The sequence below is a fragment of the Protopterus annectens genome, chromosome 6.part0 (assembly GCF_019279795.1).
Source record: "Protopterus annectens isolate FY-2018-M chromosome 6.part0, PAN1.0, whole genome shotgun sequence".
Taxonomy (NCBI): domain Eukaryota; kingdom Metazoa; phylum Chordata; order Ceratodontiformes; family Protopteridae; genus Protopterus; species Protopterus annectens.
In genome coordinates this window covers 131548245-131620333 of record NC_056737.1, presented here as the reverse complement: position 1 = coordinate 131620333, position 72089 = coordinate 131548245, and positions in this window count along the sequence as shown.

Genomic DNA, 72089 nt, shown 5'->3' with positions numbered 1-72089 from the left:
GCATGGAGGTGTGCGCCGCACCAACCAGCGCACCATAGGGTAATGTGGAGCAACGTAGAGCAAAGTTGCCTAAACACAGCCACACCCCCTAGCCTGTCTGGACAGTAGTAAAATAAAAAGCAATGACAAGGTTCGAACCCGGGACACTGTGCACCATAATAAAAGCACTGAACCACTAAGCCATGACAGCTTAGGATAAACAGCCACTGTTAACATACATATACTTATAAATGTTAGATTAACCATTGCTAAGCAGGTCTGCAGTCAGCCGAAAATTTTCAAAAACGGCCAATCACAAAAAAGTGCGGGAAATGCGGCATATTTAAGCCCCATAGGCGGGAATACTCGCCATAACTGATTGTAGCTCCCATCTGCAGTTAGAAGGACTGGTGCTGGAGAGGGTACACGCTTTTGAGCACAACGCTGGGGCATCGAGGAGTCAAAATACATGGTTTGGCTCCTTGTCCACCATCATGAGTCAAGACTCCTGCAGGGCCAGTTCCAAGGGACAGAGTACAAAGCAGAGGCTTGGAACTGGTTAGCTCATGACCTCACCAGTGTCACAGGCGTTCCTTGGACTGGTGAGCAGGTCCGTCACCACCATGCAGACCTGAAGAGACGGAAGCAGGATCTACTGAACCAATGGATAAAGGAGGCCAGTGGGATGCAAGATGCCCTACAACTCAGTAGGTAGCCATGGAATGCAGTATGTACGACATGCTAATTTATGCTATATAATGGATAGGTATGTCTCAATATCCCTTCATTTACTTCACAGCTGCAGGTGTATGTGCTGTGAATCAGCAAGCCTATGTAGGTAGGCTGCTAAGGCTGCACCACCAGGCAGGTTAGTAATTATTCTGCATGTATTGTTATATAAAATAGGTGAGAGAGCCTGAAAGAAAGTGTTGTAGCCCAATAATACAGCCATAAAATGCCCTGAATAATTCCTTTGCATGTACTGTTATATAAAATAAGTCAGAGAGCCAGAAAAAGAGTGTAGTAACCCATTAAGAAAGGTAAAATATGTCCGGAATAATATCTCTGCATGTACTGTCATATAAAATAAGTGAGCGAGCCTGAAAAAGAGTGTGCTAACCTATTAATAAAGGTATAATATGTCTTGAATATGTCTGCCATATGCACTGTAATATCAAATAAAGGAGAGAGCCTGTGGAAAAGTGTGTAATGTAATTAATAAAGGTATAAAACCTGGAGTGTGTCTGTGTCACTTACTTTGAAATGTTGTACCCTTGCATTATACAAATAGTACTGTTTTAATAAGTGCTGGCAACCCACAGTTGGGCAGTCCCATATAAAGTGGTTGATGGAAGTGCCAGTAGCTGTGAAGCATATATACAGTCCTCAACAGTCAGTTAATGGCTGGCATGCATAAGTAAATCTGGCACATGAGTAGCTTGTTAATTTGTTCCCCAGAAATATGAGTGTGCTACACGAAATGTAGGGTTCTGTACAAATTTAACTGAAAATGTCATGTGAACACATCCAGATATGTAGATAAAGAAATATAAATAAAATCAATAACTGTAGCAGTAACATCTGCATCTTGGACAGTTCGTATGTCAGATATAGGTCAGGTATATAATTAACTAGCCAAACCCATTACACAACCTAATGCATGTTGGCAAGTGTAATAATACATGTAGGGGATATACACCTGCAGTCAATAGGAATGTAGTGTAGACTAAAAGTACTTATAAGATGTTAATTGAGGCTTCTTTCTACACCCTACTGTATGTGCATAAACAATGCAATTCCACACCTCAATGGGTATGTGTAATCTCAAAACATTTGTTGGGACATATGTCCTATTGTTCTATAGATATCTGCATTCACTTTGATGCATGTGCCCTGTTCAAACACCACAATCATGGTGGCCTGTTGTCACCAATCATTCCTGCATGCTGTTGGAATGTCCACTGTCGTTCAATATATGCATGTGTTATGCTTGCTGTTCAACTGTTGTTACCTTGGTGTGTTGGGTTAATGGGATTATTACTGCATGCTGTTACAACTAATTTGGAATGTTGTTGTTTATGTTGTAATGAAACACACCTAATCACAGAACGTATGGGAAGGCCGGTCCCAGCGGACCCACCTGTCCCTCCTCAGCTGGCGAGTGCACCTGGCACCAGCAGGTCCGGTGCTCAGCCCGGGCTCCCCTCCTCCGTTGGTCCTGTGCCACCTTCGGGTGGAAGTGCTGCAGGGGATGGGGCTCATCCCCCGTGCAAGCGTGGGTGGAGAATGGCCACCTGTCACCCCTCGAAGGGTCCGGGTTGTGGTGCGTAGGTAGATCCAGCGTTCAGTCGCTGATCCCCTACGCCAGCTCAAGGTGAGAGTGGCGCATCTCATGGGTGAGCCTGCCCATCCTACGCAGCCCCCAGCACAGCCACCCTCGGGGCTGTGAAGGTGCAGTGGTGACTGCCCATGGGTGGGGATCTCAGTTCCACTGTTACCATCTGTGGGCTCATGGGCTTGCGATTTCCAAACATCCGTCCCCATCAGTTGTGTTCACCCACCCCATGTGTCATACACTGCCCCTGTATGCATCTTGTTTGTCTTGTCTGTTTACCTCCCCGACCTACCTCCCCAAATATACCTACTTCCTCTACCTCACTTTCCACTCTCACCTGAAAAAAAAAAAAAAGGGCAATCTGTACCCACAAAAAAATTACGCCCCATACATAGCTGCCCATTTCGCACACATGTCCACTGGAAATGTAAACTGATAATTATAATTGGCAGTACAACATACTTTGTTGACCTCACCCCTCTCCCAGGGGTGGAAGGTTTCAAATTTCACTCCAAATGTATTGCATATGCACAGTTGTTGCTGGTAAAGAAATGGGCAGCTATGGACCTTCCCTACACCCGCCCTGCACATCCCGAGCTTGTTTTCCTACTGTCTTTCCCTCTTTGTGCCCCCTTTTTTACCACTTTCCTATCTCTCCATTTTCATTTCTTTCAAAGAAATTAGCATGGGGGTTAGCGGGAATAAGCACTTTTAAGCAGTAGTAAGTTGGTTTAACCGAGTGTGTGCATGTGTGCACTTAGCTAAGCATCGCTAAGCGTCATGCAAACCTGCTTACAACTGCTTAAAAGTGCTTAGTCACTCTGTATGTCAGGGCCCTTGTTCTGCTCAGCAGCAAAATATAACACCTCTGTCAATCTCGAACCCCAGAAATTGGGCACACTAGACTGCATGATGTACCAGTAAGCCACAGCAGATATACAATAACTTGGTGCTGAAATAAATATATCATGCATTACAATGAGTGAATGTAAAGGAAAAATAGGAAGGCCATAACACAAAGCTTGTTCTGTGGATCTTTACCAGCAATTGTTGTGGAATTCCATTACATGAGTGTGATATGAGAAGCAGCCATTCTAGCAGCAAATAATGTTACAGAGGCACTTTACAACTCCCACACAGTATCACAGCAGGACAAACACTGGCATATCTGATTAGGGCAGAGGCCATACTTCCTAACTGTGACTACTTTTCAGGGATGTCCCTGATTGTGAAACATATGTTAGCTGTGTCCCTCTGAATCCCTCTGAAAAGTACTGACATCAGTCAGAAAGGTGGGGTATTACACAATGAATACTGACAATAATAACAGTAGACACCACTTGTACTTCAAAAAAGGTGTACTAATCCATATGCACTGCTTCACTCAAGTCTACACTTACTGTCTCTATTATGTGTAAGGTGTACCATACTTTTAACTACCTATCCCTGACTCCATGCAAAGATGTATCTGAGTGTTTCATAGGCCTGACAGAGGCACAAACACACAGGCATATCAGCTATTCTGCTGTTACACACTCTGCAAATAGCTTTGGTAGGACTTCCACAAGCATACCCTTATGTAGGAGTACAACACAGAAATACCAAAGGATGTAGCCATGTACTGGTAGCAACTGACTGTAACAATGCCATTGTACCAGTACTGAAAACACCTGTGGGTTGCACCGACAAAGAATAACAGTGTAACATCTGGCTACCATCTGGATAGGTTCACAGTTGGGAACTTTGCAGACAGACCACCTGCCTTGATAAATTAACAGGTACACACCAATCCTTTAAGTCCAGTAAGATAACATTCACACATTAATACATAATGCTCTCTGTATGTCAGCACCCCCCCACAATTAAAATATACTTGTGTGTTTAGGGTCTACCAAGGATGTAGTTAGGCATACTCAGTACTGGAATTGTCCAGTTTTCCTGAGAATCCTGTGCTAATGTCAACAATAAAAAACACAAACCCTGCAGAAGTGAGTACATTAATATTCACAGTATAACAGTTCGCAAACAGTTCATGTGCCAAAAGAATACTTCTCAATAACTACTTTTGTATGGCAGCTAATTATATGAGTAGAAAAGAAACTACATAGTCACATATATATTGTGTAAGCATTTGTAGGGGTGAGTTAAACTCTACACTGATAGCTCTGTACTGGAAGTGGCAACAGTCAGGTCTGAGTACAACATGTACATCACTGTCTATACCTCTAGCTTCAGATATAAGACGTATACCAACCTTCTGACTTACACAACAGTGTCTACAGCAAACAAGCATGGGCCCCACTCTGGAAATCTGGAAGGGCTACGCCTACATACCTTAGCAATTTATAGCATTGGGTTGCTATGACAGTGAGTACTGCAATTACCACACAGCCGGCTGTATGCATTTACCAAATGCTGGGCACCAGTTGGTGCAGAGGGCATCACATGCACATGCGCAGATACCTATAAAAGCAGACTATATAACTCCTGGAGAGTAGTGAGGAAAAAATTATTACTTAATAAAAAATATTTAATTAAGTAAACAAAATATATACTTAATTACGAACAAAAAATATTAATTAAGAAAAAAAATACTTAATTAATTGTTATGTCATCTGTCCTTTGGTATTCACATTTCCAAAGGTATTCTGATGTCCCTCGGTGTATCACATAAGCAATAAGGGGTCTGTATGCATATCCACGAAGTTGTACACCTATAATGAATGCCCATTATTGACAGACTGTGTTGTGTTTGAACATGTCTGAAATATACCCCAGGCATGAACCCTCACTCACACTATTCTATAGAAACTGTCATGGGTGTGTGTGACACAGATGACCTAGGTCACAGATCACTACAGTGGCTGGCCTTGTCACATGCATACATATGTGACCTAAGGTCTGAGAAGCAGCAGCACAAACTGTCAATGGTAACAGATGTATTCATGTAGAAAGCAGGCTTCACACCTATGAACTAATTGAGGTCACATGTATATATATGTATTTGCCACAAAGATACCAGTTGAGGTCACGTACATATATGTATTTGCCACACAGATACCTGAAGTGTGCAATGCACATACTGTTGTTTTACTGATATGTCATACAGTAGTAAAAGCAAAACCCATGACACATTAACCCACAGTGTCACACACACTCAGCAATTGCAGGATTCAATCCCCTGCCTAACTATGTTACGATACTAGAGAGATCCGCATTAACACGACGCGCTATATGCTTTACTGGGTGTTTTTATTTCCACTGCTGTATTTGTGGGATACTGACATCATCAGACTTGCCAAAGAGGAATTTACCTCTTTTAATGTGTTTTCCTAGTCTCCAAAATGGGCACTGCTCTCAAAGGAGATCACACACCCCACACACTCAAACACAAACTCAGCAATTGCAGGATTCAAACCCCTACTTAACTATGTCATGATTCTAGAAAAGTACGCATTCACATGATGCGCTATATGCTTTACTGGGAATTTTCTTTCCACTGCTGTATTTGTGGGATACTGATATCATCAGACTTGCCAAAGAGGAATTTATCTCTTTTCATGTGTTTTCCTAGTCTCCAAAAAGGGCACTCCTCTCAAAGGAAATCACACCCACCAATTGCAGGATTCAAACCCCTACTTAACTATGTTACGAGTCTGAAGATATACGCATTAACATGACACGCTATATGCTTTACTGAGGAATTTTGTTTCCACTGCTGTATTTGTGGGATACTGACATCATCAAACTTGCCAAAGAGGAATTTACCTCTTTTAATGTGCTTTCCTAGTCTCCAAAAAGGGCACTCCTCTCAAAGGAAATAACACACACAGCCCCCCCACACACACAGCAATTGCAGGATTTAAACCCCTACCTATCTTATAATACTAGAGAGATACGCATTAACACAACACGCTATATGCTTTACTGGGTGGTTTCATTTCTCCTGCTATATTTGTAGGATGCTGACATCATCAGACTGGACATGGTAATGTGTGTGCACTTTGTTTTATGCAATCCCAGGAATGAACCATGTGGGACAGCAGGTGTTAACAGCTTGAACAGGACTCCACAATTCTTAGCTTGTGTGATCTATCTGTGGACCAGTTGCCATTCCATCATATGACAATGCATATTTATGCACAGATTGTTGATTTTGTGGATATGACGTGTCTGGGATGTTGATAAAGGGCTATTCAAAGTCTATGTGGGATGTGTGTAGCTTCTTTCAGTGATTTATGTCCTGGGTGGCTGCCTTGCAAACAGTCTAGCAGGTTTGGGAACCATGATCTGCCCATGAACAAACCAAAGTTGGTAGGGTTGTGTGCTTGTCAGCTTCCAATAGCTCTGTTTATGACTTCAATCATGATGGACTCCATGGCCTTGCAGATCAGACTTCATAGGCTTAGAGGACTATAGTTCCCATGGTCTGTTGTGCACCAACACTTGTGGGGTGTGCCATATGTTGCTGTAACCCATTCAACAGTTTCAGATCCTGTAGAGAGGGTGAGGCTCAACAGACTGTTTAGGTGCAGTGTCTGTTTGTTCTGCAGTTCACTTATGACACATATAGGGAAACAATGTAATCCAATTGATGCCATGTTTTCGGCTTTGGAAGGAGCTGTTTACCCATTCTACATGTGATATCTCCTGGTATGATGATAGGGCCTTTTGTCAGTGGGAGGTGGGTATGCATGTATGGGCTTGTCTGACAGGATGTTGGCAATGTCAGTCAGGTACAGTTGGCCCTGACTCAGGACATATATGAGTGTACATTGCTATTTATGACATAGCTGAAGGAAGTGTCATGGTTCTGTCTGGACTCCTTCACAGATAATCTTTCCAAAACACTGACAAACCTGAGCACGAAACAACTGTTATACTCTTTTACACACTTAACACCCTACTGATCCTTTTTGATCAGTCAACAGAGTATTTCATCATAATATCCTGGCTTGTCCAAAGGTTGGTTTCATGTGTACTCTCCAGTCCAGCTGGTGAATATGGGAATTTTGAGGCAATGTTACAACTGCCTTATGTACACAGACAACCTTCTCCTCCTCCCAACAAACTCCGATATATGTGAGAGATGCAACTATATAGATAAACAGGGGGCTGAGCTCTCTCGACCCATGACTGGCACAGTCTATCAGGTAGTGAAGGTAACCACACACACCACAAATCCAGTCTCACATAGACCTACAGCAACAGCAAACTAAACACATTACCACACAAAAACATACTCGGAGGCTCTAAATAAAATCTGCCTAAGCAGCAGAGACCTCCAAAGCAGACACCCAAACAACTGCTACCCCACAACAATACCCACATTTCACATAGTTCACAAAGTCAGTGTGCCACACAGTCACTGCCCTTAGGGCTAAACAACACACCTAATACACTTGTAATAGGTGACTCTATTGTCAGACACACTGATGTCCCACTCACCAGGCTGATCAAGGAGAAGGTCAATTTGAGCTGTCTGTCGGGTGCCAGGATCCACCACATAACACATGCACTCAGGCCACTCCAAAGCAAGTACAAATATGGCTCCATCATTGTCCATGCTGGTGTGAATGACCTCAGATGTTCCTCCCTGGACTACATGACAAGAGACATAGAGGAGCTCTCTGATCATGTAGCCCAGGCCAGTATGACCCTGACCTTGTGTAGCATCTTACCCTCACCAAGAATGATGGCACAGTATACAGACAAAATTATCAATTTTAACAGTTGGCTAACATATTGGTGTCATTCAAAGGGGATCCAGTGTCTGTCAGCCTAGGATGACATTCTCGACATGCTATGTTGCTTCGCTAGGGACGAGTTGCACCTGTCACCTCTGGACTTTCGAATACTGGCTAAGGCTCTTGCCACCCCCATAGTGCCTTTTTTAGGCAAGGCTCAAAAGACAAACCCACCTCCATAGACAATACAAGGTAAAAGAAACTAAGGGTAATGCTGCTCAACACCAGATGTCTAAACCTCAAAATGCACGCACTCAAGGCTCCCCTCAGTATGGAGAATGTCGATATCTGTGCAGTAACAGACACCTGGTTCAGGCTCCTGAAAGCACCCCAGCACTACCAGGTCATACTTCATACCATGCTTTTTGGCCACAAAACTCGGACCGACCAACATAAATAGGGGGAGTATCCATATACATCACAGATACACACACTTCCAGGTTAGTAGCACTGCACAAAGCATCGGAGACCATGCATGTGCAACTAACAGTGGGCAAAACTGTCTTTCAGTTTGTAGCCTGCTGCAGACCACCCTCCCAAACTCAGGAACCCCACTCGGCTTTCCTGAGAACACTGGAGAATATGAAGGTCTCTCCAAACACCATTATATTGGGCGACTTCAACTACCCAAACATTGATTGGGAATACTACTCAAGCCCCAACACCCTCACCCAATGATTGCTAGAATTTATAAACTCAAATGCTATGGCACAACTGGTCACCACACCCACAAGAGGGGAAAACATATTGGACCTGATCATCACCAACATGGGGACTCTATGTTCCACACCAGAGGTATACACCTCATTGGTAAGGTCAGACCATACATTTATCTCATTGGACATCCATATCCCGTCCCCACCCCCATCCTAGGTAATCTCAGTGAAGAACTTCTCAAAAGCAAATGTCACACTTCTCAAAACCGAGATGGTATCCTTCAAAGACCCTGGAACAGTGGTAAATACGGCTCAGACCGCAGAATCCTTTACAAATGCATTCTATGGACACCTACTGGAATGCATGGATTGTGCTATCCCAAATAAAAACAAGACTCACTCCTCCAAGGGCAGGGGACCTGTCTGGTGGACCCCGGTGATAAATAAGCTATACAACGAAAAGAGGAGGCTACTACATGATAGAGCACAATCCCAAAAAGGGAAGGCATCTCTGATCAGTACTAGCAAGAAGCTACGATCACTCATGAATTAATCTAAGGCCCGCTTCAAAAGGAAAATTGCACCAGATGCTAAGGACAATCACAAGACCTTCTTTAGTTATGTCAGGAACCTGGGAGGCAACTCCCAGATATGCTGTGAGTTAGTGCAAAATGACAAAAAATACACTGAACCCACAGACATTGCCAACATCCTGGCAAACAGGTTCAGTGCAAATGTCTTCCCCCATCCCCCCTAAAGAGCAAATGTCCATCCCAACAGAGTGTAGCCTCCCTGACATCACAGATGAACAGGTGAGAGCTGCCCTCTCTAAAGCAGGCAACACAGCATCAATGGGACCAGACGATGTCCCGGCCTCCGTCTTACACGAGCTTCATGAAGAACTTAACCCTCATATTAAGTCACTGTTCAATATCAGACTTACTACAGGATATGTGCCCAAGGAATGCATACAGCAACAGTGGTCCCGCTCCACAAAGGTGGTGCCACAATGGACCCCGGACACTATCGCCCTATAAGCCTAACTAGCCTGGTCTGCAAAGCTATGGAGCGTATCATCATGGAACTCATACACAAAGACATCGGGAACCTACAGACACTGGATACTACCCAATTCGGCTTTGTTGAGGGCAGATCTTGCCTCTTGAACCTGGTTGACTTCTTTAAACAGTTACCAGGTCCATAGATGTAGGGAAGGTAGTCCACACAGCCTACCTGGACCTCGCAAAAGCATTCGACACAATACCCCACTCGGGCATCATAAATAAGCTCACCAGCTTAGATATCAACACATATGTCACAAGATGGATTACAAACTGGATCAGGGATAGCACCCACATGGTCAGTATTGCAGGTGCCATGTCTGACTCTACACCAGTTACAAGTGGTGTCCCACAAGGCTCAGTCCTGGGACCTCTCTTGTTCATTATATATTTCTCTGATGTACAGGCTAACACAGGAGGACTATGGCTGACCAAGTTTGCAGATGACTGCAAACTGGGTGCCATAATCGACTCACCAGCTGGCACAAGCATCCTCCAAAAGGGTCTCACAGATATGTATAACTGGTGCCAGAGGCATGGCCTACAGCTAAATGCCATTAAATGCATAGTCATCCCCATTGGGAATAACAAAGTGCCCACACATTACCACATAGGTGGTAATCCATTAAGTACAGAAGACATTGTTAGGGATTTGGGAACTTGAGTAGATAGTAATCATGCCTTTGACAATCACATTGCCAAAGTGGTTAAACAGACCTTCTATATAGCCCACCTTATCCCAAAAGGTTTCACATCTAGATCAAGTGAGGTCATTGTGCCCCTATACTCATCAGGCCCATGACTGGATACAATGCCCCATTTGGGATGCACCTTACCCAATACCTGCAGCAACTGCAATGGCCACAAAAGTACATCACCAAGTGGATCTAGGGACTCACACAGATGCCCTGCGCAGTTCGGCTAAAGTAACTCCAGCTCTACTCAGTTGCTTACCGCCTACTTGGATGTGATCTGTGCCTGATGTTTAAAGCCATGTCCAACCCAGAATTAATGGACATGCTCCACCTCAGGATATCCGAATCCCTTAGAGCTACATGCTCCAGGGACTTAAACCTCAGCAAAGATATTAATAGGACATGCTGGAGGGACAGATTCATATCCCAGAGGCTCCCCTCTCTCTGGAATGAGATCCCAGTCCCGCATAGGCAGAGCCCCTCACTGACCCTCTACAGGAGAAATCTTGACGAGTGGATGGGTGATTGTATGTTTACCCCTGGGATCTCTTCTGGGTCCCTGCTAGACAGAGGCACAATAAACTAACCGTAAAAGGGCTATCTTGTATGACCTACTATTCACAGGCACAGTCTACTAATTTAACAACGTTGTTAAAGCCAAACACACTCTGGCTAGGCTTATAAATGCCCTAGGGCAGATAGCCTAGTATCAACCTATGAACCTATGATAATGTTTGGAGTGCACATTGTTTATTGATGATACTGATTGCAGGTGTTTTATCTTCTTTGCTTTCCCACTTTCTATGAACAACCTAAGTATCTGTAGTACATATTTGATTATGACAGGGTTCCAATATGTTATATATGTGTCTGTTGTCATATAACTGTGTGCACAAGGTGGATTGGTGAATAGTGAGAGGTTCCTGGGTTAACACATGCAACTGCCGGATATGTGTGGCCCACTGGTGTACTCAGACATGGCCTAAGTGTGTGAGCATGCCCAGTGTGACCTTTCAGTATGTTGCTGTCTGAAGTCCACTACATTTGTTAATGTGTATGAACATGACCAATATTAACATTTATACTATATGTGTGTTGAAAATCAGGTTCTATTTTTACTGCAGGGCTCACCTTTGTGTCATAACTTGACAGGGATTATGCTGTGCCTGCAGGGTTTCCATGAGATACTTTGCATAGACTTATCAGCATTTCTTCATACAAGCTGACCAGTGAAATGCTGTCGTGGTTTATTGGTTCAGTACTATAACTATAATGCACAGTATCCTGGATTTGAGGCCTGTCACTGCTTTATATTTTCATACTGAGCAGACCAGACTACTTAAGGGCCAGTAGAGCAAATATGAGCATGTTTACCTACTTTTGCTCAACTATGCCCAACTTTGACCAAACTTGTCCAACATTACTTAACGTTAACCAACATCGCTGAACATTGCCCAATATTGCTCAACATTGACCAAAGTTGTACTAGGTAGTGTGTGCAATTTTGTTTTCATATACTAAATAGTGGTAAAAGCTGTTTAGCACTGCTTTATATTGCCTAACACATGGCAATAATGCCTCAGGCGGTGCTGCAGGGCTGCCTATGTCGAATGCACATACTACACTCCCTATACATGTTTGAAAACAGGTAGTGTCAAGTTAGGCATCCCTTTTACTATATGTGCAAGTCAGAGAGAGGTATCATTTCCAGGGTTCCTACTGAGCAGTGTATGTGCTATGCATTGCCTCTTTGCCAAGACCAAAGCGTACTGGGCATGCCTCCTTCTGCCTACTGGGGCAGGCTCAGGTTGTTCCTCCTCCGAGTCATGCTCTGCCTGTGATGGCCTTGTGTCTGTTTGGCCCGGGCCTATGCTGCTCCTGCTGCAGCTGTTTTTGCAGGATCATATTATGTAGCATAGCACATACCATGACAATTTGGGTACATGTAGTTGGTGAGTACTGCAAGGCTTCACCAGATGTGTCCAGGCACCAGAACCGTGACTTGAGCAGCCCAAACACACGCTCAATTACATTTTGTGTTTGTGCGTGTGCCTCATTATGGCGTTCCTGTTAGGGTGTGTGTGCATTTCTGATGGGTGTCATCAGCCAGAGCTCCAGTGCATAGCCAGCATCCCCCACTAGGTGACCATGAGGGATGTCCCCACTGGCAAATGTCTGGTACAGCTGTGTCAGATGCCAGATATGGGAATCATGGTAGCTTCCAGGGCAGCCAGCACACATATTCAGTATTATGCCCTGGGCATCACACATGACCTGGCAGTTGATGGAGGGGAAGCCCTTGCGGTTAATGTAGACCCTACCCCGCTCACCGGCTGGTGCTTTGATGCGTATGTGCATGCAGTCTATTGCACCCACTACCTCAGGGTATTCCGCTATTTGCTGGAAGAGATGCATATTGCTGGCCAATACCTCATGGGAATTGGGGAAATATACATGATCACCGACATGTGCTGACATGGCATCCAGGAACTGATGCAGTACCCTGGATGCTGATGCCTGTGATATCCCCATCATATCACCAGTTGGTCTCTGGAAGTTACCTGTTGCTAATATTCTTAGGCCAGCACATACCTTGGTTTCCACTGGGATGGGCTCCCCTCTGTTGGTTCTGTGTGTGAGGTGCGGCCTGCACAGCTCAACAATTTGCTGCATGAGGTCTCTGTCCACTCTGTAGCGCTCCACTATCTCCAGCTCATGTAGTCCCTGATAGGTTACCCTGGGCCTGTACACTCTTCTCCGTCTCCTCACTGTGGGTTGTCCAGCAGCATTCGCATTGTCACCACCCTCAGCATGTTGCATATGTTGCCTTATAACAGCAATGGCAGCCCCTAACATTTTTTGTCTCAGTAAAGCTTTTTAAGTTTTCATTTCTCTTAGTTTACTGCAGTGTTGCAGTGTCTCTGAGAAAAACATGGTGGAAAGTTGTTTGCAGAGTTTTAAGTGCTTGGCTGGGCTGGGCTAGTGTACTGCCTGTGTAATTGCCTGATTCTGATTGTTTTCACCTGCTAGCTCTGCTAGTACTCCCTGGTTAACTTCCTACTATTTATTGTGCTTCCTTTTCCCTTTCTGTTTCCTCAGGGGGGCAGCGCCATGCACACAAGTGCAAACACACTCACACCAGCTCACAAGCACGCACACATGCTTACATGGACTAAAACTTGCTTATTCTTGCTAAAACGCGCGCACACAGGTGCATACGTGCTTACACACATTTCAACAACCTTAGACATGCTTACTCTGGCTTAAACGCGCTCACACAGGTGCACACACGTTCACACAGTCTTACTCGGATATACAGGGGCACACCCGCGCGCAAGCACGTTGCAAGCACTTCAACAAGAAACTTTAGTGTTAACCACGGCATACACCTTCAATTTCTTGCCTTTAGCTAGGGTACCTGTTGACACACATCTTCCAGTGATGAGTAACTGACAGCAAACACATGCCACTCTGCTCCAATGAGCTTCACTTCTTTCATACATACCCCCCTCGTGATGTCACCTATCTTCTTCTCTGATACTCCCCGTATCCTACTCCTACACTCCACTGACTGTGCTCATTTGCTATGTAAACTTGGGATTCACTATCCTTACCCTCATTTGCATAGGATTTCCTACTAATGCTTGGTTACATCTCTTAGACTGAGCTTCCCCCCTTAGCAACCTCTACTCGGTAGCCATGTTGTCTTCAGCCTGCCATTCCCTTGCATTGTAAATTAAGAATTACAATAAAATCCATATTTGTGGATTTTAATTATTGGTTTTCTGGTTTTTAGAGTGCAGCACGTTTGCGTGGTGCTACGCTACGCTTAAACTTCAGAGATCAGGATAAAAAAAAGTTATTTTATTTTTATTTTGCATCGGTGAACATTGCCAATGGCCGTATTTTTGGCCATTGGCATGCTTCTTCAACTGGATGCATCCTTTTTTGGAGCTGTCACGGCTCCGTTTTGCTATTTGCAGAATGGTACTCAGTTGTCAACGGAGTACATTTCTGCAAATAACACTACTCTTACTCGGACAGGTTTGGGTTTCCTGGATCGCAAATTTACCTCATTTGCATAGCTTTCACCAGCAATAGAGGTAATTTGCATATCCTAGCCCTGTCCGTGTAAGAGTCATTTTTGGAGCTCTCTTTCACACCCCTACCGGCTGTTCCTGGATCGCTTGACGGACATGTTGGCTGCATGGAGTCTTACTCTACTCATAGACTCCATGCAAGCCTTCGTGAATCCGGCCTTAAGTATTTGGTTTAATTTAATTTACCTTTCTGTTTCAGTCTGATTAAATCTTGTTTATCTTTAGCTGAAAACACTTATAGCCATTAACTAAGTTCCTTGAGTATTAATAAAAAGTTTCTTCTAACTTTACTGGTGTTATATAGACATTTTTTTTTTGCTATTTTTAAATTTCAGAATTATTCAGAGCTGAAATTATCAGAAAAGTGCAATAGTTGCTAATGGCAGAGGGCTTCTGAAGTTTGGTTTGAGGATCTTTTAAAAGTACATAATAATGTATAAAGAATGACTTGGTGAATTACGAATTTGCACCTCACCTGTATTCCTAGCTTATGTCATATTGAAGAACATAATTCCTTTTGGCACAAACTATGATTTCATGGTTTAAAATGTCTGAGCAATTGAACTTCACATTTTGGGGTGGTCCTTATTAGTTCATGAAAAATGGTTACACTTATGTACATTAACTGGAAATCTTTATTTAAATTTTATTAAAATTGCTTAGAAAAATGTTTATTTTAATGATTTGCACAAAACATGTCTCCATGTCTTTTTAACTGTACATTAAACTGGGAAGTTCTTAAGGGCTTTAATTAGACAGTGTTGTATGTAAATTCTGTTAAAACATGTTTGTTGTATGTAACAAAATTAAGCCTGTATATCCTACAATTCCAGTAAACTGCTTCACGTGTATGAATATCTGTGTCTGTTGGTACTATGGATCCCAACCCCAACCCAAAACGTACATACACCTTTTTGCCATGAAGTCTGCATCTTTTTTTTTTTTTTTTTATTATTATTATTCTGCAGTATAATTTGCCTTCAGTTTTAAGCCATAGCTACTAGGACTAAATCATACATCCTACAAATTATACTGAGATAATATTTTGAATCACACACCCACTTTCTTTCAGTTTTGTACTTATCACTGGCATCTCCTAAACTATTTTTCTCTTGATGCTGATAAGCAACACAGCTAAAATTAAACTTGCACGTGATTTGACAAAAAAGAGAAAGAAACCCTCCTCAGGATTCAATAAACTCTGTTTAGGCTATGCACAAAGCCTACACAGTGCTTACATCTGTGCGTGGTGTTGTGGGTCAAGCAGCAGTGTGCTCCACCGCACAATGCATATTCATGCCACGTGTCATGTCTAAATGAGGTTTCATGGCTGTCAGCAGTGTTGCCGGCCAGGAAACTGTCATGAATAGCAATCCTGCTTAATGCAGAAAACTTGCAGTCCGTGGTTTTGCACAGAATGCCACAATCATCACCAGGGCTTCACAGATAGCTCTGTCTCTTAGTTCAACACATCTGCACAAAGGCCAATATAATGCAGTGACAATGACCCAGAAATAGGGACATATTTGACATAGATGCTTTACAGAAATGTGGCAGAAGTACATATTCTAAAGGATTTGAAGTATGAAACTCAAACATACCCCTCAACCTCTTAAAGCATGAAATCTAGACAAAGCAATAAATAATCTGGACAAAGGCCCCAAAATAGGGACAGATTTTTAATATTGCTCTTACAAACTGAGAAAGTTGATAGAATAAAAGGTTTTACATTAGCATGGATTTTCTGAAGAGCATGAAGTTTGAAACTCAAATGTCTATCATTATTTTCTGACCAATCTACAATGACATGTCAATGATTTGCCAGAAAACCAAACTTTTATGAGGAAAAGATCATATATATGAGACAAAAAGCTGGACATTCTGTAAAAAATCCAGACAGCTGAGAGGTATGAACTCAAATGTATGTAATATTGAGTCACATCAGTCCTGAGATCATCCCAGTGATATGGCAGAAATCCACAAATTTGATAACGAACACATCTGGACAGCCTGTGAATATATGGACAGTTGAGAGGTATGAATGCAAAGTATATGGTCCAAACACAGTACAGGACAGTGTATCCACAGTGCAGAGTATTGTGATATTCCATTCATGGCATGCTATACTGAAGCTGTATAAATAATCTGTAATGGTATATGGACTGCCATCTACAATAAACACTCGGGGAAGTGTGTGTATTGAATCAGGACACACAGATGAATTGTAGGAATAAACACAGGGAAAGAGGACAAGTGAAACAACCTAATGTACAGCAGATGAGGCCATGTCAATGGCAGATGATTGTAGCAGAAACAAAAATCACATATCTATATGGTACAGCTGGGACTGCACAGTGAAAATGTGTTTTATATGACTGTCACATAAGTGGCATAACAATGGGAAGATGTCAGTGTGAGATAATTATCCTTATATGAATAATGCAAAGGACATATATTAGGGATCTGACATACAATTGGGGTAAGGTGCATTTTGTGAACCTGTGTGAACTGATTTGCCTGAATATGAGTGTGATTTCAGCAAAGGTCACCAACAAGTGGGTACAGGTAAAGGCTTATGGAAAACATTAAAAGAACCAACCACAATCATGGAAAATATCAGTATAATACAACTGGTGATCCATTTTCTCTGACATAACATATGTGATTTAGAGTGGTAAGAGATGATTCTGCACAAACACACTTGAACAACGATTATGATACAGCCACACTCTATGAGGGTAACCACACACACTATCCTGGCACTGTAACATTTGCTGGAGGTATTAGGAAGGACACTGCTAGACCTGTATGTGACATTATGAGCAATACAGGCTAGCTGACTGGTGTGCATGGCATATATCTATGGCAAACTCCACATTGTCATGAATGATATCCATGCCATTAATGTTGTCAAAAACCTATGTATGTAGTGTGTGCATCAGCAGAACAGGTAGCACACATGCATCTGCTGTCAGACAGTCATGTTTAGGCAACAAAAAGAATACCTAAGTATTGCCAATAAGCTGCGTGATAGTTCATTGTGACAAAGTTGGTAAACTTCAGATACACATCACTTGAAGATGTGTATGGAGGTACATGAAGAAGGGTGCATTGTACTCAGTTATTGGTCTCATGAAGCTGGGAAACTATGAAGATATTATGGCCTCTGATATGGATGTCCTTCACATACTCAGTACTTGTATTACATACAAGGGAGTAATCAGCACTGTGACCACATAATGGTGGACGTTCCACTTACCATCTATACCAGGACATAAGTCACATACCTATTGGACTGATTATAGGGCATGATGCCCACATTATCTTGGGTTGTGTATTTGTTTTCCAGACTTAACAAATCCCCCAATGTTTTCTTGTCATTGCAGGTGTTGTTATGGCTGTGGAAGCAATATTTGGTATGTGTTGATACTGTCTGTATTTTACTAATTTCAAAGTTGAAGTCAATGATTGCCCACAATCTGTAACCCATCAAGCAGCTATTTGGACACAGAATATGTATGTCATCTGTAATGTCCATCACTTAAATAATGGACAGGAAAGGCCCCCACAGACAGCAGTGATGTATGGACCTGATCACTGGACCTAAGGTATAGGTCACTTCACACATTTTAACTTAGTGAGATGCCAATGTATGTGATACACTGGTCTACCCGCTTAATGCTATAGCTGTTTATGGCCCCATCTGACAGTGTAGATTGAATATCTCAGTGTGGATTTGTATCAAATGCCTTGACCTGGACAGGTTCTACAAGATTATACTGTTGTCATCATGCATGCCCTCGATGTCCTCTTTGAGGACATCTATCAGATGTAACAAACATGATGTAGCATTAACAGCTGACACAGGTCTGTTGCACATAGCTGGAATATTACTAGTGTCCATTTAGAAGAGGTACATGATAGCATGTTGATCTACCTCACAGATGAGGAGAGTCAGGTTGTCTCTATACATGCATGCATCAGGTGCTGTCCCCCCGACTCAGATTGATGCATGTTGATGTACACCCTTCTATGGGAATATAGCCCATGTGGATGGTGTTTTGAAGTGTGTATTCAACCATATCTGGAAGGTGTATGTGCTGAATCACACCATAAGTGATCTCTGATGTCCCTGCCCATTGATTTTGTGTGATAGGCCTGGATGAAGGTAAGACAGTGCCTACCACCTATCGTGATCTGGCCTAGGGTTTGGACACAATCGCCCATGCAGGTATCATTGAGAAACTCTACCAGCTGAGGGGTAACCAGTTGGCTCACCGATAGAACACATACTGTGAAAGCCGGTGAATCAACCTGTACCAGTAGAGCTGTCACCACTGGCAAACCCCAGGGATCTGCGCTTGGCGCTTTAATGTTTGGACTCTTATTTCTTGACAGTTCAGGATAACATATATGGCCTTTGGCTTACAATGTTTGCTGATTTTTCCATATTGGGTGCAGTCATTGAGTCCACCAATGATGATGACATACTACAGGAGGAGCTAACAAAGACAAATGATTGGTGAGCAAGTGTCCACACTGGCATTGAAAGCCTATGTTGTGCACATCATACATCACACCATCATATTCAGATCTTAGTACTGCATGGCAGCACTGCACTCAAACCTCATCAGAATGCTAATAGAGTATAATGCTCTCTTTTGCATGTACTTTGCCAGATATATGCAGCAGTTGGACAGACCACATGACTTTGTCATCAAGAAAACACAGGGCCTACAAACCATGTCATGATGTATGTATGTATGTGGCTAGATTGAAAGCAATGTCACTGTAATCATATCATATAGTAGGAGGTGACTTCTGCCTGGCCTCCTTTCCAGTTTCTGACACTGCCTGGTGGGAATAGTGCATAACCACAAAACTAATATAGCTGATGACATCAGCAGTGTCTGTTGAGCAGACTATGGTAATAATAGTGTCCCACATGCTGGTGTAAAAGGTATGTAATGTCAAGAAAGAGCATAAACACACACACACACACACACACACACACACACACACACACACACACACACACACACACACACACACACACACACACAGACACACACACAAAATAGACTATAGTGAGAACAGAACCCCTACCAAACTAAGTACATAGACTACAGAGCTCAGTAATTTATGCAAGCACCATGACACAAGTCTGCCTTTTACAAGACTACAGGTCAACTTATAGTGGATGACATCAGCAGGCTGTGTGGAAGAGCAGATGATAGGAGGCCTGCATAGGTTCATAGGAGGTTGCCAGCCTAATGGCCCTAGGATTTTTACAAGCCTAGCTGTGTGATAACACAAGTAATCTTACTGAGCATAGTTAGATGGTCATTGTTAGCAGATTGATTTTGCAAGCAGCACCAAATGGCCCTGTCCATGAGAGACATAGATGCCATCCCAGAGGTGACTTTACAATCACCCATCCAGTTGTCAAGGTTGCAGTTGAACAGGGTCATTCATGAGCACTGTATCACATGCAGTGGGAGGCTATTGCAGTGTAGTGTTAATTGCTGGGGGATATATCTCCCCAGCATGGTCAGTTTATGGCACAGGCTAGGTTGATAACCCTGGAGCAAGTTATTCTTGTTCCATTTGATTTTCAGATGTTCAACATTAACAGTAGGACAGGGTCTGAGACTGCTCTGTAGGCCAGGTCACTTCTCAGCAGCCTACATGATACTGAGTACAGTAACAGGTCTATCAGTCTTGCCATGTATGTCATGTTTTGAAGCCCCAGTCCTGGATTCTCCCAGTCACAAACGTCTGTGTTTTCTCCAATTGCTGAAGGTGTGTGGTGAGGTACAGACAAAAGGGGATCATTGTACTCCATTAGTAGTCTGATAAGGGTAGAGCTATGATCTCCCTGGTCCTTGATGTGATGTCCATACGTATAAGGTGCGCAATGCAGAATGCGTGTCTCACCACTATGGATACATAGTGATTAAAGTGCAGATTGGTACTTCATTGCCAAAGGAAACAATGGGGCATTGTTTGCTTTAATGTTTAGTCCATGTGTTTGGCATCAATCATTTGTCTGTGTCAGCCTCTTCTGGAATATGTTATCATCATTAGAGGACTCTACGTGAGTGCATTCATTTAACAGTCATCTGCAAACTTGGAAAAGCACAGGCCATCTGCCATTGCCTGTGCTTCAGAGAACAAACAGTTGAGGGCCCAGCACAGATCCTTTTGGTATTCCACTGGTAAGTGGGCTAGTGGTGGAGGTACAGTCCCTGACTTTGTCAGTGTGTGTTCTGTTGGTGAGCCAGTTGGCTATCCATCTAATAATGTATGGCTTAGTTTCCAGATGGGAGATTTTCACTATCAGGCCTTTGACACTATCCCCCATTCATGTCTATTAGTGAAAATCTCCCAGATGGGAGATTTTCACTATTAGACATGAATGGGGGATAGCGTCAAAAACCTTGGATAACTGAACATAGGCAGTATGTCCTGTTATCCTTCACCCAGGTCTTTGGGGTCAATATCAAATAAGTCCACTAAGTTTAATAAGCAAGATCTACCCTTGACAAAAAAATTGGTCTGGATCAAGTGTGTTGAAGGTCACCTATGTCCCTGTAGATAAGGTCCATGTGAATTCTTCCCTAGCCTTGAAGATAAGACTTTTTGGGCTTATGAGTCAATAATTGTAGTTCTGCATGTTACCAGACTAATGTGCATTGCATATCACACAACATTTGCTATTACTTTCTGTAGTGTAGGTTATATATGTGTTTAAAAAAAGTACTATGACACCAGGGTTGCAGTGCCTGGGTGGAGGCAAGACATGTCAAGTATTGTAAATATGGGACATATTGTTAGATAAGGTCTTCAGTTTATGTTTCCACGTGTAATTTCATATCATAGACAGGAAATGGCAACAAACAGCAGTAATACATAATAATATTTACTTTTCCATAATGTGGTTAGCAGCAGGTTTGCACAACAGTTGGCAAAGTTTATGCGCATGTGAGATGCACATTTCCAATACAATTCATGTTTGCACATAGCTAAGCAGTGCGGAAACCCGAGCCACACTGCTAAAGTCTGAGAGTTAGTACTGACTATATGAAATGCACCTGCTGCTTAACTGACTCTGAGGCAGCACGTGTTAATCCATTGATACATGTTTTTTTGAACCCTGATAATACTAGGTGCGAATCCAAGGGTATCTAATACTTCTAAATAATTTTCTATAAACATTGATAATGCAATGACATGAATTCCTTATAGAACATATGTAGTTGTGTGCTGGCATAGGGCAGTGGGATTAAGAGGCAGTGCATGGAGGTAACCGCATAAGTTTGCTACTGCTCAGAACAGAAGAGCATTATGCATACTATTCTTGCCTATATTAAGCTTTCTAAGTATGACAAGTACTCTCTTTAGTTGATATTTACACAGCTGTGAGAGGTCCACAGTCTTAAATTCCTCCAACCAACAGTGGAGAGTATCCCTCTTCCTCCTCTGTAGGTCATTAAAATGATGGCTACATGGCTCTCCAGTGCATGGGATACCAGTGACACTGGATACAGCCTGAGCTAAATTATTCTAAGTCTCAAACTTGTACTGAGAGCCAAATTAGTCCCCCTGAAGAAGCCTGTGGTTGTAGTGCTAATATCTTAGACTCCTGGACAGCCCACCTCTGTGCCCTAAACTTGGCACCTTACCTACTACCGCCAGCCATGTCTACCAACAGAGCTAGAGCAATGGAGACTGATGCTTTCCCACCAATTCCACTTATCACATTTACTGGAGTGCACACACCTAAGCAACATGTTGGTATGATGGTAAGTGGAGAGCAGCAGTGCCAAGCTGTGAGGAATTAAATAATTGCAATTTGTAGGTTAATCTGATACTTAACCTTAGTTTGAGTGGTGTCTACTGATGTATCCTGGAAATATATATTGGAAATTGGAAGGTAACTGTTAGGTGAGTTAGATTTGCAGACATGCACTGTTGGGCATAAATGTAATGATCTGACACATTTGTTTTCACCTTTATAGACTGATAACATTAATTTTTACACTGTCAGATTCAGACCTAGGCATAAAGGACAAAACATTTTCTTCTATAGCATTGCTTTTCCATCTTTGACCCAGAAGAAATGCTGCTCACACATAGTCAGGAATCCTAAATAAATACTGGTAACAGTATGCACCGTTACACATGTATGTGTGCGATCTGACAAGGTTATTGGATATAGAGGCAGATGTGTATGTGTCTTAGGGAAATGTGAAGGCTATGGAAGTCCAGATAGCAGAATTATACTTACAGAAATATAGTACACATTATACTCTCAATCATACATCTGATAGCACAATAATAGTGTTTCATCCCTCATACATATAATTAATATCAGATCCACTATCTAAAGTGTTATAAGTGAGAGTGAATATAATGGGATGTAGAACAGCAGTAAATGTGCATGGAATATCCAGTATTAGAACCCAGGACCATGTGTCACAACAGTAAAAAAAAGTTGCACACCCTGTATCATCTGTACTGCAGCCCTACACTTACACATGCTGCCACAGGACTAGTTACATGACATTTGCTAATCATTGTTATAAGGTCTCTCTTTAATTGCTATACAACATCACTTAGCAGGTTTGTGCGGTGCCCAATAGAATTAATCAAATGTATCCAGTTGCATGCTGCCTCACTTCATGCAATGAGATAAGCACAGGCAAATCTATCATTCATTTCTTTCATTGACATGATTCCACTAAGCACTGCATTGTGCAAACACTATCCCCCCCCCAAAAAAAAAAAAAGAAAAAAGGGGAAAGTAGCTGAAATGAGGAAAAGCAATGTATGGCATACCCACTACAAAATATTAGGACACGTTCGATATTTCTACAGAGGTCTGGATTTAATCCCTTACTTTGCTGAACCTTCAAAAGACAGTAAGGGTGCCTTATACCACTTGGCCACATAAACAATTTTGCAGCGAGGAACTGAAATCATTCTGCATACAACCAACTGCAACATCATTTATAATAAAATGAAACCATGCAACTGTTATTTGTATATTTATTATTTTTGGATGTAGTGCACTAAGTGATCACACAATCAGTTATGATTATTGCTTGAAAATATACAGCTCTGTTTGTTGGTCATGCTTCTCTTATCTGACCAGTAATCTGAGATATGCAGTTTGTAAGCCATTCTATATCATTGGCCTTAAAATGTGTTAGCATATTAAATGGAAATAATATCATATTCAGTTGCCAACAAACAAAGGGGAGGTTGGATGTTAATGAACACAACCTGTGAATTGTGTGCTGCATTACTTACATTTCCAAGTTTGACAGAATTACATCTAACACTTTGTAAGTCTAATCTCATACACTCACTGGCTGTAGGGCAGTCTGCATTGTTGTTGCATTTACCTTCTCTATTGCATTTACCTTCTCCCTACCAGTAATCATTCACAGTTGCAATCCATTAAAAACAAAACACTGATGGAGTGACTGCACTATGTTTACATCTACCAAGTGTTTGAGATTCAGCAATTCTAATGAGTTCACACCTCATTTGCATCTTCATCGTGCTGACAACCCTGAATCAACACCATAAAAAGGCAACCATGTAGCTAGGAAAACTGAAGGTGAGCAGACTTGTTTATGTGGAGAACGCAGAAGAGAGGCTAATACTTTGGAATATAGCTGCACAGAGGACTAGTAATTTTGAGAAGGTATGCTTGCATTTTGTCAGGTACAGACTACATATGTTGATGTAATTAAGAATAATCTATTTAATAGTTTATATATATATATATATATATATATATATATATATATATATGTTCTGATTAGCAAAGGCTTTTACGCTTTTATCTGTATGCATTAGTTAGACGTGTATGCCAGTGTGTGCCATGGGCAAGTTTGATAGGGCATTTCACAGGCATACATGATTAGCAATACCTTAACATGGAATATTCTGAGTTAAATATGTAGACATGTTTCAGGGATAGTTCATTTAATAACACTTCTAGCATTTCAAAGATGGTTTGTTAGCAAAATGTGTCATTTGCCTGTTCTTTTGGGGGTGGGCGAGCAATGTTGCATTTCAGTTATGGCACAGACAAGGATATGTTGCTATTGTTACTGTCCCTTTTTTGCATTCAGGCTGCACACATAAGTCTCATAACTCTCTGTTGTCACATGTTAAAGTCATTTGTGTACAAATCACCCACTTTTTACCTCCTTACACTATCAAGTAACAACATATAAGGATATGCCACTCATTCATATTATTACACAATATACTCCAAGTTCAGTACTTACCTTGTAAATGCAGAAGTTCCACAGTTTTCATTCAAGGTTGACTCTGTCTGATACAGGCAGTACACAAACAATGGAGAGATAAAAGTTGTGAGAGTTGCCTGGCATCAATGTTAGTATATGTATGTGTGTAGGAGGAAGGTTTTGGCCCTTAGGTGGTGAATGAGCACCCTATGCATTGTTTCTTAGCCAATGTGAGGGTGTATTAAGTATGCCTCTGTCTGCCTGCATCCATAGCAGATGGTGATTCCCCCTCTAACTCCTCATCTGCATGTGGCTGTGGTGACCATGGCATTGGTGGTGGGATGTGTGCTCCCTCCCCTTGCTGATCCTGCTGAAGGTGTTTTCTCAGGATGATGTTGTGCAGCATGGCACATAATGTGAATATTTCTGTACATGCCCATGGAGTGTACTGCAGGGTTCCCCCAAATGTATTTAGGCACTGGAACCATGAATTCAACAGCCCAAACACATGTTCTATGATATTTCTGGTTTGAGCATGTGCCTCATCATGACATTCTTCTGTGGGTGTGTGTGCATTTCTGATGGGTATCTTCAGTCACTGTTCCAGTGCATAACCTGCATCCCCCAGTAAATAACCATGTGGGATAGCCCCCCTAGTGAACATCTGATACAGTTGTGAGGTGTGTCAGATATGTGAGTCATGGTAATGGCCAGGATTGCTAGCACACACATTCTGGATGATTCCCTTACCATTGCACACAACTTGGCAGTTAGAGTACAAGCCCTTTCTGTTTATGTAGAGCCTTCCCTGTTCCCTGGGTGGTGCTTTAATTTCTACATGTGTACAATCTATGGCACCCAGTACTTAAGGATAGTGTGCTATAGGGTAGAACTCCTGCATATTTCTGGCCTTCGCCTCAGGAGTATGGGGAAAATATATGTGGCCATTAGCATGTTGGAGCATAGCATTCAGGAATTGATGGAGGATCCTGGATGCTGATGTCTGTGACACCCCACAACATGTCTCCTATTGGCCTCTGAAAGGTACCTGTAGCTAAGATGCACATACCTCTGTCATCACTGGGATGGGTTACCCTCGGTTTGCCTTGGGTCTGAGTTGAGGATGACAGATGTTGCAGAGTTCCTGTAGTGTGTCTCTATCCACCTCTACAATTTCCACATCACGAAGGTTGTGAAAAGTACATGGTGCCTGAAAACTCTTCTTCTACTTAGCCTAGGTCTTTTGGAAGCAGCAGCAACATAGACTTCAGCTTGTTGCACATAGAAATTAATTAAAGCAGCAGCAGCCCCTGACATTCTTTCTGTGTGGACTCCTTTCTGTGGCTGTATTCCAAAGGATTTTTGAATTTGCAGGGAAAACCAGCACTGAGTTTACACAGTTGTTTTACAACTTTTTGAATAGCTTCATAATGTTGCATTGGTTGATTATCATACAATTCAGCTGCTTATGTTGTAATTAGCATGCCACAGTGTTTACTTTGTTTGTGCAGTGGTGTGTGCCTCTAAATGGCACTTACTGAATCTAAAACTCTGTGCCGCCACAACATGCACACTGAAGAAATGGACTGTGTAGGCTTTATTAAATTTAGCTGCTTGTTTTGTCTGTAAACACAGAACTAAAAATAACTGTTACTTTACACAAGCACACACACACACACACACACACACACACACACACACACACACACACACACACACACACACACACACACACACACACACACTTCTTCATGGTCCCCCATCCTCTCTCCCATTTTCTATTCTTGATCTGATACTTAAATTTTATATTTTTTTTAAGAGAAAACATCAGTATGAGGTACTAACTGCAACCCTTCTGCTAAATTTTAGAAAATGTCCCTATTTGCTGTAATACTGACAGATTAGATTTTTGACTAAAGGAAACTTAAATCTAAATGATCTAAAAAGTTGATATTTCACTATGTTTGTATTTGCTGAATGTCAAAAACTGGCACTGGAAAACTGGTCTTTAAGTAGTTTTTTAAAACAGTACTAAAAGTGGTGGTATAATCTTGTCTAGAAAAAAATGCATGCACGCATCTCTGCTGTTGTTGTATCTTTCGGCTTTTCCCGGTTAGGGGTTGCCACAGTGGAACTCCAGTCTGCTAATGATTGGCAGTAGATTTTAATGTACCGAGTTGCCAGCCCTGACGTACAACCTTCAACGAAGGTACGCCCATTCACACATGTCTCCACACAGAAGACACTTTAGCTGAGAATCGAACAGGACAACATCTTACTGTGAGGCGACAATGCTACGCATCTCTGCAGTATGCAAAATAATATATAGATTAGAGCCAATAATTTGGGTTATGTGCATTCATATTTATTTGCATGTCTCATGATAGCAATTTTCTGTAGCCTACTAGTTTATCAAAATGTAAGCACAGAATACATTTACTACATGGCACAGCTAAAATTTAGTGAAAATGTTATTTAACTTTTAATTCATAGAATGTAACTGACTTAAAAGCACCCCCTGTTCTTACAACAATCATTAAAATGAACTGAAAAAATGGAGACTGAAATTCACGACTTGGCAGAAAAAAAAATAAGCTAGAATTTTAGAAGCTGATATTTTATCATTCAGAATGTATCAGCTGTTCTGCAGACAAGGTTGTAAAGTAAGGGACAGAAAAGGATAATGGTTGAAAGCTTTCCTTTTAGACCCACTCAAGAAATGCATATAATAAGTGCATGGCATCTGTCTCACTTTAATACAATAGAACTGTCTCTGGGCTAGTTCGGAGTAGTATTTTAAAACAGTATTTGCATATCTCTTTCAATATCTTTTCTGAATGTTCTAGCTAGAACTAAGCTTATTTGCTTCAAATATGCATAATTTGGTCATTAAAATACCTTGTTCATTGCATATTAATATGTTCATATTTAACATATTTTTACATCTAATTACATTAAATCATATTTGAAATTGCATCTGGCAATAAAAGGAAAATTTTTTTTTGTTTTCACCTGATTTTTTTTTTTATTTTCTTATGTTTATACTGATTTCTGCAAATAAAAATAACAACAAAGGCAAGGGTATACTCCAAATCACTTTATACAAAATAAAGGTAAGTGCTTTCGGACACTGCCAATGAGTGAACTTCTTCAGACAAACTAAAGTTGCAAATGCTACAATATATTGAAAACTCTCTCAGTGACATCATCAGCTCATTAAACATTTAAAGGTACATTCAACATTTTAAAATAACATAACATTTAAAACATTTTTATAACAACCATATAAACCATGTAACATATAAATAGACCAATTCATCCCTATTTAAAATATATATTAAATAGATATATATGCATATATATATATATATATATTAATATATATATATATATATATAGAATACGTATAAAACCAGATAAATAAATATATATATATATATATATATATATATATATATATATATATATATGTATAATAATTCATAAAAAAAAAAATATATATATATATATATATATATATATATATATATATATATAATGCATTAAATTAATAAATACGATTAAATACAATTCAGTATCACCTCTCCAGGGATTTCATTCTCAGAACACATTTAATACAACAGGAATCATCGAGTCCTGGATAAACAAAGGCATTAAGTCTAAGTTGCCAAAAAAGTTCCTTTGTGTTCTGAGAATAAAATCCCTTGAGAGGTGATACTGAATTGTATTTAATCGTATTCATTAATTTAATGTATTACATATATATATATATATATATATATATATATATATATATTTATGAATTATTATACACACACACATATATATACATATATATATATATATATATATATATATATATATATATATATATATATATATATATATCTGGTTTTATACATATTCTATATATATGCATAAATATCTATTTAGTATATATTTTAAATAGGGGTGAATTGGTCTATTTATATGTTACATGGTTTATAAGGCTGTTATAGAAATGTTTTAAATGTTATGTTATCTTAAAATGTTGAATGTACCTTTAAATGTTTAATGAGCTGATGATGTCACTGAGAGAGTTTTCTATATATTGTAGCATTTGCAGCTTTAGTTTGTCTTAAGAAGTTCACTCATTGGCAGTGTCTGAAAGTGCTTACCTTTATTTTGTATAAAGTGATTTGGAGTATACCCTTGCCTTTGTTGTTTTTCTAGTTTGTCGTGTTTTTGGTTTGGTTGATTTCTGCAAATAAGTTTACATTTTATTGTAATGTTTTTTTTTTTCTTTTGTAGACCCATTAAAAGGACTTAAAGCAAAAAAAAAGAGAGAGACAGAAAGAGAAAGATCTATAATTGTAACATAACTTTAAAAATGCTGAAACCAGAATATCTAATTCCTTTGATAAGTTGTTAGACTTTGTTGTGTAATACTTGTATTGTATACTAATACATACTTAGTGGAGTGCCATGATTATGTGCCAATTAAGGAAAAACACCCTTCTGACATAATAAAGGTGCTTAACAAAGTTTTGTTAAAGTAGAAGAAATATTAAAAGCTATGAAACACATTTTCAGGAAGAAGTTCTGATCTGGTCAGATTTCACTTGGAAGGGAATAACAAGCAGGGTAGAGGAAGTGGGGACTGTGTTAGTAATGACAAGATGTTGAAGACTGACTCAATCAGTGGGCAGAGAGACAATGTCTATGCATGAAGTCACCCATAAGAATGGTATTTGGTTTGATGGCTAATTTTTCTAGCCAGTTAAGGTGTTCTGTATGCCTTGAAAGGGCCAATGTAATGAATGCTATAAAATCTGGTGAGGTACAATGGAGTTACGAATAAATATGAATATGGATCTGCATTTGATGAAGCATCAGAATGCATTATATGAGTTGCACCATGCATAGAGTGAATACTGCCATTACTCTGTATCAAGTTTCTGCAATTATACCATTGCTGATGTCTTCAAGGTAAGGAAAACCTCAATTTCAGAGGTTTTGCTGTAGCTTTCAAGCATTCAGCAGTGTTACCACGATATTATCTGGATACAAATTTATTGTGATCTAATGTGTTTCAGTTGAAATCTGCATATAATAGGTACTATGGGGTATGAAAACTTTAGTGAATATGTAAAACCAGGCATGGTGGATGAAGGGGGTTTGGTCTGCTGACTATTTTGAGACCAACGACTGGTGTCAGAACTATGTTATGTGCATATGCTTAGTTGGGTATGTTTTCCATTTTTCCAAGGTTTATATCCTGGATATATTTAGCCTATACGATAGAATATGTGTTGGTTATTTAATATAGTGACACTAGTTTGTTTAATTATTACTATGGCGTTCGTTGCATATATATATGACGATGAGTGATGCTGTTTTGGTGTTGAGGTAAGAATTCTTTTACCTCTGTTTTGGAATGACTTGTTAACTGCAGTTAGTTTGGAACTGAATGCAATTAATTGAGATGTAGGACAATTACTATATTCAATTGATGTAGTTACAGGTTCATTGAATAATGATCCCGCCAAAAATATGTGTATTTAAGTGTGGTGTCATCTTTGTAATTTCATCTGAAGAAGCGTAGCTAGCACTACGCGAAAGCGCTCATTCCTTTATGTAATAAAGTATTTTGGACTTTTATCGTGCCTATTTTTTGGAACCTGATTATACTGAAGACTACATTTCGTGGTGATTACCTCTTACTATTGTGTTCATATAGCTTTTGGTTTTGGTGAGAGGTATCTTCAGCCGAGAGTTGCTTCTTTTTCTCCTATTTGCCACTGGTGTCAGAACTATGGCCTTAAGCTCAATGCCAAAAAATGTGTCATCATCTCCTTTAAGAAAAATCCAATTCCCATGAATTACACATCAATGGTAGTCCACTGAACAGAGAAGGCGTTATAAGAGATCTGGGAACACGGGTTGACAGCAACCTCTCTTTTGACCACCACATTGCTACTGTGGTCAGAAAGTCCTTCTATGTGGCACATCTCATTACTAAGGGTTTTGCATCCAGGAAGAAAGAGGTCATTGTCTCCCTCTACTCTTACCTCATTAGGCCAATCATCGAGTACAATATCCCATTTGGCATGTACCTCACTAGACATCTGCAACAACTGGAGAGGCCACAAAAATACCTCACAAAGAGGATCCTAGGCCTTAAGTGCTTGTCCTATATGGGCAGACTATTCTCTGTCTCATATTGCATATTTAGAGGTGATCGCTGCTTGACTTACAGAGCCATGTCTGACCCAGCTATGTTAGAAATGCTACATCTAAAGAAATCCCAATCCCTCTGCACCACATGCTCCACAGACCTCAACCTTATTACCACAATCAACAGAACGTGCTGGAGGGACAGGTTCATAACCCAGATACTGCCCATGTTATGGAATAGACTTCCCATACATGTCAAACAGAGCACCTCACTGGCCCTCTTCAAGAGAAATCTTGATGAGTGAATGGGAAATAGAAAATTCACCCCAGGGATCACTCCAGTGGCTCTACTCGATAGAGGCACTGGGAACTAAGATTGGGTGGCACGATGCCAGGGTAATTCTATGGGCTAGGCTTGTAAAGGCTCCAGGGCCATTAGCCTAGTACATACCTATGAGCCTATGAACCTATGCAGTCATAAAAAAGGTCCCAAATGAATGGCACCAATTTAATAGCCAATTATTGAAGCCCATTATTTTACCCTTGAATGTGGGCAACATTCATGATGAAGGTAGAATGTTGCTCAATGCTAGGACCTTACCTTCATTTAAGACCTGGTCATACAACTCAAAAATGTATCTCTGCAGATTTTCCAAGATGGAATTCCTTAGATCATTCCCCTCCTCATGGCCAACTACAAGGACATAATCATATCTGGCGGTGGGACATAGGGGCCCTAGTGACATCCCTAATCCTAACAACAGAGAAATAGTAGTCAACATATGATTTATTAAATGGGTGAGTGCTGTGTTTTGTATGTCATACAAAGGAATCATCAAAGATTAATTCATTTCTGGGATGTGCTGCAGGCTTAAGGCCCTATAAGGGTACAGGCATGCAGTACAGATGCCTCAGTAGCAGTAGGTGTGAGTGCCTGTGTGTGTTAGGTATTAGCGTATGGAGAACATGTCTGAGTAATGTGGTGCTTTGATAATGTAATAGTGGTGTAGTGCTGTTTACTCATCCTAAATGAGACAGAGAAAGACTATGCCATTTAAATAAATAAGTGTTTCTCTCGCAGAACAATCCAGTACATGTTAGAAGAAGTGGGCTGCCAATAAACATGAGGTATTTTCAAAAATGTCTTAGAAAACAGTTTTAATAGGCTGGATGAGGCTAAGTTGGATTCAGTGGTGATGGAAGCATTTCTGAGGTGAGCTAATACTACGGCTAACACTACAGGTAAAATAATTTAAGCACAATATACATCTAAATCAGTGCAAAAGAGTTATGTCTGAGGTCATAAAATGTTAACCACAACCAGCTAGAAGCTAATAATGCATGCATTTAAATGATAGCCAGTGTTATCAGTAAAATAAGGAGAAAAACTGTGCTTATTTAAACAGCCCCAAACATTATGTAGTGGCTCAGTCCATACTTCTGCAGTGCTGTGTGGATTTAAATAAGTACATGAGGCAGTGACTCTGTCCATACTGCTGTAGTGCTGTGTGGATTTAAGTCGGTACATGATGTGGTGCCTCTGTCCATACTGCTGCAGTGCTGTGTGGATTTAAGTGGGTACATCATGCAGTGTCTGTCCATACTGCTGTAGTGTTGTGTGCATTTAAATGGCTGCATGATGCATTGGCAATGTCCATACTGTTGCAGTGCTGTGTGTGTTTAATTGGATACATGATGCAGTGATGCTCTCAATATAGCTGCAAAGTTGTATAGTTATATTTGGTCCCATGGTGCATTGAATTTGTTCGTTCTGATGCTTTGCTGTGCATATTTTATTGGTCCCACAATGTAGTAACTCTGATAATATAGCTGCAGTACAGTGCATTTCTAAATGGTAACATGGTAAGTGAGTCTGTCCATACTGCTTCAATGTCGTATACATTTAAATGAGGAAGGGACCCTGTACAATCTGCTACATTTAAATGGTCTCATGCTACACTGATGCTGCTCATACTGTTCCAGTGCTGCATATTTTAAATGGGCCTTGTGCCACAATTCACTCTATAATGTTCTAATGTTCTGGATATTTACATGGTCCCATAGGTCAGTGAAGCTGTCCATGCTGTCGCACTACTGTGCCCATTCAAAAAGTCACATAGGGCAATGTTTCTGTAAATTCACCAAAAGTGCTGTGAGCATTCAAATGGTCCTATGATTCAGTGAGTCTATTCATGCTTCTGTAGTGAATGCAAATTCAAATAGTTATGTAACGGAATGATTTTGGCAATGCTGCTGAAATAGTGTATACATCTAAAATGCCTTATGCTGCATTGACTCAGTCACTACTGCTGTAGTACTGTGCATATTTAAGTGTGCCCTAATGTTCTGTCTCTGTCCATATTACTGTAATGCTGTGCATATTTATACAGTCCAATAAGGGAATGACTCTGTATATTCTGCTGCAATATAAATTATTTATTTATTTGCTTATTTAATTAGTTCAGAGTAATGGTGAGTGTGGAAGAGAGGTGAAGAAGAGAGTACAGGCAGGATGGAGTGGGTGAAGAAGAGTGTCAGGAGTGATTTGTGACAGAGGAGTACCAGTAAGAGTGAAAGGGAAGGTCTACAAGAGGGGAGTGAGACCAGCTATGTTAACTGGGTTGAAGACAGTGGCATTGACAAAAAGACAGGAGTTAGAGCTGGATGTGGCAGAGTTAAAGATGTTAAGATTTGCACTGGGTGTGACAAGGGTGGACAGGATTAGGAATAAGTATATTAGAGGGTCAGCCCAGGTTGGAAGGTTTGGAGACAAAGCCGGAGAGGCAAGATTACATTGGTTTGGACATGTGCTGAGGAGGGATGCTGAGTATATTGGGAAAAAATGCTAAGGATGAAGCTACCAGGTAACAGGAAAAGAGGAAGGCCTAAGATAAGGTTTATGGATGTGGTGAGAGAAGACATGCAGGTGGTTGGTGTGACAGAGCAAGATGCAGAGGAGAGGAAGAAATGGAAACAGATGATCCGCTGTGGCGACCCCTAACGGGAACAGCTGAAAGAAGATGATGATTTGCTTATTTAATTAATTAATTTTGTTGACCAGGGTACAGCACTGGTCAAATCTAACCATTTGCAGGCTCAGACCCATCACATGATGCTGTCTTTCTGTCCATACTACTGCGATACTTTGTACATTTAAGTGGTCCCATTGTGTAGTGATTCTGTGAATGTTCCTGCAGTGCTGCGTATATATAAATTGCTTCATGATGCAGTGACTTTCAATACTGTTGGCGTGCCATGTTCATTTAGGTGGATCCAAAATGCAATAACACATATTATAACAATTGCTGAACACAATACAATGACTGTGACAGCAAGCAACCTATCACCTCTAGTACAATGTCTAGGGATAACTTTGAACCCTAATCTCTCACTAAGAAGTCATACTGACAATGTTACTAACAAAACCCTTCTTAAACTAAAGATATGCTATAGACTTTCTCACCTCATTACCCCAAAAGATCACTATGCTATAGCTAAAAATGTAAAAAACAAAAAGAAGTGTAACACATGAATGGCTCAAACAAACTACTATTGAACAAAGCCTGGTTACACATGAGAAGGTGACAGAAAGTACCATGAATTTTCAAAACAGCATGGTAATACCTTATGGTATGGGTAGTCAGGAAGTGAAAAACATATTAATTAATAATTGGACAATCTTTAAGAGTAAGTCTGAAAGTCTTGTAAGTATAGGACAAGCACCTAGCTTTGTTTAAAAAACAGGGAAGAAACTAAAATGGCTTTTTGAACATGAAATATACCATCAGGTACCAGAAAAAGGAACAACAAAGTGTGGAGCATGTCAACAGTGCTCCCATATTATGGAAGATCAGTTCATAAGCCTGGAATGTGTACCATTTAAAACGCTGATAAAAAGGACAATTGTGGTACTAAGGACATTATTTATATTGCTTTATGCATTACTTGTGGTAACGTCTATATAGTGAAAACAAAGCATAATTTTAGGAAGCGTATTTATGAACATTTATATGCTATTAACAAAGCAAACACTAACAATGCCCTTTATAAGCATAGCTTAGTGTTTAAAGGTATAAGTAGGTACAAATTTGGGATTTTGGATATTATAACTACTAATAGAAGAAGAGGATGGTGGGAATTAGACCTAGAAATTAGAGAATTACAATGGCAGTTGAGGCTTAATGCAATGATGCCTCCAGGGTTGAATGATCGTTGTATCATTGTTTCCCTTCTTAAAAAATGTGCCCTTACACTGTAGAATTTTCAAATTTCCAATGTCACCTTCAACAACATTCAAAATAAAAAATGTTTAATTTTGTATGTTTTTTATGGTACAGCGAAGTGATTTTGAGAGGTTTTTATCCATCAAGTTGAAAAATTTTTACTGAACTGAAAACCAATTTATTTTTATGTTTCTGTATTCATTCATTATATGTTGGTCTAGGGGTAGGATTCTTGCTTTTGGTGCAAGAGGTCCCAGTTTCAAATCCTGGACAAGGCCTAAGTTTTCAAAACAACAACCTGTGAGAGATGCACTTATCTAGCCAAAATGGAGGTAAAGCTCTCTCCAACCAAGACTGAACTTGACAGTCAAGAGGAGAAGGTAAATATTTGCACCACACCACACTTATTACATAGTCTCACTAAATCTACACCACCAAAATCCACACATAGTAACACAAAAACATTCATGGAGGCTCTCAATAATAATCTGTCTAAGCAACAGAGACCTCCAAAGCAGAAATGCAAGCAGCCTCCATCACACAACACAACCCAAATGACACATAGCCCACAGACTCAGTGTGCCACTCAACCACAGCCAATAAGGCAAAACAGCGTACCCAACACACTAGTCATAGGTGACTATAGTCAAGCACACTGATGTCCCACTCACCAGGCTAAACAAGGAGAAGGTTACTGTCAGCAGCCTGCCGGGTGCCAGGATCCACCACATAACCCACACACTCAGGTCACTCCACAACAAGTACAAATATGACTCTGTCATTGTCCATGTTGGTGTGAATGACCTGAGATGTATCTCCCTGGACTACATTAAAAGAGACATGGAAGAGCTCTTCGATCTTGTAGCCCAGGCAGGAATGACCCTAGCCCTGAGTAGCATTCTGCCATCGCCCAGAACGATACTGCAGTACAGGGACAAAATGATTGACTTCAACAATTGGCTAAGCTTCTGGTGTCATTCTAAGGGGATCCAGCATCTGTCTGCTTGGGATGACACGGTCAACAGACCACGATGCTTTGCCAGAGATGGCCTGCACCTGTAGCCCCTGGGATTCTGGATACTGGCTAAGGTTCTTGCCAAACCTATAGTGCCTTTTTTAGGCAAGGTTCAAATGACAAATTCACCACCATAACAGAAACAAGCAAGCAAGCAAAAACTGAGGGTAATGCTACTCAATGCTAGAGGTCTAAATCTCAAAATGCACTCACTTGAGGCACTCCTTAAAATGGAGAACATCGATATCTGTGCAGTAACTGGGACCTGATTCAAGGCTCCAGAGAGCACCCCTTCACTACCAGGCTATAACTCATACCACACTTTTCGGCCATGTAACCTGGACCGCAACACCAAAGGCGGAGGTGCATCCATATTCATTAAGGATATCCACACCTCCAGGCTAGTTGCTCAGCATAATGCATCCAAGGTTATCCAAGTTCAACTAACTCTGGGCAAAGCTGCAATCCAAATTGTAGCTTGCTACACATCCTGCACCATGCTCCAGGATTCCCACTCCTCTTTTCTTGATGTACTGGAAAATATTAGGGTTCAACCAAACACCCTAATAATGGGTGATTTCAACTACCCCACCATTAACTGGGAAAACTACTCATGTACCAACTCCTTAGCACAACGCTTTCTGGAATTCATAAACTCCAATGCCCTGGATCAACTTATCCAAACCCCCACCAGGGGCAGCAATATCCTAGACCTAGTCATTACCAACATGAGTGACCGGTGTTCCACACCTGAAGTCAACTCCTCGTTGGTCTGATCTGACCATAAGCTAATCACCCTTGATTTCCACATCCTGCTCCCACCCCCCATTAAGGAAACTACTGTAAAACATTTCTCCAAAGCCAACTTCATGCTTCTTAAGACAGAAGTGGTGAACTTCATGACACCCATGCAGATGGACAATACAGTTACAACTGCTGAATCCTACACAAATGCACTCTATAAGCACTTACACGAGTGCATGGATCGTGCTATCCCAAACAGAACCAAGATGCTATCCTCCAAATAAAGGAAGCCAGTCTGGTGGTCCCCTGCCATAAACAAACTGTACAACAGAAGGAAGAAACTGTTGCAAAAGAGAGTAAAATCCCATGAGTGGAGGAGCTCCCTGGTCAGCCTCAGTAAGAAGCTGAGATCCCTTATAAGATCCTCCAAAGCTAGCTATGAAAACAAAATTACCACTAATTCTAAGGACAACCACAAAGCATTCTATAGCTATGTCAAGAATCTCAATGGCAACACCCAGATCTGCTCTGAATTACAGCATAACGGCATGAAAATTACAGAACCAAATGATATTGCCAACATCCTGGCAGATAGGTTCAGTGCTAACTTTACCCCCCCTTACCCCCTAAAGGGCCCATATCTATACAGGAAGAATGCAGAGTCCCTGTAATCACAACTATGCAGGTAAAAGCTGCACTGTCTAAAGCCAAAAATACAGCATCCATGGGACCAGACAACATCCTAGGCTGCGTTTTACATGAACTTCAGAATGAACTGGCTCCCCACCTAAGCACCATGTTAAATAATAGCCTCACATCAGGCTTTGTGCCCACTGAATGGCACACAGCAACAGTTATCCCACTCCACAAAGGGGGAGCCACCACTGATCCTGGGAACTATCGCTCTATTAGCCTAACAAGCCTGGTCTGCAAGGCCATGGAATGTATCATCATGGAACTCATAAACAAAGACATTGGTGACCTCCAAACTCTGGATCCCACCCAGTTCAGGTTTGTGAAAGGCAGATCATGCCTCCTGAATCTGATCAACTTCTTTGAGGCAGCCACCAAAGTCGTAGATGAGGGTAAGGTGGTTCACACAGCCTATCTTGACCTCGCCAAGGCTTTCGACACCATCCCCCATTCTGGAATTATAGCTAAACTCACTAAACTAGGTATAAATCCCTACTTCACAAGATGGGTTGCCAACTGGCTCACTGACAGAACCTACACTGTAAAAGTTGCAGACTCCAAATCTGACCTCAAACCAGTGACAAGTGGAGTACCACAGGGTTCAGTCCTGGGACCTATCCTGTTTGGTATCTACTTCTCTGAAGTACAGGCTAACACAGAAGGCCTCTGGCTAATGAAGTTCACAGATGACTGCAAACTAGGAGCCATAGTCAAGTCCCCAAATGATGTGGACATCCTACAGAAGGGCCTCGCTGAGACAGATGCCTGGTGTCAGAGCCATGGTCTCAAGCTCAATGCCAAAAAGTGCAGTGTCATCCCCTTTAATAAAAACTCTGTACCCATGAACTACCACATAGGCAGCAATCTACTTAACACTGAATGTGTGATAAGAGACCTTGGGACCCAGGTGAACAGTAGTCTCTCCTTTGATAGTCACATCACCATAGTAGTCAAGAAGTCCTTCTATGTGGCACACCTCATCATAAAATAGTTCTCATCCAGGAAAAAAGAAGTCATTGTTCCCCTCTACTCAACACTCATTAGACCCATTATAGAGTACAATGCCCCTTTTGGAATGTACCTCACAAGACATCTGCAGCAGCTGGAAATGCCACAAAAGTACCTCACAAAGTGGATTACTGGCCTCAAACAAATGCCCTACACTGACCATCTCAAAAATCTCCAGCTTTACTCCATAGCATATACAGACTACCTATCTATGTCAAGCAAAGTTTTTCATTAGCACTCTTCAAGAAAAATCTTGATGAGTGGATGGGAAATAGGAAATACACCCTGGGGATCACTTCTGTGTCTCTGCTTGACAGTGGCACAGGAAAATAACTTTCTTGGGTGGCGTAAGCCAGGGAACCTTAGGCCAATAACCTAGTACCTACCTATGAACTTATGTACCTTTAAGTACTTTGCACATTCAATTACCATAATTTGTAATAGATGGCAATATAAAAGGATACTACTACTCATGATAATTGTTCTGATGAAGTCTCCTTGTGCAGAGATGACAGTGCTTAATCCTGTGATTTGTGACATTAAAATCGTTTTATACTACATTTGCTTTACTTGGATTTTGGACTTTTTGCTCACTGAATATTACTTGTGTTTTTATTGGAACTAGTACAGTCATGTGGTGTCAGCTACTTTCCCAGCATAGCTTTGTTCAATAATAGCTAAAAATGTACTTATCCCAAAAATTGAATGAGTTCCCTGTAATGACTTTCCACTCAATCTCAAATACACAAAAAATAGAAACTACTATAGTCAAGTCCTGCAGATTTGTACTACTGGTAGAACTTCAGTCTCATCACTGCCATTGCCTAGAATGCTATAATTGGCTATCTGTTAATCAAAGAGCAACCTTGCTGCTTATGTTATAGTAATACAAGTTATTAAAATGAGACACTGTAGCCTTATGTGAGCAAAAGTGAAAATCAAATTAAATGACCAGACTATGCTCTTAGAGACAGTCAAGAAGAGACCTTAATTCTCATTAGATCATGTGTCAATCAAAAATAAAAGGACGTTTCAAGACTTGAAATGCTCTTGCTTTCTTTCATGCTTAAGTCAGACCTCTTACAGGCTATGCAACTCCATACATCTAAGATGTATTTACAATCACAAATATTGCTTTTTATACAGAAATGCAGTCCCGGGCAGCCACGGTGGTGCAGCAGTTAGCATTGCCACCTCACATCAAGAGGTCCTCTTGTTCGATCCTCGGCTGGGGTGCCTTCTGTGTGGAGTCTGCATGTCCTCCCTGTGGTTGCATGAGTTTCCTCCAGGTGCTCTGGTTTCCTCCCACATCCCAAAGACATGCTGTAAGTGGATTGGATACTCTAAACTGGCCCTAGGCATGAGTGCATGTGTGTGCGTGCCTTCCGTGGAAGGTTGGGTGCTGAGCTGGCAACTCAATACCATAAAACTCCACTGTCAATCATGAGTGGACAGGGGATACGTTGTGGTGACCCCTAATCAGGAAAAAGCTGAAAGAAGAAGAAGACACAGAAATGCAGTCCCATGACTACTTAAAGTCATACACTTACAGGCATTTCTTAAGTATATCTTGAGTCATTCTTAAATTAATATATTTCTAATTACCATGTTAGAAGTAAGTTGTCCTGGGGCACTGATAAGTTAATAAGCTATGTTAAACATATTATCCTTCTTTTTCTCATGGGTTTGAATCCCAAATGGTACTACTCAATTTTACTAGTGTTTAGGTCCCAGCAACCCAATATTTCAAAAGTCATGCCATTTTTCCTCCAAATAGCAATGATTATAATAAACACTGTGAAGCATTTCAATGTTTAACATTGGATCATGTATTAATAGTTTGTGCATCACAGATTGGTCAAATCTCTCCGCCATATTTCAAACTGTCCATGCTTTGTGGTGTAATTAGTGCCAATATGCCTGCCAAGCCATTACTGTACTTCCAGTTGCACAATTGCAACTGTCAAGGCTGTATATCTTTATGAAAAAGCTGTTACACATGTGATCTGTATTGAGAACCAATTCAGACACATATTTGTAGCTTGACTTCTGTAGACATGGCTGACGAAGGTAGGGATGGTGTTCCTTGTCAAGTGCTACAGTCAGAGGTTGCTGCAAGGGGATTATACCTGGTCTTAGAATAAGGCTGATTCTTGGAAAAACTTGGGCAAGGCTGTGTCCAGTATAACTGGTATTCCACGCACTGATGAACAATGTTGTCACCACTACAGTGACATGAAGAGGTACAAGCAAGATGTTCTGAGTCAATGGGAGGATGAATTTAGGACAGCAAACACTCCTGAGTTGTATAATTAGAGTGATTCATTAACTGTGTATGATATAGCATTAATTAGCCAGCTACGATACTTAGTCATTATGCTTTCATATCTATTTTCTTTTCTCTACTGTACAGCTGTAGAAGAGATAGCAAAAAGCTATGAGGTAGATCAGGAGAGACTAACTCACCTCAGAAAGGCATGAGCTAAGTATGTATCTCTTCTGAATGCAAGGCAGAAAAGTATTTTCAGTTCATCACTGTATATCATCTTGAGCAGGCATGCCTTAACTTTTATATCAAGCATAAATGTCTGCTCCAATAGTTCTTGGTGATTAAATTAGGTAATGAGTAAATCAGCTTAATTGTGTGTGGGTTCAATATCTAGAAACAGATATTAGATTTTTTTTACTGGATAGTATTTATAAAATATTAATTACACTACTGCATGACATTAACAATTCAGTTTTTACAAATACAGTTACAAACTTTAAAAGCCTATATCTTTTAAGGAATACTCAAATAAATATTTGTCATATACCATTGTGATTGATTTTATGGCACATTGATAACTTCCCATCATATCTGGATGTGGCAAAAGGGTAAATATGCTTTGTTATTATTTGTTAATGAATTGAAATAATAAAATAGTGTGACCTGCCATTGATCTAATTATCTATTTTTGTTTAACCTCACCCTATCTCTTTTTTCATATGTGTGTGTGTGTGTGTGTGTGTGTGTGTGTGTGTGTGTGTGTGTGTGTGTGTGTGTGTGTATGTGTATACACACACACACACGTGTATATATATATATATATATATATATATATATATATATATATATATATATATATATATATACACACTTTTTTTAAATAATTGATTGAGACTGCATTATACTAGAATTAACTGGAAACAACTGAAATGAGACTGGAATGAAACTTTTTGTATGTTAATTACCCAAACTCATGCTGAGCAGGTACCAATCTCTCCATTGTGGGCCAAGTCTTGTGTACTTTTCAGAATGAATTCTCCAAACAATGTAGTTCATTTAACAAGGCTTTATTAGATGTTTACAATACCTAAATACTGTCTTCAGTAACAGTGCTGATAAACAATAACAGTTTGTAGAAATGCTGAAATGCTGGTTAGTGATAACAGTACTGATAAATATACCCAAAGTTTCTGCATGTATATTCTAATTGACCTGAATAATATAAACTGAAACAGTCTTTATTTGGCCTATCTTCTGTACACATACTTGAGTGTCTGTATTGCAGCTCCTTTTCTAAAATGCTGGATATTTAATATTTTCTGTATGTCAGGCTGAACTAACTAACTGACTTCCCTAACTGTATCTGACATACACTTTAATAATACCAAAACCCTATAATGCTTTACATGCCTCCTTAGCCTTGGTTACTTTGGTTTCCAAGCCTGGTATTGCATGTGCTTCTTTATCTTGCATTCCATTGCTATGTACATTTTTCCCTTGAGAAAGGAACATTCTGTAGCTAAAGGAATCAAAAAAGAACAGTCTGCAGCCTTCCCTTAAGAATGGTTATTTCTCATGCTTGACCAGCAAGGTTATTCTTCCCTTCTGCTTCACTGTCTTTTTTTAAAAATGTACTTTATGCATAAATGAAACCCAATTCTGACACTACATTTCTAGACCTACTTTACCTTTTAGTATGCCTATCTGCTTTAAAGTGGAAGTCCTTAACCTAACAGTTGCCCCTGAGGTCCCTGACAGAAATCTACAGGGACCTACTTTTGTAGTTAACTTAAATCTGTATTGCTGACTACTGTATACAGCTTTATGCTACCTGACTCATAATCTGATTTTTTTTTTTATTTGGTAAATAAACTTGCAATTTTAATTTTGACTACTAGGTATCACTTGAGCATTTATGGCTTGTTTGAATTGAAATCTCTTAACTTTATGATTTAATTATAACTAGGCAATTGTTTTTCTTTATCCGTTGTATAAATTTGCAATTTTAATTTTGACCACTAGGCTTAAAGTCTGTTAATTTTATGACTTAATTTTTATATTACCTAAATTCATATTTCTTTAGAGTCGTTAAGTCTAGGTTTTGATGTATGAGTGATATATCCAAAACCTGCACATTATTCTGAAAATGAGTGAATTTTAATTCTGTGGCTTTTAAAGCTGATTAGAAAAAAAATACACATCCTTAACCTGTCTTTGTGAATATTTATTTAAATTAGATGGAGTACAAACTGTTAACCTTGCCTATTTTTCTTTCCTATCTCTGTATGCTGTGATGGCAAAATTACACTGTCTATTTTCTGTGTTTTTTACCTTATGAACTGGTGCCTTAGTGTACCATGATGCCTCTCTCTTATAACAAATAAAATGTTTCCCTGTTGTTTATAGATTTAAATCTTTAAATGCTGTACTGTTTAATCCATTTTATTTTTTATTGTATAGCCTATCAAGCATGTTGGCTATTTTCTGATGACTAATTGAAATCAGCACTAAAGGGCCAACTTTATAATTGGTCTTGAAGCATAATTACCCTATATTGTACTAACTTGTGTCTATAAATTTTCATCTAGATTTGTTAATAATGCTACTTACCTTTTTTAACTTTTATATTCTGTAATAGATGTCTGCCTCCTAAATTTGTGTCTGAAATGTTTTATGAATATTTATGTGCTATAAAAGTTTACTAAAACCTATGCTTTCTGTATTTCAGGTCTATACCTTTGCATTTCCTGTTAGTGTCCTTTTAATTTTTTGACTAATGTGCAATAATTATGTAAAGCCCACTGTAATCTGTAAATTAATTAACAAATTAAGCCAGGCCTGTTTTGCCTTGAGTATACTGAATAAGTAATACTACCAATTATTTCGATAACTTATCTTAATAAGCCTGTAATAAATAATTATGTCACTTGAGTAATGTGAAGGATGATGTAGTAGAAATGTGTGAAGTAATATGCCTGTTACAAATAATTGTGTCACTTTACCCTTAACTAATGACTGAATAATGTAATTCTGTTACTTTACCCTTAAAACTAATGACAGAATAATGTGAAGGATGATGTAGTAGAAATGTATGATGTAATAAGCCTGTTAGACATAATTCTGTCACTTTGCCCTTAAAATTAACTGAATAATGTGAAGTATCTGAATATTATTTATATATTCTGAATAATGTGAAGTATCTGAATATTATTCTTATATTCTGAAATTTGACTGAAATGTGCAATACTGAACACATAACTGAGTATGAATGTCATATTCTGAATCTTGACTGAAATTTGATACATATTTATACTGAACATTTAAAATAGTTGTGTATATTCTAGAAACTAACTAAACTAATACTAATGGAATATATTTTGCCAGTCTTACCTAAACACAGATAAAAGCATAACTGAAACTGGTAAATGTTATATTCTGAAACCTAAACTATTAGTACCTTTTTCTGTCGGTGTTGTCTGAACATAGATAAACTGGAAACTAGTACTCTTGTACAATTGTCTGAAAACATTAGAACATTTTGACAGTGTTACCTGAACACAGATAAAAAATAAACTGAAATCAGTTATTCTTCTCTTCTGGAGACTAAACTATTAATATATTTTTGTCAGTATTATCTGATCATAGATAAAAACATAAATTGAAACTAGTACTGTTATATAACTGAAAACATACATACTTCCTTTAACTCACACATTTTAACTTTAAACAAACATTGAAGAAATAACTGAAACACGTAGACAGTCAACTTCTGCACCATAGTTCTTGTCAATTTTTACTCTGCATTGTCCCAGTCACTGATGAGGTAAAATAAGGTCCACTTTAATGCTGAAGTGTCCTTTTTATAGTTAGGTATTTTATACCTCTTCTTTTCATCTCTTGTGCAAGAATGGGTGGCTAAAGTTCTTGATTGTATTTAGTATCAAGTCCTTAAAACAACATTTGCATCTTTAACAATTATAAACTGATAGCATTGCTTGTTGCCCTGAATTTATTTACATTATTCTGCATGAAACAATCATCTTGCAAGTGTGAAATGTACAACATTGATATGGAAAGGCTGTAACTGCATTATTAAATCAAACTGAAATTCCATTGACATTATTTGTCTTGTCATCACCTCAAATGAAACTAAAGTAGTACTATAACACTGTGTATTTCTGCACCTGTATAAAATTATTCTTAACCGTTGAACTTTTTACATTTACTCTCATGACCCTCAGATTTTTACATACTGTTCTATGAGTGAAACTCCACCCACTGTCTCACCTCAATAATTTCTTTAGCTGACGTCATTTAACTTTTCAGTACTATTGAATGCTGCAAAAATTATTTATCATTACTGTGTACAATTTTCTTGGATAAATACTATAAATGCATTAAATTGATCTTTACCATACTGCCTTATGAAATACATTATTGTCCTTAATTTAGTTTGCTAAGGTGGCTGTAAACTGATCTGGTGTGCTTGGTAAACTGTCATTTCTGTATGAAATATATACAATCTTAAACTGATTACATAAATACATTTATTATTAGATTTAAACTGATCTGATTCTGGAAGTTTACTTGTTTATTCTTCATAACATAATAGTTGAACCTGTGGCTTTATTGACACATAAAATTAATGGTGTACTGTTTTTATTCATAAGATTTGAACTCTTGACTGTGCTGTCTCTTTTACAATGTAGCATTGACTTTTACATTATGTAAACTCACAAAACATTATTTAATATCTGTGAATGCTTTGTTGTCTCTGTACTAAAATATTGGGCCAGATTCACAATGGCTTGCACGGAGTCTAAGAGTAGTGTAAGACTCCATGCAGCCATCATGTCTGACGAGCGATCCATGAACAGCCTGCAGGGGCGTGTAAGAGAGCTCCTAAAACGGCTCTTACATGGACAGGGCTTGGATATGCAAATTATCTCACTTGCAGCCGGAAGGCATGCAAATGAGGTAATGTTGCAATCCAGGAAGCACAAACCTGTCTGTGTAAGAGCCGTGTTATCTGCAGAAATGTACTCAGTTGACAACTGAGTACCATTCTGCAAATAGCACAATGGAGCCTTGTCAGCTCCAAATAAAGGTTGCATATATTCCAGGAAGCATGCCAATGGCCAAATATGTGGCCACTGGCAACGTACCTCCATGCAAGATTAAAATAAAAATGTGTTTTTTTTTGGCGATCGCTGAAGTTTAAACATAGCACAGCGCCGTGCAAACGGGCTGCGCTAAAAAAAAAAAAAACAGAAAAATATTTAAAACCCATAAACGTGGGTTTTATGCAAACCATCAATTTACAATGTAAGGGAAAAGCAGGCTGAAAACATCATGGCCACCGAGTAGGGGTTGTTAAGGGGGGAAGCTCAGTGTAAGACATGTAACTAAGCATTAGTAGGCAATCCTATGTAAATGAGTGTTAGGATAGTGAATCGCACTTTTACATAGAAAATGAGCACATTCCCTGGAGTGTAGGAGTAGGATAAGGGGGAGTAACAGAGTAGAAGATAGGTGACATCACAGGGGGGTATGTATGAAAGAAATGAAGCTCATTGGAGCAGAGTGGCATGTGAAAGCTGTCAGTTAGACATCATGGAAAGAGGTGTGTCAACAGGTAGACATGGGAAAGCCAAGAAATGGAAGGTGTACACTGTGGATAACACCGAAGTTTCTTGCTGAGTGTGCATGCATGCGTGTGTGTGCTGGGAAGCCCGAGTAAGATGGAGTGCACGCGTGTAAGCATAAGTGTGCGCGTTTACGCCGGAGTAAGCATGTAGAAGCCTGTTTAAAGACTTGTAAGTGCGTTTGCACTAGTGTGCGCGCATTTTAACCCGAATAAGCAAGTTGTAGTCCATCTAAGCATGTGTGCGTGCATGTTAGCTGCTGTGCACGTGTTTGCCCCTGTATGCGCGTCGCTCCCCCATGAGGAAACAGACAGGAAAAAGGAAGCACAACAAATTGTAGGAAGCTACCAGGGAATACTAGCAGAGCTAGCAGGTGAAAACAATCAGAATCAGGCAATTACACAGGCAGAACAGTAGCCCAGCCCAGCACCGAAAACTCTGCAAACAACAGTGCAGTATGTGTCTCTCAAGGGACACTGCAACACTGGAGTAAGCTACTAGAAGTGAAAACTGAAAAAGCTTCACTCAGACAAAAAATGCTAGGGACTGCCATAGCTGTTATAAGGCGACATACGCAACATGCTGAGGGTGGTGACAATGCAAATGCTGCCGGACAACCCACAGTGAGGAGACGGAGAAGAGTGTACAGGCCCAGGGTCACCTACCAGGGGTTACATGAGCTGGAGATAGTGGAGTGCTATAGAGTGGACAGAGACCTCCTGCAGCAAATTGTTGAGCCGTGCAGGCCACGCCTCACACACAGAACCAACAGAGGGGAACCCATCCCAGTGGAAACCAAGGTATATGTTGGCCTAAGAATACTAGCAACAGGTACCTTCCAGAGACCAACTGGTGATATAATGGGGATATCACAGGCATCAGCATCCAGGGTACTGCACCAGTTCCTGGATGCCATGTCAGCACATGTCGGTGATCATGTATATTTCCCCAATTCCTGTGAGGTATTGGCCAGCAATATGAATTTCTTCCAGCAAATAGTGGAATACCCTGAGGTAGTGGGTGCAATAGACTGCACGCATATACACATCAAAGCACCAGCCGGTGAGCGGGGTAGGGCCTACATTAACCGCAAGGGCTTCCCCTCCATCAACTGCCAGGTTGTGTGTGATGACCAGGGCATAATAATGAATGTGTGTGCTGGCTGCCCTGGAAGCTACCGTGATTCCTATATCTGGCATCTGACACAGCTGTACCAGACATTTGCCAATGGGGACATCCCACATGGTCACCTATTGGGGGATGCTGGCTATGCACTGGAGCCGTGGCTGATGACACCCATCAGAAATGCACACACACCTGAACAGGAACGCCATAATGAGGCACACGTAATGTAACAGAGCGTGTGTTTGGGCTGCTCAAGTCACGGTTCCGGTGCCTGGACACATCTGGTGGAGCCTTGCAGAACTCACCAACTACATGTACCCAAACTGACATGGTATGTGCTATGCTACATAATATGATTCTGTGAAAACAGCTGCAGCAGGACCAGCATAGGCCCAGCCCAAACAGCCCCCCACCATTGCCAAGGCCATCACAGGCAGAGCGTGACTCGGAGTAGGAACAACCTGAACCTGCCCCAGTAGGCAGAAGGAGGCGTGCCCAGTATGCCTTGGCCTTGGCAAAGAGGCAACGCATAGCACATACACTGGCTCAGTAGGAACCCTGGAAATGATACCTCTCCCTGACTCACGCATATAGTAAAAGGGATGCCTAAGTTGACACAACCTGCTTTCAAACATGTACAGGGAGTGTAGTATGTGCATCCAACATAAGCAGCCCTGCAGCACCACCTGAGGCATGATTTCCATGTGTTAAGCAGTGTAACACCATGTGGTATATGCAAACTTGATGACCCATGAGTAACATCCTACCCTCACCAAGCATGATGCCACAATATGAAGACAAGATGATCAATTACAACAATTGGCGTAAGTATTGTTGTTAGTCAAAGAGGATCCAATGCCTGTCAGCCTGGGATGACATGCTGAGCAAGACACGATGCTCCGCTATGGATGGCTTGCACCTATCACCCCTGGCCTTTTGGATACTGGCAAAGGCTGTTGTCACCCCCATAGTGCCTTGAATAGGTAAGGCTCAAAACACAAACCCACCTCTATAGATATCACAAGGGATACGAAACTAGAAGTAATGCTACCCAATGCCAGAAGTCTAAACTGCAAGATGCATGCAGTCCAAACTCTCCTCAGCATGGAGAATGTTGATATCTGTGCAGTAACAGAAACCTGGTTCAAGGCTCCCAAGAGCACCCTAGCACTACCAGGTTACACCTCATACCATGCTTTACAGCCCCAAAACATGGAACAAACTACAAAAGGAGGGTGAGTATCAATAATTGTCAAGGATACCTACACCCCCAGGTTGGTGCCACAGCATGAAGCAGCACAGACTATCCACATGCAAGTAGCAATGACTAAAACTGCCTCCCAGTTCATGGCCTACTACAGACCACCCTCCTAAATCCAGGAACCCCACTTGGCCTACTTGAGAACACATGAAAATATGAAGGTCTCTCCAAACAACATTATATTGGGTGACTGCAACTACCCAAACATAGACTGGGAGCATTATTCTAGCTCCAACACTCTAGGCCAAAGGTTCCTAGACTTCATAAACCAAAATGCTATGGAACAACTTGTCACCACTCCCACAAGAGGGGTAAACATACTGGACCTGATAATCACCAACATGGGGACTCTATGGCCAAGACGAGAAGTGTATCCCTCACTGGTAAGATCAGACCATACAGTAATCTCACTGGATATTCACATCCTGACACCAGTCCCTGGCCAGAAAACCACAGTGAAAAACATGTGTAAAGCAAATTATGCACTCCTCCAAACTGAGGTGGAATCCATTAAAGCCCTTGTGCCTGTGGAAAATATGGCCCAGACCTCAGAACCCTTTATGAATGCATTCTATGAACACCTTCAGGAATGCATGGACTATGCAATCCCAAATAAAACCAATACCCAATCCTCCAAAGGCAGGCATCCTGTCTGGTGGACCCCAGCCATTAACAAACCATGCAAGAGAAGGAGGAAGCTACTACATGATAGAGCAAAACCCAAAAAGGGAAGGCATCACTGATCAGTATTATGACAAAAAACTATTGCCACACATAAAATCCTCTAAGGCCAGCTACAAGATAAAAATTGTACAGGACACTAAGGATAATCACAATGCTTTCTTTACTGATGGTAGGAACCTGGGTGGAATTCCCAGATATGTTCAGAATTAGTCCAAAATGACAAACAATACACCAAATCCACAGACATTGCCAACATCCAACCTGACAGGTTCAGTGCAAACTTCTCCCCCCCCTCACCAAAAGGCCAAATATCTATCCCAGCAGAGTGCTGGCCCCCTGACATCGCAGATGCCCAGGTAACAGCCAGTGTCCCTAAAGCAAAACACACAGCATCAATGGGACCAGATGGTGTCCCGGGCTGCATCCAACATGAAGTCCAAGAAGAATTGAACACCAAATAAAACCACTGCTCAATCTCAGCCTTACCACAGGATATGTACCCAAACAGCAGTGTACAGCAACAGTGGTCCCTCTCCACAAAGGTGGTGCCTGAATGGATACTGCAAACTATCACCTCAGAATCCTGACTAGCATGGTCTGCAAAGCTATGGAAAGGATCATCATGGACCTCAGAAATAAAGATATTGGGGACCTACAGACACTGGACCCTACCCAGTGTGGCTTTCTTAAGGGCAGATCCTGCCCCTTACACCTGGTTGAGTCATTTGAAACAGTCACCAAGGCCATTGATGAGGGGAAGGTGGTCCATACAGCCTACCTGGACCTTGCAAAAGCCTTCCATACAATACCCCACATGGTCATTATAGATAAGCTCACCAGCTTAAATATAAACCCCTATGTCAGTAGATGGGTTGCAAACCAGCTCAAGGACAGAACTGACATGGTCAGAAATGCTGGAGCCATGTCAGAGTCCAAACCAGCTACAACTGGTATCCCACAAGGCTCGGTCCTGGGATCCCCCTGTTTGGTATATAATTCTTGGAGGTACAGGCCAACATGGAAGGACTGTGTCTGAACAAGTTTGCAGATGACTACAAACTGGGCGCCATATCTGACCCTCCAGCTGACACAAGCATCCTACAAAAGGGCCTCATAGAAACAGACAACTGGTGCCACAGCCATGTCATCAAGCTAAACACAAAAAAGTGTATAGTCATCCCCTTTGGAAAAACAGTAAGTGCCGACCAATTACCACATAGGTGGTAACCCATTAAGTACAGAAGACGTAATAAGAGACCCGGGGACACAAGTTGATAGAAATCTCGCATTTAACAGCCATGTGGCTGTAGTGGTTATAAAAGCATTTCATATACCCACCTAATCATGAAGGTAATCACATCTAGATCAGGGGAGGTCATCGGGCCTCTTCGGTCATCCTTCATCAGGCTCACAATTGAGTACAATGCCCCTTGTGGGATGTACCTTAGCAGACACCTCCAGAAACTGGAAAGACCCCAAATCTGCCTGATTAAACAAACTGCAGCTCCACACAGTGGCATACTGCCTGCCCAGAGGCGATCTGTGCCTGATTTATATAGCCATGTCCAACCTGGAATCAATGCACATGCTGCACCTTGTAAAATCTGAATCCCATTGAGCTATGCACATGAGAGACCTGAACCTCAGCACTGAAATAATTAGGACATGCTGTAATGATTGATCCATAACCCAGAAGCTCCCTCCACTCTTGAGTAAATTCACAGTCCAGGTTAGCCAGAGAGTCCCTCATTGACTCTCTTCAACAGGAATCTTGATGAGTGGATGGCAGATTGTAGGTTTACCCTGGGTATCACTTTTATATCACAGTTAGACAGAGGCACAGTATACTAACCTTGAAAAATGTCATGGCAAACTCCAGTTAAAATGTGTGTTGAAGGACAAACACACTCTGACTAGGATTAGAAATGCCCTAGGGCACATAGCCTAGTGTTTCTTAATGTCCACCCAAGTTGCGGAATACACTAGTAATGTTGGACAAGCCTGGTTTAAGTAGGCCATAGCTGAACAAAATGCAACATGGTCATACCTTAGTCTGGTGTGCTCAGTATGAATATTTAAAGCAGTGATGGGACTCAAACCCAGGATACTGTGCACCAGAGTGAAAGGACTGAACCACTACACTATGACAATATTGCAGTGTTTGGTCAGTAAGAAAGAATGTTGACAAGTGTATGCAAACTGTCCCATGGAAACCCTGCAGGCACAGCATAATCCCTGTTGGGTTCAGACACAAAGCAGTTGGGCAGTAAGAACACAACATGACTTCCAACACACACACTATAAATGTCAAATATTGTTCAAGTTCACACACAACCACAAATGTAGTGGACCTCAGATCTCAACATATGGAAAGGTCACACTGGTAAAATACACAAAAGAGGCAAACTGCAGCTGCTGTTATACTGTGATATGGCAAAATGACACCAAGAAATAGCGTAACACAATTTTTATTTCCGCTTTCGTCCGTGGACTTCATCAGAATAAAATAACTCTCCAAACCTACATCTTAAATACAACCATAATTGCCACACATTAATTGACACTAATCATCCAATTAATACAATACCATTTTTTAAAAAAACATGAAACCTAAAAAATGAAATGCTTTACAAAATGTGCAAACAAATCAAATCATTACTTTTGTCTACTTTCAATTTTTGATGTTTTAAAAAACATTTCACATTAATTGACTCGTTTAGACCTGGTGGATGGTCTGACTTCAATTTTATTTGCCACTGAGTTTCCCTTTGTAAAAGCAAATTCTTGAAGTCTCCTTCCCTCATTTTTGATGGATAAATTTAAAATTTTATTTTATTGTCGTTTTATTGATGATTTATTTTTCATTTTAGATCAAAGTGATGTTAATAATGATTTGTTTCTTAGTTATATTAATTCTTTGTCAACTTATATTAAGTTTGTTATTGGTGGTAAAGGTATCATTGTTGATTTCTTAGATGTCAATTTAAGGTGGGATTCTGGAGAGATGAGAATCCATAGTACTATTCACAGGAAGAAAACGTTCAATAATGGTTATCTCCATTATAAAAGTGGTCATCCGACACATGTCATTTCGAACATTCCCAAAGGGCAGTTCATCAGAGCCAGTCGTATGACATCGAAGGAATCTGATGTTATGGATGAGTTTTGTTTCATTACTTCCTTATTTCTCAATAGAGGTTTTCCCAAAGCACATCTAAAGCAAACAGCGGATGATGTATTAAATAGACGTGCTAGTGACTTTCCACCATTATTGAATTTGGCCTTTGAAGGAATTAATTTAGGGGTTATAAATACATGTAGTAATTTGACTAATAATATGGTCTGTATACTTGGAATGAATTCAGACAGTAAGCATATTAAAAATATTATCACAAAAAATTGGAGAGTGATTAGAGGAAATGCTGAAATGTTTGGCATTTTAGGTGAAAAGCCATTATTTGTTCAAAGAAATGATAATAATTTAAAGAATATTTTGGCACAACATAAAAACAACAGATTTAGGGTCAACACAGTAAAGAAGGGAATGCACTGTTGCAATGAATGCAACATGTGCAGATATATATCCGTTGGTCCTTATATTTCAGTTTCTAGTTCAGAAAAAATTTTTTCTGTTCCAGGTTATGTCAATTGTCGCAGTGCAGGTATAGTCTATATAGCACTTTGTTCTTCATGCTCCGCATTTTATGTGGGCATGACGACTAGAGAGCTTAGAACACGCATTAGAGAGCATTTATATTGCATCAAAACGAAGGACGATAAAAACACCCTCTTTAAGCACTCCCTGGTGTGTAGGTCTTTTAGTAAATTTTTATTTTCTATTTTAGAAGTATGTTATAAAGACATGAGGGAAGGAGACTTCAAGAATTTGCTTTTACAAAGGGAAACTCAGTGGCAAATAAAACTGAAGTCAGACCATCCACCAGGTCTAAACGAGTCAATTAATGTGAAATGTTTTTTAAAACATCAAAAATTGAAAGTAGACAAAAGTAATGATTTGATTTGTTTGCACATTTTGTAAAGCATTTCATTTTTTAGGTTTCATGTTTTTTTAAAAAATGGTATCGTATTAATTGGATGATTAGTGTCAATTAATGTGTGGCAATTATGGTTGTATTTAAGATGTAGGTTTGGAGAGTTATTTTATTCTGATGAAGTCCACGGACGAAAGCGGAAATAAAAATTGTGTTACGCTATTTCTTGGTGTCATTTTGCCATATCACAGTATAACAGCAGCTGCAGTTTGCCTCTTTTGTGTATTTTATTGGTTGGGGCTTTGGTACTTGGTTTTTTAAAAGGTCACACTGGGCATGCTCACACACTTTGATTAATGAGACATATGTCAGGCAACAAACCATGGAAAGCCTGAACTGGGCATGCTCACACACTTAGGCCATGTCTCAGTATAGCAGTCGGACACACATATCTGGCATTTGTATGTGTTAAGCCAGGAACCTCCCACAATACAGCAATCTGCCGAGTGCACACAGTTAAATGACAACAGAGACATAAGTAATATACTGGAACCCTGCCATGATCAAACATCTTCCACAGATACACAAGTTGTTCATAGAAACAGGGAAAGCTATGGCAATAAAGACCTGTAAACAGTTTATCAGCAACAAATATTGTGCATCCCAAACATAAACATATGGGTGCAGAGGTCGATACTAGGCTGTTTGCCCTAGGCAATACATAAGCCTAGCCAGAGTGTATTTGGCATCTGCCTCCCCAGTACAGTAGCCTACTGTGCCTCTGTAAAATAGGTCACAGAAGGCACCATTTAAGGCTAGTTTGCTGTGCCTCCGTCAAGCAGGGACACAGTGGAGATCCCAGGGGTTGAATTTGCAATGTCACATCCATGTGGCTGGAGTTTGCTGGAAGAGGGTTGGCAAGGGGCTATGTCTAACATTAATTGGGATTCAATTCCAGACTGAGGGGAGCCTTATCTGTAGTGTCTGGGCAATTTCACTGTCAGAACTTGCAAGTGATGATTTTGAGGGATTGAAGTGTCCTGCCAATACTGTTCAGAGATGTCCTCCCTCTGTGGGATATTGCTCTGTTATGTATTAGCTCACTCCTTCTGTTGTACAGCTTATATATGGCTGGTGTCAACCAGACAGGTTTCCTGTTGTGGAGGAGTCTTGGTTTTATTTGGGATAGCATGATCAATGAAAACCTGCAGGTGCTCATAGAATGCATTAGTAAAGGATTCTGCAGATTGGGCTGTATAATCCTCCAGCACAGGGCCTTTGAAGTATTCCACCCCAGTCTTCACAAGTGCAAAGTCTGCTTTTGAGAAATACTTTGTTAGCAGTGGTTTCCTTGCCTGGGGGCGGGGATGGGATATGGACATCCAGGGAAAGTTGGTTATGGTCATATCTTAACAATGGTGGTCTACCTCTGGTATGGAACATAGAGTCCCCATGTTGGTGATGATCAGGTCCAATATGTATTCCCCATTGCGGCTGTGGTGACTGGTTCTGCCATAGCACATGGATTCACAAATTGTAGTGGCTGTAGGGTGATGTTGTTGAGGCCTGAGTAGTTCCCCCAGTCAATATTCCTGTACCTGAAGTTAACCACTGTAACGGCGTATGTGAACACCTTCATATCCTATACTGGAGGGGGTGGTCTGAACTACACACCAAACCAAAAGGCAGTTTTGCACAATGGTAGTTGTATATGTATGGCCTGTCATGCTTAGTGCAGTAGTAACAACCCAGAGGTGTGTGTATCTGTGATGTATATGGATACACTCCCTGGTTGTGTTGTGTGTTACAAGTCCTGTGTTCACGAAGCATGGTATAAAACATAACCAGGCAGTGCTGATGTGCATATGTGACCCTGAACTAGGCATCTGTTAATGCATATATATTGTTATCCCCCATACTGAGGGATAGTAATAGATGTACATACCTCTTTGTAAAAACTAATGTCAGCACCCTATAAATACTGCAGGAGAAGAAAAGCCACCCAATAATGCAAATAGCGCACTGTGCTAATGCGTCTGTCTCAAGTGTCATAGCATAGTTAGATAGGGGTTTGAATCCTGCAAATGCTCAGTGTGTGTGTTGGAGGAGGCAAGGGGTGTGCATGTATGCAATTCTCTTTGAAAGAAATGTCCCTTTTGACAACTGGAATAACACACTACATGATGTACATTCCTCTTTGTAAAGACTGATGATGTCAGCACCTTATAAATACAGCAGGAGAAGTGAAACCACCCAGTAATGTGAATAGCGTGCTGCGCTAATGTGTCTCTCTCAAGTGTCATAACATAGTTAGGTAGGGGTTTGAATACTACAAAAGCCATGTGTGTGTTTGTCACACAGTTTGTCAATGTGTGGTGGGTTTTGCTTTTATTATTGTATGACATATAATTATAACAGTAATTGCAATGCACACATCAGGTATGTGTGTGCCATATACAGATATGTACCTGAGACCTTCAATAGTTCCTATGTGTGAAGCCCGCCTCATATGAATACAGTTGTTACCTGTGCCAGCATGTCCTGCAGATTCCCAGACTGTACGCCATACATGTATGTTGTTGACAATGCAGGGTACTGCAGTGATCTGTGTCCTAGGCCAACTGGGTGACACACACTCATGAAAGCTGTGATATATTAATGTGGGTGAGGGTTCATGTCTCGAGTATATGTCACACATGTTATAACACAGCAAAGTCTGTGAGTAATGGACATCCAGTGTAGGTGTATGGCAACTGTTGCTGATATGCATAAAGACACCTCCTGGCTTAGGCTATACACCAAGGGACTGCACAATACCTTTGGAAATGTGAATATCACAGGATAGATAAGAAAACACTTGTCCATATGTACACACCATTACCTGTTCTACATGATGGGTGCTGCCACCTACATGGTACTACTGGAATACTATGTTAAGTACATGCTGATGACACAGTTACAGTTGCATTACAGTAATAGAGCATGGCTTGGACAACAGGTATCTATCTGTATGATACCCTTGTAGTGGTCATGTGTGTCATGTGCAGAATGCATTGTAGGCCACTGTATACATTTCCAGTCGTGGATGAACATATCGCTAGTGTGTTGGCATGTACGTGAGACTGCTATATGCCAAACAGTATTCTTCCCAGGGATGTGTGGGGCTCAGTAAGAATGGCTACTGGTATAGTGTAGTACTGCAGGGATATCACTGACACTGGGTTTCCTACATCTGTGTATCAATTGAGGATACATCATGTAATAGGTTCATAGGTTCATACTAGGCTATCTGCCCTAGGGCAGTTATAAGCCTAGCCAGACTGTGTTTGTCTTTCGCCACCCATTTTAAATGTATTTTGATATGACCTTTTTCCATGTTAGTATACTCAGCCTCTGTGTAACAGTGACACAGAAGTGAAACCCGGGGTAAACCTACAATCTCCCATCCACTCAGCAACAGTCCTCTTGCAGAGAGTCATTAAGGGACTCTGCCTAACCTGGACTGTGATTTTATTCCAGAGTGAAGGGAGCCTCTGGGTTATGAATCTGTCCCTCCACCATGTCCTATTTATGTAAGTGCTGAGGTACAAGTGTCATGAGTGCATAGCTCCATGGAATTTGGATTTTCTGAGGTGCAGCATGTCCAATAATTCCAGGTTGGACATGGTTCTATATGTCAGGCATCTGTTGGAGCCCTTTGATCCCCTTGGTGAGGTACTTTTGTGGACTTTCCAGTTGCTGCAGGTCAGGTGTCTGGTAAGGTACACCACAAAAGGGGCATTGTACTCAATTATGGGCCTGATGAGGGATGACTAAAGAGGCACGATGACCTCCCATGATCTAGCTGTGAATCCCTTCATGATTAGGTGGCCTATATAAACTGTCTGTGTAACCACTACAACCATGTGGTTGTCAAATGAGAGTTTGCTATCAACTCGGGTCCCCAGGTCCATAATCATGTGTACAGTATTTAATGGCTTACCACCTATGTGTTAATTTGTGGGCACTTTGTTCTTGCCAAAGGGGATGACTACACACGTTTTGGCATTTAGCTTGAGGCCGTGGCTCTGGCACCAGTTGTCTGTTTCTATGAGGCCCTTTTGTAGGATGCTTCTGTTGGCTGGTGAGTTGATTATGGCGCCCATTTTGCAGTCATCTGCGAACCTGCTCAGCCACAGTCCATCTGTGTTGGCCTGTAAATATATACCAAACAAGAGAGGTCCCAGGACTGAACTCTGTGGGATGCCACTTGTAACCGGTTTGGAGTGTGACATGGCTCCAGCAATTCTGACCATGTGTGTTCTGTCCATGAGCCAGTTTGCAATCCATCTAGTGACATAGGGGTTTATAGTTATGCTGGTGAGCATCTCTATAATGCCTGAGTGGGGTATTGTATCGAAGGCTTTTGCAAGGTCCAGCTAGGCTGTGTTGAACACCTTCCCCTCGTCACTGGCCTTGGTGACTGTTTCAAAGACATCGACCAGGTTTAAGAGGCAGGATGTGCCCTCAACAAAGTTGAACTGGGGAGGATCCAGTGTCTGTAGGTCCCCAATATCTTTATTTATGAGGTCTATGATGATCTTTTCCATAGCTTTGCAGACCAAGCTAGTCAGGCGTATGGGGTGATAGTTTCCAGGATCCATTGAGGCACCACCTTTGTGGAGAGGGATCACTGTTGCTGTACGCCACCCCTTGGGTACATTTCCTGTAGTAAGGCTGGGATTGAACAGTAGTTTTATGTTTGTGTTTAGTTCTTCTTGGAGTTCATGTAGGATGCAGCCTGGGACACTGTCTGCTCCCATTGATGCTGTGTTTTGCTTTGGAGAGGCGACTGAGCATCTCAGATGTCAGGGGGGCATCACTCTGCTGGGATATATATTTGCCCTTGTGGTGGGGAGGGGGGTGAGATGTTTGTGCTGAACCTGTCAGCAATGATGTTGGCAATGTATGTGGCTTAGGTGTATTCTTTGTCATTTAGGACAACTGAGCATATCTGGGAATTCCCACCCAGATTCCTAACATAAGTAAAGAAAGCCTTGTGATTATCCTTAGTGTCTTGTGCAATATTTCTCTTGAAACTGGCCTTAGACGATTTTATGAGTGCCCGTAATGTTTTCAAAATACTGATCAGAGATGCCTTCCCTTTGTGGGATATTGCTCGATCATGTAGTAGCTTCCTCCTTCTATTGTTTTCTGTTATGTGGCTGGGGTCCACCAGACAGGACGCCTGTCTTTGGAGGATTGGGTCATAGTTATATTTGGAATTGCATGATCTGTGCATTCCTGAAGGTGTTCATAGAATGTGTTTATAAAGGATTCAGCAGTGTGGGCTGTATTTTCCACAGGCCCGGGGGCTTTGAAGGATTCCACCTCTGTCTCGGTTTTGAGGTGTGTGGAATTTGCTTTAGACAACTTTTTCACTGTGGTTTTCTGGGCAGGGGCTGGGGTTGGTATGTGAATATACAGTGAGATTACTCTATGGTCTGATCTTACCAGTGAGGGATACACTTCTGGTCTGGAGCCTAGAGTCCCCATGTTGGTGATGATCAAGTGCAGTATGTTTTCCCCTCTTGTGGGAGTGGTAATAAGTTGTTCCATAGCATTTGAGTTTATGAATTCTAGGAACCTTTGGCCTAGGGTGTTGGAGCTACAGTAATGCTCCCAGTCTATGTGTGGGTAGATGAAGTTGCCCAATATAATGTTGTTTGGAGACACCTTCATATTTACATGTGTTATTAAGTAGGCCAAGTGGGTTTCCTGGGTTTAGGAGGGTGGTCTGTAGCAGGCTATGAACTGGAAGGCAGTTTTACCCACTGTTAGTCACATGTGGATAGTCTGTGATGCTTCATGCTGTGGCACCAACCTGGGGGTGTGGGTATCCTTGACATTTAATGATACTCACCCTCCTTTCGTAGTTAGTTCCATGTTTTGGGGCTATAAAGCATGGTATGAGGTGTAACCTGGTAGTGCTAGGGTGCTCTTGGGAGCCTTGAACCAGGTTTCTGTTACTGCACAGATATCAACATTCTCCATGCTGGGTAGAGTTTGGAGCGCATGCATCTTGCGGTTTAGATGTCTGGCATTGAGTATCATTACTTCCAGTTTCTTATCCCCTGTGATACCTATGTAGGTGGGTTTGTGTTTTCAGCCTTACCACCAGAATGCAATCATGTGCAGACATTACACTTTTGGAATTAACACTTGTGTATAAAAAACTACAATGACAATCATACTGTTAATGCATCAGGCATGCTGGGATATACCCACATTGATATCATTACACTGTACTGTAAACAACATGATAATATTACTACAGTGCTATGTAGTCACCCTGTGCATCAGCACCATGCTATCCTATTCCTGCATCAATGTTACGGATTGCAGGAGGTGGCACAGTTTCATCATATGCACAGGGTGTGTACTTGGTATGCCAGAGTCTGCCATTGACCCATCCAATCAACATGTATGTGTGTGTGTGTTAGTGAGGGACAACAGTACAAAATGGGGCAATGTTGATGTGGTGTGTGTGTGTGTATGTGTTAGCCCTAGGTGTTAGCATTATGCATGTGTGTATGCATGCACACAGTTCGACCACATGGCTGCCATATACGGGTGTTTGTGGACAGCCACAGACTGTACCTGCCAGGTCATACAGATCACTGTCTCTGGCCACGGACACGGTACCTGTGCCTGGCAGGGGTGCTATGGACAGTATCAGGTACTAAGCCAGACTGGGTACTGTCATCAGAAGCAGTTGGTTGATGACTGGACACATATCCCTGCTGGGACTGTCCAGAGCCACGTGCACGTGGTCTTCTAGGACGGTCTGATGACAGCACAGACCCAGCATTGCTGGGGCTGGTACTGGCACTATGGGAGCGGCTGCGGGTTTGTTGTCATCTGCGATGACTGCCAGCTGATGATGTTGCTGGCATACATCCACGTCGATGCCTCAACCATCCTGCATTGCCCTGGCTCATGGACATGTAGTTGTGGAACAGATCTAATGTGTCCCCCCAACGTCTGTCAATGACCTTGCCGATGGATGGCAGCCGCAATGTCATGCATAGTGTCATTCAGAGCAGTGCGATGTGCTGTAAGCTCCCTCAGACCCTGTCTGGTGTACCATTCCATACGTGCCTGTGCCTGCATTACAGCCCGGAACATAGCTGAGGTTGAAAGACCTCTGTGGGCACATCTGACAGGGGCAGTACGACCACGGATGCTCCCACGAGAACTCCCGGACATCTATCTGCCTGTGTGGTACCATGTCAGGACTCTGGCCATGGCTGCTGTGAGGGGATGCATGTGCCACTGATACCACATTACCCTGGTCAATGCCCACTGTATGCTGTCACTCAGCTAAGGACATTGGTGACAATGGATGTATCGGCAGGATGACTGTGCGCATTGATGGGGTTGACTGCTGTGTACTGTCGATTGGCTGACCAACAACAGACCCTGTCACACCTCCCTGTGCCATTACACATGTATCATCATTATCACTATCCCCAGTAGTGGCTTCAGGTTCCCTGCTGCACGCCAACAGAGCAACACCAGAACCTGTGAGAGGAAGACAGGAAACACAGTTTACAATGTGTACACAATGTTACCCACAGATGCACATGGGCACATGCACACATGCACACATGCACACATGCACACATGCACACGGGCACATGCACACATGCACACATGCACACGGGCACATGCAGACATGCACACATGCACATGGGCACATGCACACATGCACACATGCACACGGGCACATGCACACATGCACACATGCACACGGGCATATGCACACATGCACACATGCAACCAGGCATGTGCACACATGCACACATGCACATGGGCACACGGGCACATGCACACATGCAAACATGCACACGGGCACATACACACATGCACACATGCACACGGGCACATGCACACATGTACACATGCACATGGGCACACGGGCACATGCACACACACACGGGCACATGCACACATGCACACGGGTACACATGCACACGAGCACATGCACACATGCACACGGGCACATGCACACATGCACACATGCATACATGCACATGGACACATGCACACATGCACACGGGCACATGCACATGCACACATGCACACATGCACACAGGCACATGCACACATGCACACGGGCACATGCACACATGCGCACGGGCACACGGGCACATGCACATATGCACACATGCACACGGGCACATGCACACATGCACACAGGCACATGCACACATGCACACATGCACACGTGCACACAGGCACATGCACACATGCACACATGCACACATGCACACGGGTGCATGCACACATGCACACATGCACATGGGCACATGCGCACGGGCACATGCACACATGCACACAGGCACATGCACACATGCACACTGGCACATGCACACGGGCACATGCACACATGCACACATGCGCACATGCACATGGGCACATGCACACATGCACACGGGCACATGCACACATGCACACGGGCACATGCACACATGCACACATGCACACTCCTCAGTACAGCAGATACAAACACACACACACCTGTAATCCAACACATACACAATACTGTTTGAGGGTATTATTAGTATTAATATTATTATTAGTATTAATAGTATTGTTATTACACACTGACCAGCATGGGTTGGCTGCCTTGCTGCTACTCCAGAGGGACCTGCACAAATAAGAGAGTTATTGTCAGTGGCCACAACTGTGCCATTGATACTGTGAGTATGATACAGTACAGTAGTACAACAGTTGGCTTTCACAGGTGTACTGATGATATTCAGAATATCAATCTTACACAAGAATAGGCAGGATAACAGCTACACACAGTACACATCTCACACATGCATGAACTACCAGTGCAGAGAACAGTCAACTACAGATATGGCATGTTACCTGCACACTCCATGTCCACATGCTGGGTGGCTCCAGCCTCCATCATGACACATGTCTGTGGATGTTGTTGTTGTTGGCCTGGAGCCACAACACTTAGGAGGAGCTCCTCCACTCTGGTGAGGGGGGGTGGATAGGTACCACACCACCTGTGGCAAGCTGTTGTCTGTGGATATCAGACGCACGCTGATGGACATTTCTAATTAAATCACTGCAGTGATGGCATACCTGCTCATATGTCCAGTTATGCATGCCTATGCCACTTACCCGACGGACAAGGTCTTGCCACAGTGCAGCCCACTCCTGCTGGTTCTGGCTGGTCCTGGAAAACAGTGTGGAAAAATCCCGCACCAGGCTCTGTTGTATCTCCTCATCCTCTGCAGCTGAATAACAGGGGTTGCGCTGATGCACCATCGCCCTGGAAGGAAAAGAAAAATATGTGAGCAAGTAATATGGCACACGTAATACTCTACTGTACTGATATCACTGAACTGCCATATATAGCATCTGTCTGTCTATCAGGGGATACACATGTAAATTGCCACATATCAGTGCTTAGCCAACAACTGTGTGACAGTGCCTGGCACACTCCATACAACAAACTAGTATACACCAGCACTCGGCACACTGTTTGAGGTACAATGCACAACCTCACACTGGGAGTATGTATCAAGCTAATGGATGGAGAATATTGTCATCCCATGCAATGCATGCAATGCACATTTACAGTTTCACTGGTAATTCACCCTAGTCTTTGCTGCTATACCCCTACCTACACTACAGTCATACACAGGGAACTACAGCACAACATATGGCAATGTAGTATGTTTGTATCCCAATAACTGACACACCCTTCTCTGGCTTCACACCGAGGACACACACTACCATGACAGACACAAAGTCATGCTGAGCAATCACACCATTACAGACCTTACACACAGTCAGTGTCACACTCATTCCACCTCACATAGTTGGTATTGCAATGAGTACATGTGTGTGTGCATTGTGTCATAGGTAGGTACTATGCTATTGGCCCTGGGCCTATGGCAGCATAGCCTTATGCTACACTGCCCCTTGGGACACATGTAATGTGATTGTACTTGCTCCTGTCAAACGGTTACACAGAGGTGACTCATACGGCATATTACCTATCTCCATAACATTCATCAGGGGTATGTCTGACATCTACTAATAAGGAGCCTTGCTTGTTAATGCTGGGTGGTTTAGTCCAGGGTATGGCTTATTTGTGGATAGGAACCTGTACCTCCAACATGTGCTCTTTACTGCGGTGACAAGGATGAGGGCCATAGGTCATTTAGGCTGGACAGATTCTGAGGTGTTACCATGGTGGTTGGAAAACTGGTACGGGTGTGACATAACTCTGTATATCCAGCAGTGGTAACCTCTGTGTAGGTAGTATGAAAGACACTCTATCTGTGGTTTTGTCAGTCACTCTGCATAGGGAATGTGTTTGAGGGCATTATCACTCTTTGTTAGGTATGTCTGTGGCCTTTTCCCTTGCTGTAGTTGTCATGGGAGGTACATACCGTGTAGGACATTGTGAGGTGTAGAGGGGTACACTGACCTACATTTCCCTAGCTGACACACCATTTGTGATGACACGTACCATGTACAGGGATTACAAGACTAGTGTGCCACTGTGAATATCAAAGGGGAGGCTATTGTACACTTGTTTCCCATGTTCCCTTCTGACACCTCCAGTAGTAGGCAGGCAACCACCTATGTGGTAGTTAGTGGTTAAAGTGTTTTGGAATGGGGTATGGTACTCTAGTATCCACACTGGTGTTCAGTCCATGCCTTCGTCACCAGGCACCTGTTGCAATACATCTGCCCCCATGTGCCTCTCTCACTCTATATATACATACATATATATATATATATATATATATATATATATATATATATATATATATATATATATATATGTAGATAGATATATTCATATACATACATATCTACAGACATTCATATCTGTCTGTATATGTGTATGTATCTATATATATCTATATATGTATGTGTCTATTACATCTATATGTATATACATATTCTATCTATCTATCTATCTATCTATCTATCTATATATGTCTATCTATTTATACATACCTCTCTATCTATGTCCATAAATATATATATATATATATATATATATATATATATATATATATATATATATATATATATATATATATATATATATATATATATATATATATATATATATATATATATATATATATATATACATACACATACACACACTAACATACTTCTAAACATCTATTGCTGTACAACCTACGCTGTACATTGTACATTGTACTACAACCTACATTGATATGTGCACATAGCAACCTTCAACTACAAATGTATGTCCAGCCTTCACTAACAGTTGCAGTATGTCCCTTGCCCTATGCACATCTTCATATACATATAGATACAGACTGCTAACACATATGGAGGGTTCACAGTATGTAGATTATTAGATTATGTAGTTTACATTACCTTTGTTTCTGACAGTTTTTGTGGATGGCTGGCTTGCTGGCTGGCTGGCTGGCTTGCTGGCTGGCTGGCTGGCTTGATGGCTTGTTTTTTTTTGGTCTCTCTCTCTCCCTCCAGTTGCTGCAATGATATTATTGCATGTGTGGACTGGCAGTACAGGCTGCTTTTGTAGGTATCTGCTCATATGCATGCGATGGCCTCTGCACCAATTGTTGGCTAGCATTTACTAATTGCATGCAGCCTGCTGTGTGATAATTGCAGTTCTCACTGTGATTTCAGGACAGTGCTATAAAATGATAGGTTAGGTAGGCGTAGGCCTTTCAGTTTTGCAAGGTGGGGACCATGCTGGTTTGCTGTGGACACTGTTGTGTCAGTCAAAAGGTTGGTATGTCTCTCATATCTAAGGCTGTATTGTAGCCACTGAAATGCATGTTGTACTGAAACCTGACTGTTGCTTCTTCCAGTTCATTCTTCTCAGTGTGTATGCTAACTAACACCTAATAATGCTAACACTGTTTACATGGGCATATGTACTTTCCTGTGGGACTCGTTGATTAACTGGTATACAACAGTAGCTCTTGCAATGTGTTGCTATGGCTTCACTATTTTGCCTTTACATTCACTCCTTGAAGGCCTGATATTTGTCTTTACTGGAATGTGTTGCTATGGCTTTCCTATTTTCCATTTACATTCACTCCTTGTAATGCATGATATATTTCTTTCAGCAGCAATTTCTTATATGTTGGGTGTGGTTTGGTGGCACTGCATGCAGTCTGGTGAGGCCAAGGTCTGGGGTTTGACACTTACAAGGGTATCTTATTTTGCTGCTGAACAGTAGTAGGGCCTTGTACTTTGTACTAACAGTTATGAATATCAGGCACATGCAGTGCTTGTAAACTGCTATACTGTCCTTAGTTTGTTAGATGGCTACATCCTTTGATATTTCTGGGTTGTACTCCTACATGAGGGTGTGCTTGTGGAAGCAATTCTACAGCTATTCACAGAGTGTTGACAGCAGACAGGCTGATATGCCTGTGTGTTTCTGACACTTGCAGGCCTCAGATACTCTCGGGTATATATTTGAGCAGCCTCAGGGAATGGTACATATCAGTGGGATACACCCGTGATATATTTCAGATATTCTGCAGTTGTGACTGTGGGGTATTTTGAGCATATGTATTACTACACCATTTCTGACATGCAAGTAGTGTGTACTTTAACTTATTGACGGTCACCATTGTGTGGGATTCCCCACCTTTTTGCCTACTGTTAGTACATTTCACAGGGAGTCAGTGGGGCACAGGTAACATTATTTGACAATGAAGGCCATCCCTGTAAATCAGTCACAGTTGGGATGTCTGGCCTCATACCTATTCAAATATGGTGGTGTTTATCTTGCTCTGATACTGTGTGTGGTTTGTAAGGTGCTACTCTAACATTATTACCTCCTAGCATGGCTGTTTCTCTTATCACACTAATGTAATGCAATTCCACAAGAATTGCCAGTAAAGATACAGGAAACAAGCTTTGTGTAATGGCCTTCCTATATTCCCTTTACATTCAGTCCTTCTGTGTCATGATATATTGCTTTCAGCACCAAGTTCTTGTATATCAGTTATGGCTTAGTGGTAAGTCATGCAGACTAGCGTTTCCAAGGTCCTGTGTTCGAGACTGACAGGGGAATTTTATTTTGCTGATGAGCAGACTACAGGCCTTGTCATACAGAGTGACTAAGGCACTTTTAAGCAGTTGTAAGCGGGTTTGTGCTGGTTTGTGTGATGCTTACACATGCGCACACTCGCCTAGCTAAGTGCACCCTCGCTTAGCTTAGCACACACAAGCGCACCCGCGCTTACAACTGCTTAAAAGTGCTTACTCCAGCTAACACCCGCGCTAATTTCTTTTAAAGAAAAGAAAATGGGGAGATAGGAAAGTGGTGAAAAAGGGGGCACAAAGAGGGTAGGACAGTAGGAAAACAAGCTCGGGATGTGCAGGAAGGATGTAGGGAAGGCCCATAGCTGCCCATTTCTTTACCAGCAACAACTGGGCATATGTGTGAAATTTGGTGTGAATTTTGAAACCTTCCACCCCTGAGAGAGGGGTGAGGACAACAAAATATGCTGTACAGCCAATGTTAATTATCAGTTGACATGTCCAGCAGACATGTCGGCAAAATGGGCAGCTATGTATGGGGCGTAATTTTTTTGTGGGAACAGAGTGCCCTTTTTTTATTTTTTTTTTCAGGTGAGAGTGGAATGTGAGGTACAGGAAGTAGGTATATTTGGGGAGGTTAACAGACAAGACAAACAAGATGCATACAGGGGCGGAGTATGACACATGTGGGGGGTAAACACAATTGACAGGGACGGATGTTTGGATATCGCGAGCCCATGAGCCCACAGATGGCAACAGTGGAACTGAGATCCCCACCCATGGGCAGTTACCACTGCGCCTTCACTGCCCTGGATGGGGCTGTGCTGGGGGCTATATAGGATGGGCAGGCACACCCGTGAGTTGCGCCACCCTTGCCTCGAGCTGGCATAGGGGATCAAGCACAGCATGCCTGATCTCACTACGCACCACAGACCGGACACTATGGAGGGTGAATGGACGTTCTCCTCCGGCCACGCTTGCAGAGGGAGGACGAGCCCCATCCCCTGCAGTGCTTCCACCCGAAGGTGGCACAGGGCCACCGGAGGAGGTTCCGGCCTGAGCACTGGTGCCAGGTGCACTTGCCAGCTGAGGTGGGAGAGGTGGGTCCGCTGGAACCCGCCTTCCCTGTTGTCCTATGTTTATCAGTATTTTATGACATTTTGGGTTAGTAACAAACAACACCATTCAAAATTAGTTGTAACAGCATGCATCAGTATTCCCATTAACTAAACACCCATGAATTCCAAACATTGAACAGCAAACATAACACATGCATATTTAGAACAACAGTACACAATCCAACAGCATGCACGGTTGATTGATGGCAACAGGCCATCAGGTTTGGATATGTGAACAGGGCACATGCATCAACGTACATGCAGATATGTATGAACCAACAGGACAAATGTCCATAGGAATTAATTGTGCATACACATACCCAGTTTGGTGTGGAATTACATCATTTGTGAAAATGGGGTAGGGTGAAGAAATATTACACTAACAACTTAAACTACCTATACATATGATGTACATTCCTAGTAGCTGCAGCTATATATCCCCTACATGTCTTTGTACAGTTTCCTATATGTAACCTTAGGAATGTTGGTGATGGGAATGTTACTGCTACATTAATATACATTCCATTTTTATCCATACATGTTCATATCTGGCTGTGTTCAGGTACAGCATCCTACTACATTTGATTTATATGGCTCTAGACAACTGTGGATATTCAGTATTTCATACAACCATACTATTTCCATATTGCAAGGGTACAGCACCATATCCAAATTGTGGGACAGACACATTCCAGGTTCAGTACTTTATTACACCCATTTCACTCTTTGGTTGTGGCTGTCTCATTCATTTCATTATGTACTGACTGCAGTATAACTTTATTCCAGACTTATTACAGCTTTCTTGGTCAATTCATAGCCTCTTTCTCACACTCTCACTTGTTTTATTTTTACAATTCAAGATGGTACTTAATTCTAGGTGTTATTAAAATTTTTTACTTGGTTACAGCAATCCTTTCCAACAGACTCACTTATTTCATATGGCAGATTTTAAAAGGGGATGTATTTGACACATGTCTATCCTTTGTAGATTGATTACCAGTCATTTTCAGGGTGAAGCAGTTATCTGATATTACAATACAGGTGGAAACTCTATTTCAGACTTGTTTAATGTTTATTTCTGGATTACAGGCTGCATCACTTATCTAATCTTACAGTACTAGCAGAATCTTTCTTCTAGGCTTATTTGAACTTTATTAATATATAACAACACTGAACTCTTTTACAAGCTGTCTCACTTATATTCCATAACAATTCCAGCAAAATAATTACTAACCTGCCTGGTGGCGCAACCTCACCAGCCTATCAGCATAGGCTCGCTGATTCATGGAACGGACACCTGCAGCTGTAATATAAATGAAGTAATATTGGAACATACATCTCCATAATACAGGCTAGGATAATTTCTTACATGCTTAATTACATGGATACTTACTCAGTAGTGGGGCGTTGGGCATTTGCCGGGCCTCTTGGATCCAACGGTTCAGTTGGTCCTGCTTACGTCTCTTCAGGTCCGCATGGTGGTGATGGACCTGTTCACCAGTCCTTGGTATGCCTGTGGCACTGGAGAGATCATGTGCCAACCGGTTCCATGCCTCTGCCTTGTATGCACCCCAGTGAACCTGGCCCTGCATGAGTTGAGCCTCATGATCGTGGACTAGGAGCCAAACCATATATTTGGACTCCTCAACACCCCACCTCTGTGCTCTAAAGCGACTTCCCTCTCCTGCACCTGCCATCCTGAATGCAAATGGGTAGGGTACCACAATCAGTTATGCTGTGTATTCCCACCTATGGGGCTTATATATGCCCATTTTCCCACACTTATCTGTGATTGGCTATTTTGGATATTTATCAGCTTAAGAAAACCTGCTTTGTCATGCTTCTATTTCCATTCATTCCTATATATATATGCTAATACTGCATTTCTCAGTACAACTGTCATGGCTTAGTGGTTCAGTAATTTGACTATGGTGCACAGTATCCTGGGTTCGAGCTTGGGCATTGCTTTTTTTGTTTTTACTACTGTCTAGACAGGCTAGGAGGTGTGTCTGTGTAAAGGCGGTTTTGATACAGCTTGCTCAACGTTGCCCGCCGGTAAGCCGGTTGGCATGCTGCGCAGCTCCGCGCAAATGGCTTATGCTGGGTAATGCGTTATTTGGCTATGAGCACGCATATTACGCTGTGTGAAGTGTTGCTCAGCTATGGGCACTCATTTTAAGTGTGTTAAAGTGGTGCTCAACTCCGGGCACTCATATTACACCTGTTAAACCGCTGCTCACCTGCAGGCAGTCATATTACGCTTGTTAAAGTGCTGCTCACCTATGGGCACTCATAGTCGGATTTGTAAAGCCTTGCTCAGCTATGGGCACTTATACAATTTTTTTATATTTTCTTGTGTCGGATTTCTTCAAAAATACATGGCCCATTTCATTACAATTTACTTAAATTATAGTTATATATATACATATATGTCAGAGGATTGTTTCATGCTTATTTAACTAAAAATAGAAAATGATGTTGTGGGGGCTCGAACCGTGACTACCTCCTCTTTGGCCAATGTCTCTACCGCTACACTATTGCTACTTGGCTTAATTTGCATATTTAGATCTTATACTCTTTTCAATGACTGCTAACTGTGGCTGAGCGGAGGTCATACCCACGCAAACCAGCTCAACTACGGGCAAACATTTTGGAAATTGTAAAAAAAAAAATTAAACTACTATTTTTACGTTTTACATTACAGTTGGGTTTATAGTCTGTGGGGGCATGTGTGGTGTTGTGTTCCTTGACATTTTCGCGGACTCGCTTGTGGGAGTTTGACTCTGACTCTTCTAGGGGCGTGTCCCTTTGCAGAACTCGGCATTCGGACACGCCCCCTACTTTCCTACACGGACCGTGTTAGCCTAGGGTGTGATTCAGCATGCCCTCATGAATATGCATGGCATGCTGACGTCATACCGTTAGACTGCAGCCTCCGTGTAAGACATATTAACTCTTACACGGAGGTTTTGTGAATCCTGCCCATTGTTTATGCATTGCAACACTTTAATACAAAGCTCTTAACTAATGACTGCTAAACAAAACAATAACACAAAAAAAATTATTTACCAAATCTGTAACTTTAAACCCTTTATTCTGCAGATCAACTTGACTGTAATTTCTGATATACCCTATACAACATAGATGTATACAGTTACCCTTTTTTCTAACTAGCCACACCCAATATGTCTTTCTGACCACTTTAGCTGTGTCAGCTGAACTGGAATTTATTTTAACTTTAAACAATAAATCTGCATGTCCCTGTCTTAACCAATTTTTTAAATACTGTACATTTGCAAAAATCTTGTTACTGAAGTATAAAATAGCATATAAATCTAATGACATGTTCATACCTAGTACAGAGCTGTTACACTTTGAACTGTTAGCTGCTGTAATCTTTGACCCTTTAAATCCTGACAAACTGCATTTGTGTCCTCTAAGAAAGATCTATGTGTAACTGAAGTTGATTTGTCTGTAATAATCAGTGCATCATTTCATAGTTTTTCTGTAAACAATGAATAATTATCATTTCTTTTAACCATAAACAATGACAGATAACTATGATAAAAACGAACACACCCACCCAGAGCAAATACCTCTCCGCTGATCTTTAAAAAATTTATACAAAATTCAAAAGCAAAAAGCAAAGAGAGGAAACCAATGGACTTACAATAATCCAGTCTTATTGTTGAAAATATATTTAAAGTCTTTAATTTCGTGCACAAGGTAAGCGCTTTCACTAACCGCTTCTTCAGATCATAAACATTTTTAAACTTACAAACAGTTGCTTATAAAGCAAGCATGTGATGCAAAAGCAATTATACAATTAACTTTTAAAAGCACACTCATATATATACCTTTTACTTAAAAGATTTTTTAAGAACATTATATAATAATCATATATCAGGCTAATACCACTTAACTATCCTAAATTCTTATCATACAAAATATTAACCTATGATTTAAGAAACTAATAGATGCATTCTGATTTACTAGTTGCATAAATTATTCGCCATGGCTAGTAAACTTTGTTAGTAGCAAGCTATGCGGTGCATTATCTCCCTTGTTAATGCTATATAATGACAGATTGATTTATCGTCTGTTAAAGCAAGCTTGTTAAATCATTAAATTTTGCTTTTTAGAATGTATATGTATATAATTAAATTCCTAAACTTTATTCATAGTATATATCTCCAACTTATACGATTTTAAACTTCTGCTATAGTATA